The 72089-nt window shown below is 41.0% G+C and overlaps 3 protein-coding genes across 5 annotated transcripts in view; 1 reads left to right on the plus strand and 2 right to left on the minus strand.

Moving 5' to 3' along the window:
- Positions 1-208: 208 nt before the first annotated feature.
- Positions 209-21115, plus strand: DNAI3 (dynein axonemal intermediate chain 3). Of its 3 annotated transcripts, none has more exons than XM_039727138.1 (22): positions 209-288; positions 564-602; positions 3882-4063; positions 4602-4706; positions 5533-5670; positions 7115-7314; positions 7566-7682; positions 8363-8547; positions 9459-9583; positions 9685-9774; positions 10211-10330; positions 11696-11824; positions 13775-13848; positions 14446-14593; positions 15343-15430; positions 16107-16234; positions 17590-17653; positions 18014-18144; positions 18681-18885; positions 19286-19377; positions 20106-20239; positions 20832-21115. In XM_039727138.1, exons 1-22 carry the CDS (start codon positions 219-221, stop codon positions 20836-20838), a joined length of 2571 nt encoding a protein of 856 aa, XP_039583072.1. In that variant the 5' UTR covers positions 209-218; the 3' UTR covers positions 20839-21115. The 3 variants fall into 3 exon arrangements, with proteins under 3 accessions (XP_039583072.1, XP_039583073.1, XP_039583074.1); XM_039727139.1 differs by having other exon boundaries at positions 19289-19377; XM_039727140.1 differs by lacking the exon at positions 9685-9774.
- A 3586-nt stretch (positions 21116-24701) lies between these two features.
- SYDE2 (synapse defective Rho GTPase homolog 2) lies at positions 24702-51233 on the minus strand. Its single transcript, XM_039727161.1, has 7 exons — positions 51065-51233; positions 47030-47728; positions 38481-39580; positions 35182-35308; positions 30359-30540; positions 29271-29502; positions 24702-27157 (listed from the first exon to the last, which is right to left on the minus strand). The coding sequence occupies exons 1-7, from the start codon at positions 51171-51173 to the stop codon at positions 26655-26657; spliced, it is 2952 nt and encodes a 983-aa protein (XP_039583095.1). The 5' UTR covers positions 51174-51233; the 3' UTR covers positions 24702-26654.
- An 18459-nt stretch (positions 51234-69692) lies between these two features.
- CUNH1orf52 (chromosome unknown C1orf52 homolog) overlaps positions 69693-72089 on the minus strand; it is a 2781-nt gene continuing 384 nt past the window's right edge. The window contains exons 2-3 of the mRNA XM_039727180.1: positions 71868-72075; positions 69693-70827 (exon numbers count right to left, since the gene is read on the minus strand). Of these exons, the coding sequence (XP_039583114.1) occupies positions 70739-70827; positions 71868-72075 (297 nt within the window). The 3' untranslated portion in view covers positions 69693-70738. The remainder of the gene's footprint in view (positions 70828-71867; positions 72076-72089) is intronic.

The following is a 72089-nucleotide window of genomic DNA, read 5'->3' on the forward strand; positions in this document are numbered from 1 at the left end:
CCCTGGACAAAATGAGTTTTTCCATCTATTACACATGATATGAAAATACAGCTTATGATTTAAAACTATGAAACATACCTTTAGCTGCGTATGAAAATATTATTATAATGATAAGCTACATAAAGTCATGGACGAAATTTTCACTCATACATAGTTCATTCTGTTGTCTATTTAAAATTATTAATGACACATATCTTTCTCTAGAGAAATCCAAAAAAATGCCAAAAAACCTCAAATCCAGCAAGACCGCCTTGAAAGTTTCAAAACCAGCAGCAAAGAAACAAAAAGGTAAAACAAAGCTAAGGAATTGTGAAAAGGAAAAAGAAACACATCTTGGTATGTAAGGTACAGCAACAATAAAACAAACAGCAACCTGGGCTCACCTTAATTATTAGATCTTAATTATGAGATCTACCTTAATTATTTTGGCCCCATGCATTAAAAAAAAAAAAGATGAGATCAATTAGAATATGCTATTTTATATAAATATCTGAGAGAGGTAAAATTACTCATTATAATTCTGTAACCAACACTACTGATAATATCATGTCATTATATTTCAGGTAAAAAGGATGAAGCTGATCTTTCTATGGCCAGTGTAGGTAAGTGCTATGATGACTGAGCTATAAAGTAGTAGTTCTGGAATACTCAAAGCATTTTGAAGCTTTAGTGTTACTAATGCAGGGAATAAAAAGAAAATAATTTTTTATTAATGGGAAAAAATAGAAACTATTTAGAAATGCAGCTACCACAGTAACTACACTGAAATTTAGAAATAGTTTAGCAATTGAAAGAAAAACATTATTTTTTTTATAATTTATTCATCTTTGATCTTTGTCAAAGATTATTTTTAGCATATCACTTGTGGTTCTTAATCACAGATACCAAAAGACATCGATGAGCTTTTTTTTTTTTAGGGGAAAAAAGTTAACCATTTAAAAGTCACAATTAGCCTTATATTCAAGTAAAGTTCCATTTTAAGCATGGCCATAATTAAGGGCTGAAATAATGCAATAATCCAAATTTAAATATATTATTTTTTCTTAGACACCAAATGATTTCCAATGGTTTGTTATTTTCCGTATTTCTGGTTGTATTTTTCTTCTGACCCAGTTTGTGCAATTATCCCTCAGATATAACTGAAATTGATATTAAAGTAAAATTTATCTATTGTTTACAGGAACAGTCCAAAGGGTTATCTTATCAATTGGCTTGTAACAATAAAAGCTAAAACAGTGTGGCAAACAAGGTAGCTCTAAAAGAAACTGTAAATCACTTGTTTTCCTCCATAATCCTATGAACACTGGGTGAAAATTGTTCTCTGGTTAGCATCACCATAATGTCTAAGCTGCAGTTAATGAAAATGCACAAAAAGTGATCCCTGCGATGATTAAAGTGGTACTTTAAAAACGTGTTTTCCGTGTTCCGGGAGACAGTAAGAGAGAACTGTACCTCCACCTACTGGCAAATAAGGTTAGAGCTCTAACAGCTACAGCACTGGTAGGAACCTGGTGCTGAAAGCAGGAAAACAACACTGGTGTAAGCAAACACTGCCTGTGCAAGATTTACACACCGTGCACACACTCCTTAGGCCTGCAAGTGTTTTTTTATTTCTTCCTTGAAGTTTCTTGGTCTTTTGTGAAGTTCTCCTAGCACTAAGAGCTGCTGTTACAAATGATACAATTTACAAATACAAAAACAATGTGAAGCCTATGATCAGATGTTACACACTTTTTACTGAAAAAGAGCATTCAATAAAAATGTTTATAATGTAAGAACTCCAGTGTCAGCTCCTTATATTATAGATTCTGTTAAAAATAATATTCTGTAATATAGAATTTTAGTTCTTTAGATGGAAAGGTGTAATTTTAAGTCTGATCATTGCTTTGTTTTTTTCTTGATCTTATAGCAATAGAGAGTTGAAAAAAATGCACTTAGTGTATCTGTCTTACTCTGTTTCCTCCTTAGTAATGTCCATTGTAATCTTGCTTAACTTTAATGCATGCTTGTATGGTTTCATCTGGCAATGAAACCTACATCTCTTTAAAAGGATTTTTTTCAGCATTAGCATTTGTGCACAAGGCTGTACACATGATTCAGCATTTAAAATACAGCACCATAAAAGCTTATTGTTACAAACAATAATGTCTAAAGCAACCATTACTCCTGGCTGGGATTTTTGAGGTCTGGTGTTAGCAACAGTGAGTTTAGACCAAACAACTTGGAGGTCTTTCTCAATCAACATCCCTATGATTCTGTATTTTTTGGAAGCATCCACACAGAAATCCTGGAAATCACCAAGATATCAAAAAGGAAATTAATGCAATATTGTTACAGCTTGTGATGAAAGTGAACTAATAGCTGTGCATGCTGCAGATTGTATAGGCTATGAAATAAGTAGAGGGCACTAAGTAATCCATACTTGGAACAGTGTAGCATGCACCAGAAACATCAGGCATGCCATTAATTTTAATGATGACTATGGCAGAGCAGATGCAGTGGAGTAGCAGCACTGACAGATTTTAAAGGATAAATGTCAGATTCATCAAACATAATGTATTATGTGATAGGATTATGCAGAGGTTAAGGAGGATTTATCGTTTTGTGAGTCCTTGCTGGCTTAGATTAGAGATGACTTCTCAAAGCATGCTGACAGAGCTGGTCACAATCATTATTTGAGGTATGTTAACTTCTCTTCAAGGCACGCACAAAGAGGAAAAGCCCCACAGGTGCTGGGAATTAAGAGAAAATACTAAGTAATTTAAGCTAAGAAAAGAGACTGAAACAAAGACATCAGCCATTATCACAACAGCTAGCAAATTTCAGTACAGTAAAACAGCATGCAGTATACACATCCCTAAGTCTTTTAGTTTCCACTTCATCAACAAGATGAACATCTGCTAACCTTCTCAGGCAAAAATGTAGTGGCCTTCATGAGGAATGCTCTTCCTAGGGCAGCTGAGACAGAGCATGAGTCTGCTAGCAGGGCAGTGTACAAAGGAGGAGTCTCAGGGGCAGGATTCAGCTAGGTGGGCCTAGAGTGATCTTAGCCCCTTAGAGCTGTAAGGCAAGCTGGGGACAGAAGATGTAACGTGAGAAGGACCAGCATTACATCCATTGCCTTACTCACACCTGGCACACACAGTAAGAAGCACTGCATGTTATCCTCAGATGGTGTTTGCAGAGTGCAGCTGACAGGTCTCCAAACTGCATCCAGCCTCCCCCACACCAATGAAGATATCCGTGCTAGCACAAAGATAAGAAATATCTTGTTCTGAGTTAATATGAATGAGCCTAACAGACATCATGTGTGTAGAAAACAACAGCTATATATATTTTCCAATGAAACTGAAAATAAATATCTGACTTTAATCTCAGTGAGCTTGCTTTAGTCTCATTTGATTAGTGAGAAATAGTCTCTCCTGCACTCTGAACTCAATGGGAGCCAGATGAAAGTCCAAGATCAGAAAAGCATCCTTACCTGGGAGAAGCCTCACCTAGATTAAACTTTGGCTTAATATGGAAGGGTATTTATTCAAAGGCTTTAAGTCTGAACCATGCAGTTTTGCCCTTAATATATTAAAACCAATCCCATTAAATATTTTTCACTGAAGTTGTTAATAAACTGTTCATCAAGAAGAAAAAAAGCCACCCATACCAGGGAAATCATATTCATTATGTGCAAAATGTTGGGTGGAGTATTTTCAAAGATAAATAAAATAAATATAATTTGTATTTCATGCCTTCCAAAATACCAAAAACAAAGCAGAGAGATTCAAAGGCATTATGCTAGAAACAGTAAAGACACAGAGTTATCAAAGTATACATGCATGTTTGAACAACACTCTGAAGTTATCATGCAATTTTGCTTTTTTTCAAAGGCCACCCAGAAATCTTTCCTTTACATTTGACTGCAAAGACCCAAGAAATTTTTAGCTGCCAACCTGATGAAGATGTCACAGAAGAAATTTTTTTCAAGTGTATTAAAAAAGAGGATATAATTCAAGACCTGAAAACAAGAGCTAAATCTTCTGATTTCCACCTTCTCAAAAAAGTCATCCTAGTATGTAGCATATTTCATTCTCACTTTAAGACTTATGCTCTCAGAGTGTCCATTCTTGTGAAGAGTGGGTCTGTTCTTGTTTGACTCTGTGTAAACAAACTGGTGCTGTAATATCTGAGTGCTAGAGGTCATGGACTGTTGTTGACTCAAAGTTTCTCATGGCTTGCCATGCATTTTTTTTTACTAACTGCAGATTGAAAATATGCTAAAAGCAACATATATTACTTTTGATTCTGTGAACTGACAGAGCTCCACATATTTGGCTTCCCCTAATTCATGGCCTATTTATTGAGAATCATTAAAACAATTTATTTTCTGTTTAATTGTCTGTATGAAAGATTAGTTTTGTCCCAGACTTATTTTTATTACAAAATAAACCCCATCTATTCCTTTCATGTTGGCACATGAAATTTTCTGCTAAGAATACAAAATTAACCCAACCTACTAAACTGGTGATAGCTTTTCCAGTCACAACTTTATGTTTGTTTTGAGTATTTTTTGTTTTCAGTTTTCCACTATTTTTTTTTCATTAAAATAGGAATATCCAGGGGAAGAACTCTTGGTAGTTTTTGATCCAAGCTTCCAGTATGGAGAGAACTTTTATATTGTTGCTTCTGAAGAAGCCAAAGAAAACTTTCTAAAGGTAAAATCCAACTATACCAGAGCATTTTTCTCTCTATAAATATTTCAGAATCTAGTCTCAAACAAAGATGTCAGGAATGGTATTGTTAAGCACCCAGTATTTCTCTAATGGTTAAGCTGATAATGGAAAAACATGTGTATCACTGTAAAAATATATTTTATTCTGAGAAGGGCTAAATTAAGGTTTTGCATTTTGCATCAGAGGGCCAGTATAACCCCCACTGCTGCATTTTTAACAGAAGCATTCATTTTCTCTGCCAATAATCAGGTTTCTCAGACATAAAAATAACAGAAAATAAATATATAGAACGTTTTCAAACAAGTATGATACTTATTTTTCATAATATCTATGAATATATTCTTCAAAACATGAAAATGCTCTTGAGCTCTAAATAGCTCCAGATAAATAGAACTTGTTCACTGTAGGAGAATGTTTATAGAAAGATTATATAATTTTTCAATATGAGTTTGCCATCCAGCATCAGGGAATCAGGAGAAACAAAAATTAAGAAAAGTAAAATGCTGTTCCAGTCTAGAAGACCTAATGGAAAAAATCACTATAAATTCTTTTTATATAAAATTATTTGCTTTCAAGACAACAGTCTCACTTTAGTAGTTAGATATTAAATATTATTAGAAAATGCTAATGCACAAATGAACAGGACCTAAGCCAGCCCTACACCGGGCCACAGTATACTCAGACTCACTGCACTGAGACAAAAGTAAAGATGTGTGAGTGAAAACTGAAACATGTGTTTCTAGTTAATACTTACATTTCAGTAACAAATTTTTGAAGAAGTAACATTTCTCACTGTTTGATATCACAGTCTTTAGCAGCTGCTGAAGAAAAAGAAGAAACAGAAGAAGAAAACATTGAGGAGACTCCGGAAGTCCACAAACCTTGGGTTTCCCTTGGCAGTGAAAAGGAAGTTGAAGAAGAATCTGTTAAAGAAAGGGATACAAAGGTCAGAATCAACAGATGTTAGTCAATGAAATAAATATAAACCCCCTATGTTTATTTTAAGTTCCTTAAAAAAACAACAAGTCAGGAAATTGGAAGCTGCAATCCTTGTGTTTCTTGAGGTCTTTCAAGAAAACTAACAGAGAGAAAAAGAGAAATAGCTAAACTTTTAAGAAAAGCTGAAAGTGCTGCAGAAACTTTTATTTTGAGCTCTGTTCTCTTTAAGTCTTGCAAATTAGGTATGTATCACCACCTTGGACATAACTACTTTTTAAGGTTTAAGGTCAGAAGTCCTGATCATCTTTGATCACTGGCACCTCTGCCACTTTTTGTTCAATTTACCAAGTGGCCAGATGACAATGGGAGTCATTGCTCTGTTTCCATGAAGCTCAGTGAAGTGTTCTACTATATGAATGGCATCTAAGTAGCATGCAACAGTCTTTAAATATCCACAGGTATTACAAGCTGACTTTACAGGACATATTTGATTACTTACATCTACAGATTATATATGTATATATAGAGAGACAATGATATGTCCAAAAACTAGATCTACTCACCTAATTGGTGATGTGTGGGGCATCTCCAAGTATCCAACTGTCCATGAATGATTTTTACTCAGTACCTAAGTCCCTCTTCAGGGAAGACTGGCTAAGTTTTGATAGTTCTCAGCAACTGAACATCTTGCTTACACCTAAAAAGATGTCTGATTGCTCTAAAACTATTTCACAGTCATTCAATTTAATACAGTCCAAGAATTCTGTATTTCCCATTCTGTATTGTTGGCAAGGTCCACTTAAAAGTATTTTTAGCTTCCTTTCCTTTCCAATTCTGTGGGAGGTGCTGGGGAAAAGTACCTGGATATGAAACCAAGACAAACCAATACCTCTCTACTGCCCAAAATCAAGCACCTACTTCTCTTTGTGAGCAGAAGTCAAGGCATGTCCCTTCATCCTTCCTAGTTCTCAACATAAGGAGACTCCTCTGAACTTTTCTGCATCTTCTTTGAAGTACTTTTCTCACCCTAGGCACTGCAGAGGAAGTTGAAATATCTCTCCCGAAGTTAAGAATTCCTCCAAGAGGGAAGAAGTGAAAATTAGGTCTTGGAAGCCTAATTCAATATTATATAAGCCTTCCTGTAAATCAATCCTTTAATTAAATGTGCAGTTTTGATACTGGATGAACTAGAAAATGTAATTCTCATGTCCTACTAGCAGTAATCCAAAAATGCTACAACTTCTAGTTTTACAAATACAAACCTGTCTTCTATTACATATGTAGTTTATTTATAAGAGCACTTCAGAATTTCAAAATGCAGAAATCTGAGTAAGCTTAACACAGAAAATGTTAACAGAACTAATTCTGCATTATATGAATACTGACATTTTAAAGCATGCATTTTCCAAAAGCCTTCTTTTCTGCTAGCCATGGGAATGTATCTTTTCCAGATTAAGTACAAGATCTCTCGAGTTCGCAGGAAGTTTGGTGCACCCATTACATTTACTGACAAGAATGCTGCAGATGAAAAAGACAGCTATGCTGAATGTACGGCCTATGAAGATGATACTTTTAGTATTAAAATGCTTGAAAGGGATGTGGGTGTGCAAATGGTTCCAAAACTAAGAGAAACTAGTACTCAGACAAAATGGTAAGCATGAGAAAACATTTATCAGCTTATTTATTAAGCTATGCACTGTTTCTTATCTCAACTAAAATTCTGGAGTTACTCAGTTACAAACCAATTAATAGAAAAATACTGGATGCTCTGTTTGCATCTTTTTTCTTAAATATTTTTTAAAGTGTCTAGAAAAACTATATATTTTAATTTTACATATTACATAGGTTTCTGTTTTTGAAATGTTTTTTATACTTACATTCAAATTTATTCCAATTGGGTAGGACCTATCCAAAAAATGCATCCACGCAGTATTATCCAAGGCAGTTGTCAAATGAAGCAAAAGCAGAGAGTCTGTCATCTGAGACCCTGAAAAATTTTCTTACAGCAGTACATTTAAGGTAAAATTATTTCAGCAGTACACTTGAAGACTACTTGAAATAATACAGAATACCAGCAAGTACTCTTGTCTGAATGGATCATTGGTCTAGTCAAATACCAATTTTATTTTTTGTTTCTATATTCTTTTTTTCCTTTTTTATTATTGCAATATTAACAAAAAATAACTTAAAACCTGCTTATATGAAAATAACCATGAAGTCTATGCTATGTAGATATGAATGTTGCTTTAAATAGATATCAGAACTCCTAAATTTGATAGTGATACATCCTTCCAAACAAACTGCAAAGCTGACCTTTCAAGCACTGCCCACTCAAGCAGACAGTTGTGCTGTGAGCAAAGGTGCTGTCCCACCCATGATTATGCCCTTAACCATGTCCCATTGAGTGGGACAAGTCCTACTTAATGACATTTTTTGCACAAAGGATTGGACAATTGTTCTGTACTTGGTCCACAAAGAACCAGAGTAAGATTCTTGATAGAGTAGCTATTTCTGTTTAAACAGAAGATGGTTTCCTTGCACTGATACATCACTGAGAAATTAATACTTGATTTTTTAACTAATGTAATCATAATTTTGTGAAAAACAGAAGTCACCTCTTTACAGAAATATTTATAATTCTACTCTTGAGTAGTCACATCTGGATTATTGAAGTGTTAATTGTTCTTTTCACAAAACAGAGTGGAAATTGCACTGCAGCAAAATGAAATTATGAATGTTTTCTTTGATGACTGGAAGGCCCTAGCAGATGACCAAGAAGAAGGCAAGCCAGATGTTTATCTTAAAGAATACCAGTCATTTACAGATGTGCAGTATCTCAAGAACAGAACCATTAGCTGCGTTTGCTGGCATCCAACCATTTATGGTAATGCAGTTACAGTACTGATTTGAGTTTTCAGTGATGGGTATTATATGACAGCTACAAAATATGCATCTTTCATAAAATCATCAGCTTTCAAATTTAAAAAGAAATCAAAACTGATTTAGTATTCCTGTTTGAATTGCCATTTTGAGGGAAAATGAAAAATGAGACAAATTTTTTGTAGAATTCATATGAGCCATGCAAAATCCTTTACCCTAATGTACAAGTGGAGATTATAGGTAAGAGAAATTTTCCCCCACGAGGCTCATTTAAGCAGGGTTGTGGTGTCAGACTCTTCAGATGGCCCTGCATACCAGTGTGCTTGTGCCCATGCCTGGCTGTCATAGCAAGCCTAACACTGGTGGGGAATGTCACAGCCACAGCAGGACACGGCTCTGCCAAGTGCCACGGAGCATCACAACACACACAAAATGTCAACTCCTGCTCCCTGCTGTGCATTATGGCCAGACCTAGAGGCACAATAAAGTCCTCTGTAAATGCCCCAGCTCCCAGCATACTACTAGCCAACACTGCAACCTGAGTAAGAAAATTAATTGGGTTACAAAAATTTGTTTTCATGGTGGGTGGCCAGGACTACATGTCTGTCACATCATTTCAGGTGCAGTATTGCACCACTGAGGAGCACGAGCAAAAAGAGGAGTTTTGTCCTGATGCATAGGTTCTATGACTCATTTTAAAATAACCTAATGTTAACTAACAAAAATAGTCTTCTCAAAGCAGATCTAAAAAAAAAAAAGAAATATACATGGTTAGTTTGTTTGGGGTTTCTTTCCTGCTTGGTGGGTTTTTTCACTGTATTCAGAAGGTATAAATATAAGTAATTTAGGATAATTATCAATGTGTTGAAACTTGACTTGTCTCTTTTGAGAAAATTTATTTTCTCTTTTGATTAGGGATTATAGCACTGTCAGCAAGAGAGCAGCCTTTGTGTGAAGAACAAGTTAACCTTTCTAATAAATCATTGCTACACCAGTCAGTTATACTTTTCTGGAGTTTGTTTGACCCTCTTTGCCTCCAGGTATTTAATCATGACTTTTAAATATGCCAAGTATTTAAATAACATGAGAACAAACAAATGGTGTGACTACGTCTCAGCTATCTTGTTTTTCTTCTCTCTAGTTGGTGTTGAAGGCTCCTGAAGACATTTGCTGCTTTCAGTTTAGTCCAAGTGATCCAAATATCATTGCTGGTGGCTGTGTTGATGGACAGGTTTTTCAATCTTTAAAAATAAAATTGCACATTTCTGTATTTTCTTCCAGTATGAAAATAAGGGTGAAAAGAGGTACTCAGCATCCATAGTAACACACAGACAGACAAAAGACAGATGTCACAGAGTGTTATGTTCTCTTATCCTGAACTGAAGCTATGCCTGGTTATTCCACAGCTGAACCATTACCATACAATGCTTCGTAGTACTGATAAATAGATCAAGCTGTAAAGACTTCTTTTCAGAGACAAATGTAACCTTTCTTCTGATTGCATCAAGCTGAAGAGAAAATACTTTAAAGACAATAAATTCTAGTTCAGAGAGTGAATTTGTTCTGTTTCTCCAAACTTACATAATTTGAAAAAAAGCGTATTCATGCACAGCATATTAATACACATATACAAATATAATTTGTAATGTACTAATTTATCATTGCAGGTTGTATTGTGGGATATTTCTAAACATGAAGAAAAGCTGGAAAGTACAAAGCCTGTTGCTGATGAAATCACTGACTCATCAGAGGGTGAGCCAAGAGCAGCAGCAGCAGTGGTCACTGAGGTAATTCCAGGGCTGATGGCTGGATATGGTGTACAGGGGTTCCCCAGCACTGAGTACTGGCAGCACAGAACAGCAGCTGAATGCTGGGCTGCATCCAAAGCAGTATGGCCAACAGGGCAAGAGAGGGGGATTCTGCCTCTCTGCTCTGGTGAGATCCCACCCTGAGCACTGCATCCAGCTCTGGTGCCCCCAACACAGACACACAGTTGATAAGAGCACTGGAGCACCTCCTCTACAAAGACAAGCTGAGAAAGTTGGGGCAGTTCAGCCTGGAGAAGAGAAGGTTGCATGAAGGCCTCATAGCAACCTTTCAGTATTTGAAGGGAATCTAGAGGGAAGCCAGAGAAGGACTCTTGGTTAGTAACTGTAGTGACAGGACAGTGAGTAGTGGGTAACAATTAAAAGAGAGGAAATTTAGGTTAGATATTAGGAAGGAATTGTTTACTTTGTGAGGGTGGTGAGACAGTGGCTCAGGTTGCCCAAGGAGGCTGTGGATGCCCCAACCTTGACAGTGTTCAAAGTGAAGTTGGATCAGGCCTTGAGCAACCTGGTCTAGTGGGAGGTGTCGCTGTCCATGGCTGGAGACTGGGACTAGATGATCTTTAAGGTCCACTCCAACCCCTTAACATTGTATGATTCTATGAAATGAAGATAACAGCTGTTAATGTGGTAAATGCTTCTGTTTTAAGTACATTGCAGTGTATCTGTATGTCTGTGGAGGAAAAACAGGAAAGGGTATCCTGACTCAAAAGAGAGGAGTAGATAATCTTTGCAATAAGACGCTAGAAAGTATAAGAAATCTGATGAGTTCATGAAATCAAACCATTATCACAATTATCATGGTATAATTTCTACTTGTTAGTACAGCTTTAAAAGGTTTACTGCATTTTGTGCAACTTATGTTTCAGTGAGTCTGTTCTTTAATGGGCACCAATACACCCTCCACTCTTACCTTACAAAGCCTGTCAAATACAGATATTGTTTGTTACTGAAAGCAATACTGAAAGTATTCTAGATCTTTATGAACAGAGAAAAGGTAGCTTGGAAGATGAGAAGATGATTTCAGTGGAAAAAGACAGTAAGGAGGATAAGCAGAAGAAAGCCCTAAGAGGAGAGGAGACTTTAATGATGTCTGCGTGTCTGTGGAGGCGTGTTGGAAATCTTTTTAGTGCTTTATATCCAAAGGCCTGTTTTGATGATTTTTTTTTCTCAAATGGAAGGTATTAGACCCCTAAAAAGTTCTATAAACTGATCTGAAATACATTAAAAATGTTAAGAGAATGCAAAGTAACCTTTTATTCTTTGATAGATCTACTATTCTATTTTGAAAACACACTAAGATATCTTTTCTTAAAACATTTCTAGCCATTACCTAAGCGAGTCCAGCAGAGCAGTACAGAGGCACCTCTAGTGAGACACTGTGCAGCCTCTTCCACACCATATTGTCACACAAAGCCAGCAACAGATGTACAATGGCTACCATGTAACATTGAGGTGAGTTTAAAAACTCATTTCTCTTCTTTTTATTGCTTTTCTAATCTATTAGTTCAGAAATCCTAATGTAAACTCAAGAGAAAATACTAGAGTTAATTATTTGTATCCATTATTTCCCACTGCATTTAGTAAATACTAATAATCTGGTGCCTCTTGTGTTCACTGTGCTTTACAACTGTGCTGCGCTCTCAGTCTGATATGAATCTGCTAATACTGGAAAAAATTTCCTTAACTTTAAAGACAAGCATAATTCAAAATTATAGCAAGCTTTCCATGTTTAAAATGTATTGAATTTCTACTATGAGCAATCTAGCCTGTCACTAAGAATTCCAAGAAATAACTTCAATACCTAAATATCTGGATACCCAAGAATGGCATTATTGTACTCACCTTAATTTTTCTAGATGCTGCCCGTCTACTCAAAACTTACCTTTTTCATTATGGTTTTAAAGCTCCAAAGCACCTACAGTCTATAGGAACACTGGGTGCTGATTTACTATCAAAGTATTGCAAATGGTGCTAAATTAATCTGAAATGCAAATGTAGTCAAATGCAAAATAATGACACTGGAAAAGCAGGCCAAGAAGAAGAAAACTGAAATCTTTAAAAGGTTTAGGGAAATTATATATCAATAAATTTTTGAAAAAGAAAAGTAAGACTTCACAGATACTACAGTCCTTAGTGGAATTTCCAGAAAAGTGAGAAAAGGGGCACACATATACCATCAAATGTCAGCTGATCCCACTGTTCATCATTGTTTTATACAGTAATAGTCATGGATACTAACTAGTACCAGATGTAAATCATGAAGAAAGGGATTGGATAGCAGAACATTGTTGTGGTTTTTGTTGTTTGGGTGGGGTTCTTTTTAGCCAAAGTTTAGGCTCAGAAGGCTGTTTTTGTGTTCATCTGGGATAACAGATACAGGAGACCCATGCTTAATAAATTACACTGACAAAGGAGTCCCTTTGCCAGTATTTAGCAACATGTACTGGGACATACTTTTTGTTATATAAACATGGAATATGTGTCAGCCTTTGCACAACATAGCATTTTTTATGACACAGTTCATAAAATCAGCAGTTTTATAATTACATATTAATGAAAAATTATTCAAAGTCATATCCAGAATCTAATTCAGCTATGCCTGCCTGTATTACTACCATTGTGATTCCAGGTAAACAAACTCATGAATGGAAATTAGAGTAGGCCTAATTTGGCTTTAAAAAAAAATAGCTGAAATTCTGCCACATACTTGATAAGTACAGTTTTTGCCAAAATATGTTTGTTTTTTACATACTGGAAGTTAGATTTGAGTAGCCTATAATTCCTTGTTACCTCTGACACTTCTCCTTTATTTTCCTGAGTAATTAAAACTAATTTGGTATAAACCAATAACTACCTGGTAAATGATAAATAGTATAAAACCTGCAGAACCCCACATACACAAACTAAACTATAAATAATTAACATTTGAAGGCACCACTGCAATCTCACAGTGAGGTCCAGCCAAGTGATAATTTAGGATAGATGACCCATGGTGTAAACTTGGCAAAGGCACATCACTCCCACTACACTGAACTGTTGGAGATAAATTTCTTAATTACTGGCTCTTTGGTTAAGCTGCATAAAAGAAGTTACAAACATGGCAAGTTAAAGAGGGCCTGACTTGAAGTGGTACCAAGTAAGTATTTATCCTGCTAAGTTAATTTAGAATTTAAGGTGTGTAGCAGGCAAAGCTGGTATCAGTTCACTTGAAGCATATTTGTAAAATATCTTGACTTTATAAATGCAAATTAATGAGCCCTGATTTTCAAACCTTAGCCAAGCAGAAACAGTGACTTAATTTCTAGTAGCCTGTTTTTTGTGTTGAAGTACTTACATATCAGAGTGTGATTTTTGTCTTTCATCATCTTCTTCCCCTGTAATAATTATTACTGTTATTTTCAGGAAAACCAAAAGGGTGGTACTTCTGAAAACAAAGATGAAAAAAAGCTGCAACTTGTAACCTGCTCCCCTGATTGGTATGTGCAATACATACTCTACAGGGTTCCAAATTGAATGTATTTACCTGAAGTTAAGAACAGGGAAGTCACTGTAATGTCATACTTGAAGAGCACAGATCTCTGAGCAACTCCTGTTAGAAAAGGGAGAGAGAGATCAGTAATGAGGAAAGATTCATTGGCTGTATCAAACCAGAACAAAAAGAACAATCAGAGGGCTGAAGATTCCAGTGAGCGTCAGCAAATTAATTGGTACACACAAAAATTGGGACTGATCTTCAACTTGAGTTACTAAATTACCTGCTAGAGCCTTCAGGAATTTTACCCAGGCAGTGCCAGTAAGTTCACCCAATAACTGTCCATAAGCAAACTGGATGAACATTATCTAGCTGCTTTGCTATAATAAACTGAGGAAAGGGTGAATAAAGAAATATATTTCATCATTTGCAAAAAAAAGCAATTAATTATCTAGCCTTTGTCTGATTTTCAGAGTCTCTACTGTTATATAAGGCTTGAAGATAAAAGGTTAAAAAAACTCAAGCCTTAAAATTTAAGGAAAATTGCATGTAGCTGCAAACCAAAACACTATAAGATATACATTATACAATTATTTTGCAGCTCAATATTATTTTGGGCTATTCCATCCATCGAACGTCGTGAACAATTTTTATCTGAGAAAATGAAGGAGGAGAAAAGATCGCGCATGCCCCATGATAATCCAAACACTGATGAGGACTTAGATCTCTCCTGGAAACCTCTTATAAAGGTAGTGTCCACAAATATAGAACACAGGGATCAAGCCAAACTGTAGATATGGCCAGAACTCCGTAGGAATGTATTTTGCTTCCCAACTCTATTTTTTCCAGCAAATTGTGACTTCCTTGTGATTTTCTTTTGGATTATGAAATTAAATACTTCAATATTCCTTTAAAACGTCAATAAAATGCATTTTGAAAAGCTAATTCATGAGAAACAGCATGACTGCTTCTAAAAAACTGCAGTAGGTGCAAAAGTAGTTGTGTAAATATTGTAAGTTCCTGTCAACCTTTTCAGATGCTCTACTGTCTATCTCACTGGGTTCCAAATAGTGCAACATGGTCATGATCAGCAGAACCATAATTACTAGCAAACCAACATTCTCATGAAAACAGTCATAGCAGTTTGTGAAAAAAAAGTGAGGATGAAAACAATGTTAGGTAAGAAAAAGAAGTTATAATTTTAGGCATGCTGATCTGTGCTGCTCAGAATACCTGCAGCTGACACAGTTTTTGAACAAGCATGACCACTGGAGCTGGGTTGTTTGGGCTTTTTTGCTAGAAACAAAGAAAAATTCTTACAGGAAGAAGGTAACACAAACACCATTTTCCCCATGCTTGTATGTGAGGCAAAAAATACTGTTTGTGGAGTATTACAAACACACTGCAAAGATTTGTTCTATTAGAGCAGAAAGTAGTTTAGACTTGTACCTCAAAGATCTGACAAAATGGTTAAGCAAATGCACTTCTTTTTGAACAGATAAATCTGCGTGAAAGGGACAACAACACCGAGTATGGTCCCACGAGAATCAGTTTAGGGAAACTGCACTATCGTTACAAACCCCCAGGTAATATTTTTATTACACCTTACAGAGGAAAATGTTTTTAATAAGCTTGTGTTTCAGTATATACATAATAAAAGCTGAGCAACAAAATACTGTATAGCTGAACACATCTGAAGAAAAAAATTTCTGAAGTATAGTGGTATTCGGTGTGTGACCTACGTGTACTGACTATGAAGAGATGTACATGTAAAAATCCAAACTGAACAATTCCATATACACAGTGACTCTATCCAATTTCACTTAAAAGCCTATGCAAATCCCTCACCCAATCTCTTTATCCCTAAAACAATATGTCCTTTTCAGCCATTACAGAAAACTATTTTTAGAAACATAATCCATTCCCTGGAGCAGAGACGTTAGCTCCTGGTTGTGGCAGCTATGGGTCATGTGTAGGGGCAGCTCCCACAGAGACACTGGTGCTGTGCAAAGCTGGCACAGAACAGGATGGTGCTGCCCTAAGCACTGTCTGGGTATAAGGAGCTCTGACTTCAGAGTTGCAGCAATGGGGAGACTCCACCAGGAAACAGTAAACCTACAGAACTGCTGCTTTACTTGGCAGCCTTTCTTCATATCTCTTCTTGAAATTCCCCTTATCCACAAACTACCTTTACAAGACAAAGGATTTGCCTGGTCTAATAATTCCAGTGTGTAACAAAAAGATGTCACTGTCATTTCCCAGGGAGGGCAAGATCTCGGAGCACACTAAGAACACCCAAAGAGAGCCCATATACAGAGATGAGTGCTTTTTCAAGCAAAAATCTGGAACTGCTAGAGACTATATCCACAGACTTCTTTGTTGGAAATGAAGTAAGTGAAAATAATGTATTACCAATGAAAATGTTAATCCAAGATATCTGAAAGATTGAAGAGTTAAATAACAGTTTTCACACACAAATGTATGGACTTGCATGTTTTCTTCAGGTGTAACTAAAAAGATCTCTCTGAACATGCCACCTTTTACTTCCACTTTAATATATTATTAATATTAATTAATTCTATTATTCATTAATACATTATTAATACTTTTAGCTACATGCTTAAAAATAATAAACCTCCAATATTCGGTAGACTGTGAACCCTTACTTCAAGAGCAGAATTAGAAGACATTTCCAAAATATGTTGAGCTTCACCACCTATTAGGAACCAAAGAATATTTCCTTATTCCAGAACACATAAGATCAGTAATTTTTTTTAGTGTCTTCCCACATGTCATGTGAAAACATTTATTCTACAGTTTGCCCCCCGCAACTTAATTTCCCCTCTGGAAATTCCAACTGTTCATAACCCGCTACCTACCCTATGCTACTAAAATTCATGGGTCTTTCCCAGTTCTGAGTTCATATGAAAATGAAAATCAGGCTCCTAGCTACCTTTTAGCTTCCAGTCAGCTTTTCCCCAAGCAATGGAGCAAAGCATGAACTATCAAAACCAAACACCTAATTCTGCAGGAAGAGCTGCCGACATGCATCACAACAAGTAAAGCAGTTTTGGCAATTCATAACTGAAAGCTGGTAATGAAAACTATACTGTGTTTTCAGTCATTGGCTGCAAATTCAGGTTTTCATTTACTCAGATCATATTTAAGGATGGTGATGCCTTTCCCTGGTCTTAAAAATTGAGAGCCAGACAGGGTTAAGGGATAAGGGGTTTTTACCTCAGTATTTATAAGGAACATTACTGGTGCACCACTTTGCCAAAGGCACACACATGACAGATCTTGTATCAATTTATACCTTCCAAAATTGCTTATCCCCAGTGGGAGGTCTGGATGAATGGCATGATATTCTCCCATCTGAGGACTTCCCCCTGGGTGGGCAAAATCTCCAGTTTACAGGATATGTTCTAGAGGGGACCTTTGTTTCCCAAGATAGTGTAGGGTTTTCCAGCCTCCTACTACAAGGCCTTTAGGATGTTTGGTCTCCTGGCCTAACAGAACACTAGGACTATGCTAAGGTATTAGACTCAAGGAATTACAAGTATTCATGCTAAAAATACTGAGGATACATAAAAGTTATATAAAAGGTATATAAAAGAAAAGGTAAAAAATCATCTTGGCATCAATGGTTATAATTAAGAAAAGTCCCAGCTTAAAAATAAGTCACTTTGAAATAAGCCACCAAGCTCTAACATTAGCATTTGCTTGATTTTTTTTGGCATTACAGGATGGAGAAGTTGTTTATTCTGAATGGAAAAAGAAAATTGATACTAATACAGCAAAACCAGTTAGTAAGTTCAAGTTTCTCAATACCTGTTGAAGCGTTAATATATCACTAACTTTAGACATAAATATTTTATACTTTATCTTTTTAAGGTTCTTGCTCATAGCTCTAATAGTCTCTTTCACTGGTAACACCTGGATTTAACAGTGCACCCTCAGAAGTGCAAGCACTGTAGCTGGCATGAGAAATAGCACAAAAATATTGGCACAAATCATGGAAGTAAACTAGATTTGTGGCAAATCCAATTCCTGTACCTTGTGAGTAAAAAAAAACAGTCTGATATCTTCCAGGGCTGTGGTAAGTCCTGCACTCTTGTTTCTTGATCCCTAAGGCACTATAACAAGCAACTGCCTTTTTCCTCCATTAGGTCAGAAGCACTCCCAGAAATACGCTCTCCACACCGAAACTATCAACACTCTCCAGAAATCGCCATTTTTTAAAGACATCTTTCTAAGCATTGGAGGCCAGAAGTTTGCCATTTGGAAAGAAGGAGTTACAGTAAGTTAATCTAACACAGCTTTCCATCTTCACGTCAGAAAACTATTTTAGATAAAGCTTAGTAAACTTTCCTTTTACAGAAAAAGTGAAGTGATTTTCTTAAATTCCAGCTTTGTAAAAAGCATAGCTTCCCAATCATTCATTTCTCCTGCTAAGGAAATGCCTGCTGGACAAATCTGAAGAACTTGTATTTTAGGACAAGGTTGTTTCATCACATGAAAACAAAGAAATATGGGGGGTTTTAAGTGTCTCATGCAGGAATCCAGGTTAGCTGCACTTGAGAAAATCTCCAGACCACAGGTTTTAACAGCAGACAGACAGATTACCTGAAGAGACTGGAAGTGAGATACCAGGTTTTTTACTTCCCCACAATCCTTTTTATCTGCAGCAGGTAGCAGGAATTTTGCCATTGATATAATCTTTGTAATGGGACCATTTAAATTGTGAGCATTTTCCAAAGACAGAAGATCTGAAGCAGTGAACTGATAGTACTGTTTGATTGCCTGGTCTATCTTTTGTTTTCAAAAAAAATTAAGAATGGACCAATCCTTCAGTCAAGCTGCTCTGCAGGAAGATACACTGCAGGACAATGGTCCTTAACAAGACCAGGAGTTTTCTTCATTGGCAGAGAAAATGGAAATATAGATATTTGGGACTTACTGAAGAAAACTCATGAGCCATCTCATTTCCAGAACATCTCCAAATCAACCATCACTTTCATCAGCCCCTCCAGTGCCTCAGGTATGTGGATGGTGGTTGTGCTTTACTGTGCTATCCTATTTGCAAAATGCCCTATGACTCTGAGGTACACAAATCTTATTACAAATGATCTTGTGTAAGTACATACTTCCATAAATTTAACAATGTACATACAAAAATGGATACTTCAGTTCTAAGTGTACCACCATGGCATAAAAGCAACTGAAAATATTTCATTAAAAACAGTCTGTTAAAAGAAAAACATTAAAGGGCTTAATAGAATAACAGAGAAAAAAGGTTGAGGGTCTTTTGCTGCAGTGAACAACAAACTAAAAAGACCAGAAGAAAAACAAACCCTCTGTAGTTTGTCTTTGGGTGGAGGTTCACGTTGCTGTTGGAATTTGGATTGTTTATACTTTTTTTTTGGTCAAATATCTTTCAGCAGAGCAGCATTTTCTGGCTGTTTCTGACAATCTTGGAGTTCTGCACATTTTGGAAATCTGTCAAACATTATGTCACCCTTCAAGTAATGAGGTTAGTAAGAATTTTTATTAAATCTCTTTGACACTTCATCCTGAAAACTCCAACACAGAAACAAGTCTGCCTAGACAAAAATGCCTTCAAATAATGGCAATTAATTTGAGATAAGTACAGCAATATTCTCCCAAGACCACCTGTAGCCAAGCTGGCTTTGTAAAGAGCTTAGATAAGAGTCAGCTAAAGGAAATCTCTGTGACAGGTGGCAGAATTCCACTGTTCCAACCTGGCTACATGAAAACACAATTAAGAGGTCAGCATTTTTTGCCACATCCATAAAATTACACTTTTCATGCAGAAAAAGTGTTTTAGAGTGCATAGCAACATATATATACTGAAATCCTTTTTTAATTCAGTATATATAGTATATAATTTGGGTGCAGAATTATCAACCAAAGAACAGTCACTAATATTTAGACAATGTTCATTGTTACCAAAGTATTCACTGAAAATCACTAGGCTGTAGAACAGATTAATAGAAACTAAAACACAGAATCCTTGATAAAATAAATGCATAATGTACTATCAAAGTATAGTAGTTTATGGTTTCGTTGTGCCTGAAGTTGGTCATATCTTTGTATTGTTTTGCTGCAAACTACTGGGATAAATATATTTATACATTTATATATTTCCAATTTAGATAAAATATTAATACCATTCATATCATCAGCAAGAGATCTGTGTCTCTAGCATGTAATGACCCTTGTTTGCCACTGTGTTTACAGCATGCCAAGGTACTCGATTACTTGGAAAGAGAAGTCAAATATCTGAAGTACTGTGAAGAGGAGTTTGAAGAGTATCAAAAATTTCAAGCCAAAACAGAATTGAAATTGAACTGGAGACATAGAGACAGAAAACAGTATGTTATACTTGGAATTAAGAACATTTTCTATGGCTCTTTTTATCTTTAAAATGCACCTGTATTTCTAGACAGGATTTTCCATGAAAAATCAGGATGGACATAATCAGAATTGTTTAGCAGCTCTTAATTTTGTATCTATAGTTCTTAAGAATGGAAAAGATGGTCCCAGTTCATGTGGTGCATTTCGTGGTCAAATGAACCCCCCATGAAAGAGCATTAGAGCTTATGGACATTTAACAACTACAAATTTGCTCTTCATTTTACACCAGTTGCTTGGTCAAAGAGTTACATTTTGTCAACTTCCCTATAAACATTGCTCCTTCAAGTAAGGATGTATTCCAGCCTTCTATTCTTTACATACGAATTTTGCCTATCCATTCTTTGGTAAATGGTTTAATAATACTAAGTAACTAAACTGTCATAATAACTAAACTGCCATTTCTTTGGTTGATTGATGAAGCCCATGGTGATGCCTATTTTCATTAATTTGTGACAGCACTGGCACAATCCACTGGAAAGCAATGGGGTCACATACAGGTTTCAAAGATTAACAGTGCAATATTGCCTGGTATGTTTTTTTTTCCTTCAGCATATGACTACAGAAAACAAAAGAAGAGATGGAGGATCAAGAAAATGCACATTATACCGTGTTGCTAGAGCTGGAGAAGCAGATAGTAATGGATTTAGAAACAAGGAATACTTTCCTCACTGGATGTTTAGAGACCATTATCACCTTTAGAACCAGCAAGCTTCTTATTGAAAGACCTCTCTTTCAGCAGAACATGTTTAGCTCTGGAAATAAAGAATCTTGCACTGAGAGATTATTGTTTCATTAACCTTATCTATTTGTTTGCTCACAGTGTGGTTAAAGAACAATTGATTTGGACCCAGTTTCCCCACTGTTTTTCCTTAATACAGTTATAATGAACATTAAGTTTTCAAAGCTCTGTCAGGACTCTGAACCACTTTTACTTGCTATCATCAGTTTACAAACTTTTTGTTACTTAATCTTGGCAAGTGCTTACAAACAGAAAACCAAGTCCATTAAAATATATCGTTCTCCCAAATAAATCACTATTATTTAGAACAAACAGCTTTTAGTAAGCTCACTGTAGCTGTGCACTTCTGTCAAAAGACAATTATCCCTCAGAGAGATCAAATGGTGTTATACAGAAGTTTTAATATTTACCAGTGTAAATAAGTAACAGCTCATGAATATTAATGCCCACTGTCCATCCAGAGAGGAGTCTTTGGTAAGTGGTTCTGCTGCTACTTCAATAGCCAGGTCAGACACCATGTAACTGAGCAGAGCCTGCCAGGCAGAAATTAAATCTATCAGAGGAGGACAGATTAAACCCTATACGGGTGAGTTCACTCTTTCCATGACTCACCAAACTGTTTGAGGGTCACAGACTCCTGTCAAACAAATGTCCATGTGGTCACAGTAGACACTAAAGCACAAAAGACAACTGACACACAGGGGATTTGCAGAAAGGATCTTCAGCTGACAAGCAATAGCCAGCCCCAGTGCTCTGCTTTGTCAGAGTGAAGCACAGCCAAAGAGAAAACAGGATCTGTGTGAGGCTCCTGCATCCCAAAATAAACACTGCAAATTGGGGTTAGGCAGTGTTAAAGACATGGCCCTTCAATTTTCTACAGCCAGGATCTCTCTATCATGTACTTTTAGCATTTGATTGAACTTTGATCAGATTTAAGAGATTTGGAGCCACTGGACAGGACTTGGTTTGATAAATGGTCTTGTTTGTTACTTTAAAATTTAAATATTATAGCAATATTCCTTGTCCTTCATGTTTAACTAGTTCTAAATTAAAACCAAGGAAAATTCAACAAGCATATCCCTAGCACCTGCAGCACAGTGTTTGCAGTCAGAGTGCAAACAGGAAGAAAACACTGCTCCTCTGCTAAATCAATATTTAACTAACAGCCTGCTCTACACAGATATGTAAACATCATACAACTGACTAATTAAAAAGCTCACCTATTATCAGGCTTGGACTGCATTAGTACACCCCCTCAGAGCATCTTCCACAGATTTGATTAACAGGGCTGCAAACTACATATAAATCAGTCAATCAGATGGTCATGGCTTATCTGGAAAGCCCAGCCAAGCCCCTCCACTGCAGCTCTGTCACTACTCCCCAGGAGAGGCAGCAGCCTCAATGGCAGCCTTGTTCCCCACCACAGAGGCACTCTTAAGAGTTTTGATTAAGAAAATATCCCAAAAGACAGAGGGATTTCAGATTGGCTTTGCTGTTAGGAAAACCCAAGAGGCAGCACATCAGGGTTCTGCTTATCAGCTCTCCTCCCTCCCTAGAGCAAAGTAGTTGGGGAGCTGCAGAGAATGCTCCAATGGAAAGGGAGTAATCCTCCTGAAAGCCATTTTCCTTCTCATCTCTGTTCCCAGCTAACACAGGAGACATGAGATTATACATCCCATCAGGATCCTTTAATCTAACACAATTCTAGATGTTCAAATACCTGTAGGGTCAGCTCTGCATCATCTCACGTCGGGCCGTTGCAGTTTTGCCCTGAAGATGTTAAGACACATTACGGGTTTTCTTGCTTGGTTCTAAGCGACAAGCAGAATGAAAACAGTAAACTCATTATGTAGGATGACATTTTAAAGAAAATCTATCATAGTTACATGACAGTGCAACATCAGTCCTCCTCACACCCCAAATAACCATCTTTCAGCTGCAGAATGTGAGACAACAGCTTCCTATATCAAAATACACTTCCTGTCAGGAACCCAGTATCCCCATCCTATTCCTTGGGATGGGGACAAAGGGGAAGGGGTTAAGATCTGACAGTAGGAATACCACACATTTCTCTGGTTTATCAGATTTATAGATTTTTTCTGTAAAAATCCTACATATCTGTTGGGGATGTTTCCCTGTTTTCAGAACATGTCCGAATAGCTGCAAATCCATTTCTTGTCTGGTGCATTAACAAACACACACACAGGTTACACATTTGGGAAAGACAGATGTAAAAACCTGTTTTCTGAGCATGTAGGTCCCCAGTGGCTTAAGCCAGCCTGAGGTCATGCCACCCCACTATTCCACACTCCACACCATCCCCACCCACCTCTTGCATGCTCCTGTAATGAGCACTTTGGGAAGCTAAAAGGGGGAGAAGCAAAAAGGTGGATCAGCCACACAGCACCAGCAGTGTTTGGAATGTGGAAAATCCTATTTAAACAAACAGGAAAGGATTAAAACTCTACAAATGGCCCTAGTCCACTCCTAAATCCACTGAAGTGTATCCTATCCCTAACCCTTGGCAGCAGAGAAAGCACCTTTGCATTTCTGCTTTTGGGGACTACAAACTACAATTCCTGGTTGTGACCCAGCCCTGCCATCAGTGCCTTGTGCTTGGGTACAACCATTTGAATGTGATTTTGGTGCAAGCCCTGGAACTCTGTAAAAGCACCCACACCCATTTTCTTTACCTGGAAGCAGAGGTCACACCTGAAGGAAGTCCACAGACTCCAAGGACAATTTGCTCTGAACTCCACTGCAGCTCTCCCTCTGCTGTTAACCTCTTCCAGCCCCTGGTGAGCAGGAGCTGCTCCTGATGCCAAAGGAGTCTCACCAGCAGCAACAGCACAGGTCAGCACAGCAAAGGAGGCTCCTGGCTGTGGCCACGGGGCTTGGAGGAGCTCTGCCCTGCATCCACACACAGCCAGGGGCTGCCCCTTTGTGTATAAAACTTAATTACTGCTTTGGTAGAAGCAGGTTGTTTTAATCTCCCAATTTAGTGTTCCTAGATTAAGGTAATTCCCACAGTAATCCTGTTCCTTAAGAATCTGTAACAATCACAAAAAGAATGCAGCTTGACCAGATTATATAACTAACTCTATGAAATGCAACAGTCTCTATAAGAATATATATATATATATAAAGGATAACATAACAAAAATACCACTTGGGAAATGTCTCATTAAAGGAGGATTTCTAAGATACAAAATGTGTTTTAGAAGTTGTTATAACTAAATTACCAGGAAGTGTTTCAGTAATACAATATATCAATGTATTTTAATTACCTCATGATATTAAAATGAATACAATTTATGGAGTCACTAATTTCCACTGTTGCAATATTAAAATATTAAAGCTGACAGTTACAGAGCCCTCCTGGAGGAAAAGCTCACATGCATTCAAGAGGTGACCACTTACATCATCTGATTATTAAAAGCAATGAAGGATTAATAAATAAATTTAAGTGCAAACACATTTCAAAGAGTGCTAATAGAGTAGTAGTTTGTTTTTAATTATCTAACTCAAACATTGAGTCAATCTGGACATGACAACAGAACAAAACATCTGAAAAGCTAAATGTCTTTATATAATTAATTCATGTATACAGCCAGTGCAAATGGATGACATCAGCTTAGACAGGTTTAAATAATCACAGGATAGGCAGAGACAGATTTTACTCTTAATTCAAATTTTATTTAGAATTTAAATTTATAGCTTAAAAAGTATGCACATTCTGTAGGTATAAAAGTTTAAAAAAATACATCGATTTATTGATAAATGCTTCAGGTTAAATTTACATTTTCATTCATATCATTATATTGCAATAATTGTTTTGCATCTTTTAACACTTATAAAAATAAATTAGTGAGATTGAATAGCCCATTGGAATCATGCTAAAATAATTCCTTAGAAAAGAGGGGTGAAGTTTGCCATAGCAATTCTTAATTCCTTGCTACTGTAAATAAATAACTTCAATTAAGCAGTATAAGGAAGTACAGGTTAGCAGGAAAGCACTTACCCACAGCGTGAATGGAAAGCCAAGCTGGGATGTCAAAAATCGTACCAAAAAGACATAGAATTAATTCCTACCCTGCCAGCTGACAGCAACTGTCCTCTGAAAACACCAAAACCTTCTCAGCCCCACCTGCCCAAATCCCCCTTTCCCAGGGGTGTGTATGTGACCTGTGGAGGACAAAAATGACTCTGTATGTCCTTTTGGTTAGAAGGACTGTCAAAACACCTGTATACAATAATTTGATGACCATTTTTACCTGTATCAACAATGTGTTTCCTTAACATGAAACGTTTAATGGCTCACCACAAATGACTAGAGATAAAAGAGGCTCTGAGCAGATGGTGACAGCTGAATCTAATAAGGTCACAGTGAACTGCAATCCCACCCAAACTCCCCAGGAGTAATGTCACTCCACCCCTTCAACCTCATGTGACAACTCTGGTTTCCATTTTTTTGGGAGAGTAATGAAAAAAAAAAAAAAAAAAGTAACTGGCTTTGTGCTGAACTTGTATCTTGCATCTCCAGAGCCACAATCCTTTAGAGAGGGCTCAAATGCATCTAATTACCAGCAGTAGCCAAGAGTACCACAAAAAGAATACATTAAACTCTGGAAAGAAAAAAATGTACCAAAACATCAAGAATGAAGCAAGAGGTTATAAAGGAAAAACAAAAAATTTTTTTTGAAAAGTAAATACCTTCCAGACCTTCTTTATATGTGAAAAAACCCACAGAGGAAGAAACAAACAATGAAGGGAAACAAACAAACAAACAGAAAAAGGGTGGGGTGTGTGTGTGTGTGAAGAGTTAATAGTCAAATCCTGCAAATGCTGTTCCTGCAATACACAAGGTCATTTACATTAATCATTCACCCTACCTTCTCTCTGGCCATGTTTCTGTGCATAAATCAAATGCTGTGCTACCCAAAGGGTAACTTTGTCCTGGCATCACTGAACATGTCTTCCTGCAAATGGGAACATTTCATAATTCTGAGACCTTTCCTTTACAAAGATAGCTACAGACACATGCACATTTATACATAGATATATACAAACAAGGTTAGAAAAATATTTATTTTTGCTTGTTTAAATAATTACTGAAAAGTGTTAATACAGTAATATGTTAATATTTGTACAATTAAAACTTTATATATAAATATTATATAAAGCATTTTTCATAGCAGCCATTGCATATATAGTAAAACAAGTCTATCTGAAGTCCCTGCTGCAAAACTCAGGCCAAGCAGTATTCCTCCTCTGAGAGGAACATCTGCACCAGAGCCAGGAGCTCAGGAATGAGGAATTCTGCTGCCACTGACAGCAGAGATGTTGCTTTGTCTTCTATCAGGTACTGCCCAGGCCACCTAAGTGCATAGTGTTTTTAGGGAGAAACGCCACTATGTGGAATCACATCACAGTCTAAGCTGGTCTCCAACACGAATCAGGACAACACCTTCCAACAGAAAGGCAGAAACATTACGGAATGGCTTCAAATGTGCTAACACAAGGTGGGCCATGGCCTTACCGCAAGGTGCTCAGGGGCACCATCACTCCTCACGCAGCCAGGGAAGCCCAGCGAGGGCCACGGAGGCACAAGGAGACGTCGCACAGGACAGGATTTAATAACTCATATTTAGTTTGTTTTTATTGAGTTCCCTTTCCAGGTTTCCTATGAGGGTGTCAATACTTTCCTGCAGGTCCTTGAGGTGTGCTGTGTGATCTGCTGCAGAGTCCACAGCCGGCACGGTCAGCTCACTGCCAAGGGGCTGCTCTCCGGGGCCGGGCTGCGCGCGGCTGGCGGGGCCGTCCAGCTCCTCGGCTTTGCTGCTGTCATCCCCGCTCTCCGTGCCTTCCGAAGGGACGTCATCGTAGTCTGCCTCCCCCAGGCAGTCTCTGGGGCTCAAGAAGTAGTTCTCCCCACAGCTGCTCCAGTCCCCAGCATAGCGGTTGCTCGATGGGCTGTCTAGGCCTGCAGGCCTCGGTCTGAGCACCCCCGACATCTCGGTGCCGCTCAGATTCAGCACCTGAGGTCTCTGCCTCTTGGGCCTCAGGTAATTCAGGCAGGATGAGTGCTCAGGAAATGCATTCAGATGTGCTGGTTCTTTGGCAGGCGAGTGATGAACTGGAGAGAGAAGTTAAATCAGTCAGAACTGAATCCATGCTGCAACAAAAAAGTCCATGGCAGATGCCCACTGTCATCCCTGGATGTCCCACTAAGAGCATGCACAAACACATGCAATCTTACAGCCAACACATTGCATGTTTCATGTGCTTTGCCACTGTTTGATGTAAAATAATTAGGAAAATCTACTTTTTTCCTAATTTGAAGATTCATGCTGGATTCAAATTGCAGCAGAGAAGCCTTTCTCTAAAAGTAGAAACTCCCAGAACTCCAATTAAATTCATTGTATGAGTTAGTCACCATCCAGCTCTGGGTCAAAGAAAAGCACACAGCTCAGCTCCCACACTTTGTTCAGGCTAAGGAGTAACAGAAAGCAGGCACAGCAAAAGATACAAAGACTCAACAAAAACACACCACTGAGAAACACCTAGAGAAGCTGACAACACAGCGAGCTGGGCTCTCGTGCTTCTCTTCTGCCCTAGCATTCTGTGCTACTGAAGAAGCTCCCTTGCAGTATTTTTCTGTGCAGCACAAGCAGATGTACACTCACACAGGTTTGCTGGCAGCGTTACCTGAGCTCACCATTGCACAGCACAAGTTACTAACAGGCTCCTCCGCCGTGACCCGCTGCCTGAGGCAAACAGCACAGCTCTGTTCACTCACCTGGGCCTATTAAGTATCTGAGCTGCAAAACTTCTGGTTTTATACAGACCACTGCTTCTTGTAATGAGCAGCAGAGACTTCCTATTCCCATTCACACTGAAAAGGCAGTGCACACAAACCCATGCAGTTCACCATGTGAGCCCCTCTTGTCAGACTCCCCACACGCAAGCACAAAGATTCAGTCCTGAAATGTGCCCAATCCTTCTCCTTCTGGATCCACAGTTCAGGTCTCTCCGGGGGATTTTACTTTATGTCTGCACAGTAACATGCAATAACTCTCACTGCTTCCCCCCCTCCACTATAACAAACCCTTTCTGTTTAGACCATGCTCCATTAAGATGAAGGGCCATGGGTTAACAATAACTTGCCAGTGTTACACGGTCTGACCAAACAAGGCCCATTTGTTTTCGCTTAGAAATATACGGAAATCGAAGTATTGCACAACATGTTGGTTATCAAGCTGTCTCAAATACAGGAGATTAAATATAAGGGACCAGACTGTGATCCTTCCATTCAGTCCAAGTGTGCTGTTTACACTGGGAGGTGTTCACCTACTCAAGTCTCTGCATTTGTGTTTTACCTCCCTTTTAACACAATATCCTGCACAGTTCTTGCAAGGTAAGAGACAGGACTCAGCTTTTTCTTCTAAGTGAAGGAAAACTGTACTACTTACCCTACTCCTACCCTCTTAGAGCAATACACACTCCTACAGGCAGAGCTGCAGCCACTTGGTTTTGCAGTCCACAGCAGCCATGCCATAACCCATCCCCAGGGTTTCATGATTACTTTCTGCACAGTATTTGCTGCCCAAATAGCTCTTGGTCTCCCTCTTCCTCCACCTACATGCCCAACTCTCCTGCATAGACTCACTCATCTGACTGAAAGCTTCTTTTCATTTTTGGTGATCAGCAGCTTTGGAGCTGCCCACCTGCAGCTGACAAATGAGCAGCAGCATCTGCAGTCAACTCAAACCCATCATGGAGTAGCCACATTTTTCATTATGCAAAGCTCTACAAAAACAAGTAGAAGCTGCAAACCTCTTACTCTAAGGATGTCTTCAACTCTGCCAAATTACAAGGGTGGAAATAAAGTAACCCCATCAGGTCAAAGCTGGAGAGCAGGGGGGAAAAAAATCCCACACGTCTCTAATTCAGATGTGGAAACTTAAATGTCAGTGGGTTTGTGTTTTCTAGTGTCTTTACTCACATAAAATCTTCACTATTTCTTTCATTATACTCAAACACTGCCATATGGTAAGAAAGCAACTAAACCAACAAATTTCCCATTTAGCAAAGTGCCCAAATAGAAACTGTCATAATTTCTTTAGATTAACAGGTGATGCCATAGTACCTCATATTTTAAGAATTCTGTGCTGCTCTAATGTACAGTGTCACACAGTGCAAACACACAGCAATGGTTTTACTTTTTTTGCTTGATCAGATAAAAGTACCTGGCCACAACTGAAGTAAGTAGTGAAGAACCTCTATGTGCTTCTTGAAGTCCAGGGCACTAGCAAGCTCTTCTGAGTCTGTGAAGACTCTGTTGTTATGGTTGGTGGTCTCCTGCCTCTGGCTCAGTAACACAGGGCCAAAACACACAGCTAAATTCTGGCACGTCATCTTATTTACTTCGTGGTAAGAAGCCACCAGTTTCAGGTGATCCAACAGCATCTTCAGGGTAGCCTAAAGAAACAAAATACTGCTCAGGAAACCAAACACTAGGCAACAGTGCTGCTGGTAACAGCTCTAGAGAGAAAATACCAAGGCCGATAGCTCTGGTTTTACTACCAACATCCATCAACAGAACATCCAAGTGCTCAATTAGAAAAGCTGTATTTGACTATGACAGGGCAGACCAATTAAGACAGACTTTCTGGTAAAACTCTGTTTCTTATCTGAACTCAGTTTTACATAGATGAGTTTTCTCACAGTAAAAAGGGTACATCAGGAAGGAAGGAGAGGCTGCAGAAAGCAGTACAGATGATCCAGGTACATTAGAAAATATGAAACCCTCGATATGATGTCAGCATCTGAACAAGCTTCCAGGTAATTCCAGATACCGTGCAGGCCCCTCACTCCCTCCCCCCAGAAGGGGCTGTGGTTTGTGGTGCTACACAGGAATTTGGCAGACAACAGTGCACAGCTCTCTTACACTGCACAGCATGGGAAGGGAAGGCTTTATTGCACAGCCTTAAGAAAGAGGAATGGATTTGCCCAGGTAATTACAAGACACAGATCAGAGAGCTCCGCAGACGTGGAGCAGGACAACACACAGGAATTGTCATTTATCTGATCTTGTAAAAGTACAGATAACAGCCTTTCATTCAGTTTTAAAGAAACAATATAAAATGAAAACAAGCAAATTCAGCAATGCAGACCCTCTAATTCATTGCAGCATGGAATTCTTTTCAAACATGTGGAGCATCCAAGTGAACCACTTGATCTGATAAACAGTTCTGAGACATTTTATATCCAGTGTGAAAATGTTCCTTTAGTTTCTGAAGCTTGTGATTTACTTGAACATGCTAACACTACTCACCTTCTCAACATCTGGCAGGCAATCCAGAAGGGCTGCTGTGTGCTCAGAGTCACTTGGGTCATTCTCACAACCGTTGGCTGTCATTTTCAAGGGATTTTTCACCATTGCATCCAACACTGCTTCATAGAGCTGCTTGGTTATCAGGGGAGAGGGCAGCTCTCGCAGATAATCCTTTAGGACACCTAAGGAGACACAACAGCTGCAGATTCTCTTTGCTGCAATTTTTGGGAGCATTAAAGTACATCAACTGCACTCATTCCACAAGAAAATCCTCTGAGTCAGTGCCAAGCCTGGCACTCAGGAGGGAGGGATGGGAGGACCACATCAAAAGGGCACAGTAAAGAGGGGCAGGAGCACAGGGCTGTTGCAAGTGCAGGAGTGAGGGCACTGGGCACAGGTGAACATCTCTCCAAGCTTCCCTTGTTCAGGGTGAGGGGAGGCAAGGAAAGGACTCAGAGCAGTCCACCTCCCATCCAAGGAAAGGAGCTCCTACTAACATCAAAGTCCAGCTTGATAACCTGTCCTCTTTTATATAAGCCTATCAGTTAGTTTTTATTTTCTGTTTATTTTCAGCTATAAAATTATGAGCAAACACCCCAGTGAGCAAAGCACATGGTGTCTTCTCACCCAGCCAAGCACAAACCAAACATGTCCTCATGAGAGAAAGCCACCAACCCCCTGCAGCCCCAGCTGTGACAGATGTGATTCACACCCACGGGAGGCACTGAGCCCTCCCTGGTGCATGGAAATACTGCAGCATTTCTGCAGCTGGGGTGTGCTGGGGCAGAGGCTGTTTCCAGGGACTGCAACAACCAGGCAAGCGCTCATTAACACCTATTCTTTCCAAAGAGGAATTGAGCATTTGCTTTCTTGTAAACCGGCTTTGGAACCTGGCTGGTACTTCATTTTGACAGGGGCAGGCAGTGACTGGAAGAACAATAACAAAAAACCCAAACTATTAAGGTTTCTAACAGCAGCCTCTGGAAAGAATATAGCAGGATGCTATCCGGGAGCAATATCCAATACAACCAAAAAATGGAAGGAAACAAGCCTGCTTCCCAGCAGTTTTCATTTTCCTTTAAAAACTGCTTTCTGTGCCACAAATATCTACTAATTTTAGCTAGATCACAGCTGCCTTTGAATACTTTGTTAGGAAGAAATGCTGGACTAAAAGAAACTGTTCAAAAGCAGGTACTGCAGTTAACAAAGCAGCCTGTCCTCCAAACAGGTAAAGTTTGAAAGGCAGATTTTTTTAGCTGGCCCTCCTCACAACCTTGTAAAATCTCACATCACAGCAATTACTATCACACTCTGCTATTTAACAAAGCAACAGTTTTCATCAACTCGAGTCTGTAACAGAGCTGTACAATGAACTGAACGGTGTGGGCTTTGTTACAAGATAGTTTCTAACAAAATACAGGGAACAGAAGTTAACATTTTGCCCTTCACATGCAGAATGCACGTAAGAGTTGTCTTCTACCTGTAGAAATATTTTAATTTAAAAAAGAATCGTGCATTGCAGCAGTGCAGCTACTGAAGCTGTGCTGCAGGAGCAGCACTGCCTGAATCACCTCCTGCTGCAGCAGGGGCACGGGGCAAACAGGCAAAACCATCTCTGCAGACACCACACGGCCTCCAGGAGCCCACTCTGTGCTTCAAATGGGAACATCCCCTCAGGAACACAAAATATGAGAACAACCACTTTTTCCTGAAAAAAAATATTTCCCCTGGTGTTTTTGTGGGATTTTTTTTTTGTTTGCTTTAAAAAGAATATGCACTTTTGGTACTTTGCCACTAAAGTGGCTCGGTTTTGTTTAGTAACTTACTCATATTCTCCCTTCCCACCAAATATTTCTTCTTCCCTGAATTTAGAGGCTCATGTTCCCTATGTGGATTAGCTGGTTAAAATATTTATGAAACAAATGTGGCAGATGCTGGTGCTGTACAACATAGTCTGGGATATTCTCCTTTTTCATAAGCAAAACATTAGCAAGAGATGCTGACTTCTATCCAGATCTCTGTTTCAGTTGTGCTTTTTTTGGAGGCAGAGGCTGAAATCAAAACCAGCTTACAGTAGGAAATTATATATTCTAATCAAATTAGCCTATACTAAACACTCACAACTGTCATTATTAATAAGTATTTAGCCGGAATTCCTGCAATAGCATCCACAATGATAGGACTACCACCTGCCAAAGGACTTTCTCTGGTTCAGCTCCAGATAGCAGGATGATTTGGGAGCCATGAATGCCCCTTGACCTTTCTAAATCCTTTTGCTATTCACTCAGCTAAATTAGCCCTCTAAGAGGCTGCTGTTATTTTTTTTTCCATGAATCTACGCTTCCTGCCGCTGCCAGCCCACTAGCACATTCCTCTTGACACAACCACACACAACCAATTTAGACAGAGAGCAGAAATTGCCATCCACTTCATTAATTCCTCATTTTTCTGACCCACTGAACTGTTAAGAGTATTGCAAGCTTTATGCAGAGCTATGAACTCACGTGGATGCCAACAGACACGAAGCAGCAACACGGCTACAGGTCAGTTCCATGAACTGCCTGCATGCCTCAGTTTGGTCCATGAGCCCACCTCATTGTGTGTCAGCCTGTGCTAACCCCACGAGTATTTCTCAGTCAAGATTTAATCATTAAATGTTCATTCTTTAGCCTTTGGAGAGCTGTCAAAAAATAGATTATTCATCTTTTTGGAAAGGAGAGCTACTCAAATTTCAAAAAGGACATAAGGCAGCACTTTTCTTCAAATCAGCCAAGATTTATGCTGAGGATTCATATTCTGTGGAACACATGTTTTGGCTGATAGAAATATGAATCATGTGCATCAGCCTCAGCATTAAGTAATCAAGGGAAACATTCCCTCTCAACCCAACTCCCTAAGCACATGCAGTAAGTTTTGTGGGCTCTTTTATTCCTAGCACTAGGCACAGTGGCTAACTCAGCTGTCCACAAAAACTGTAGTTTCCCCCACCAATCCACAGCAGGCAGTCTCCAATAACTGGAGTGGCTGCATTTGGCCAGTGGAAGCTCTGGATGCCAACAGCCCTTCCCTCCCTGCTCCCCCAGCCCACACAGCAGTCAGTCCCTGCAGCACAACGCTGACACAGCCACTGCAGGCACCTGCACAGCACAGCTGCAGGGCTACCAGGGAAAAGAATCTGCTTTTCAGTGTAATTCCTTAAAACTCTTTTTCCCTTGTAAGGAAAGCAGCATGTAAGTAAACTCTTGCAAGAGAATGCAAACTAAAGGACACCCAATAGACTTTCTGTAAGGCAGAAAACAAAGCTGTAGTCTTTTCACTCTTGCAATGCAAACTCAGGATGCAAAATAATTTCATGGAACAATCTGATATTAGAAGTTCTCACCATTTTTTCTCATCAATTTATTTGTAAAGGGAAGAAAATGACCCAGTTTAAAAGATGATTTATACTTTTTACCTTTACTGTACACCTCATTTATAAAAGCTGTATAACATCAGAGTGAAACACTGGTGGGTTAATAGCTGGACTTGATGATCTTGAAGGTTTTTTCAACCTAAACAACTCTATAAATACAAGTTTCTGATGCTGAGAATGCTGGTACTTGTGAACAACATTGAACCCCACAGCAAAATCAGCCAAGGCAAGTAAGGCAAACTGACTGGCTGCACACTGAACCAAGAAGTTTATGTAACTCAGTAAATGTCATTGGGTAGTATCTTCTGATAACATGTTGTATCATTATAAAATGTAATTAATAAAATTAATTCCCAGTACATTGAAATGAAATAAACCTCCGAACAGGATATAACTCTTCTATACAGCTGGATGTTGGCTATTACAGAAAGGGTTTTGGCACAGAAAATTTATACCCCAACTACTGTTACACTTTCCATCCCTTGATATACAGGCAGTGACTACTTCTGACTAATTTCTCAGAGCAACTGGCTTACTCAGTGATGCCTGAAATTACATCAACTTTAGATTACATCAAGTATCAATAGTTATAAAACTGTTCCAGTTTTTAGCAAACTAGAAAAACTTCAACAACTTACTTCAGTTCTGCAGTGCAACTCCTGTGAGGAGAGCCATGTAAGGAGCTGATGCAAACAGGCTGCCCAGGACCTTCTAACCTGTGCCTGGAGCTTGCTGAATGACACCAAATGAAGGGCCACTCCAGGGAGCAGGAGAAAGCTCAGCAAGGTTTTTAAAAAAGCAGTGGTCAAATGAAGGCACTTTCCTGCAGCTCTAACTAGCCTGCACAATACAACAGGAAATCTGTTTTCATAACTCCTGCATCTCCAACATAAAGGGGAGAACAGCTGATCCAAGGCAGCCCTGGAACACAAGGTGAGGATCCACCAGCACAGCAGAGGGGCCTGATCACAGCCAAGCTTTTCCAGATCTGCTCCAATACAAACCAATGGCAGAGGTTTAACCAGCTCCAAGACCCCAGCTCCTTTCAGACTCCCTCTGTACCTGGTGGAGTAGTTACTGAAAACAGGTCCTTCCATGTCCTCCCCTCCCCTCACTGCTGCTTCATCCATACTTACATCCCCACAACTGCACTCATTACCAGCCAGAATTCAGGAGAAGTTAAGAACTTGCTAAAATGACAATAGAAAAAGAGTTCAAAGCACCTACATGAGGAATAAAAGTCACTGCTGCTTCATCCATACTTACATCCCCACAACAACTGCACTCATTCCCAGCCAGAATTCAGGAGAAGTTAAGAGCTTGCTAAAATGACAATAGAAAAAGAGTTCAAAGCACCTACATGAGGAACATGGCACAACTCTGCTGGAAGAAAAGCAAGTAAATGTGTTACCTGTTATGACATTAATATCTGGGTACTGGCTCTCACAGAGAGTAACAGCCTTGCTGTCCCTCTCAAATGCCTCTCGAAGCTCCTTCTTCACTGCTGCTGAGCCACAGAGCCGGTACAGCCCCACCACCTGCAAGCACAAACAACAGCCCTCATCAGCACTGCCTGCCATGGACCAGGGACTGCAGCCTGTGCTGTGCCACCACAGAGTCAGCAGCTGGTAATTGCCATCCTGTGCTGTGCCACCAGAGCCCAGCAGCAGCAGCTGGTGACTGCACTGTGTGCTGTGCCACCAGAGCCCAGCAGCAGCAGCTGGTGACTGCACTGTGTGCTGTGCCACCAGAGCCCAGCAGCAGCAGCTGGTGACTGCACTGTGTGCTGTGCCACCAGAGCCCAGCAGCAGCAGCTGGTGACTGCACTGTGTGCTGTGCCACCAGAGCCCAGCAGCAGCAGCTGGTGACTGCACTGTGTGCTGTGCCACCAGAGCCCAGCAGCAGCAGCTGGTGACTGCACTGTGTGCTGTGCCACCAGAGCCCAGCAGCAGCAGCTGGTGACTGCACTGTGTGCTGTGCCACCAGAGCCCAGCAGCAGCAGCTGGTGACTGCACTGTGTGCTGTGCCACCAGAGCCCAGCAGCAGCAGCTGGTGACTGCACTGTGTGCTGTGCCACCAGAGCCCAGCAGCAGCAGCTGGTGACTGCACTGTGTGCTGTGCCACCAGAGCCCAGCAGCAGCAGCTGCTGTTTGGGAATGCAGCTCGGTTTGCTGTACTCCCAAGTCAGGCTGTCCCATCACCCCTCACAGGATCAGACACCCCTCAGGACATGGGGGCTGTGAGCAGCCAGAGAAGGAGGCTCCTGTTTTCTCACAGCACAGTCAACGTACTGAGAAGTGTTTTACTGACCTAACACAAGTTCCAAACTGGAATTGCTTAATGTTTTGCTTTTATGCAGAATCAGGAAAGAAATACAGATTAAACATATATTTGCTTTTCACCCTACTTACTCAGATCAGCATTATTTTTCCTGGCATAATTGTTTAATTATACAAAATAGAATTCAAACTTCAGCAAAAACAAGTGAGAAGTGTTTAGAGCTTTATGCAAGCAAAATTGCAGTACAAATACAGTCATTAATCATTACCAGAAGAAAAAGTCATACAAACTGACTCCATACTAAAAATGAGGAAAGTTACAAATCAATTAACAAACCAATACAAACCAAAAATAAGTGAAAGCATTTTCCTACAGTATTACATTACATAGTAAAAAAAATAATTTATTTTTATACCCTTAACCAGAGTTACAAGAAAATTATTACTACTCCATTATTATATCTATAATATATTGTTTCAAAGTTGACAAGATGCTGACTTCCATGTGTTTCAAATTATATTGAAAGTTTTCTGCAAAACAGCTATTATTTAGCATGCTTAAGGTGATAGAAGTGAAACCCACACCATTCTTGAACTAAATTGCCAGTTAAATCAAGTGATTTCATGTATTGAAATTTTCCATTTTATCCTTATTTTTAATTTTCAGCAGCAGCATTTGTGCAAAGTAGTACTACGAGCTTACAAAACTAATTATTAGAAATATTAATTTTATTTTAATTAGCATTATCGGCAGGTGTGCAGTAAAAGATTAATTTAAAACTACCATGGACTCAAGACAAGACATTATCCAAAACCAAACCAAAAGAACCCCACCCGTACTGTCTCAAGACCATGAGAATGAAGGTATGCAAGCAAAAGTATTTTTCTGGTCGTATATTGATTGGAAAGTTACCCAATGGAATTTGTATTGCCCCGTTCTCAAGACAATTTCCCATTCTGCCTAAGACAATTTCTTTTACACTTTTAAAGTTTCCACATCTGAAATTCAGGTGGAACTTATGCACCATGACAATATTTGCACTCCATACGAAAGTCAAAAATGTCAGACAAGCATGTGGTTAAAAGAAGAAGTTAACTGTATACTTTGCAGTTTTGGCTTTCTCTGTGCAAATACAAAAATAGATTTCATGCTCAAAAGCATCAATCAGGTACATTCAGATAACTCAAATCCCAATTGCTTCATTACCAGTGTTGCCTTGATTACCCAATATCATTTGCATGACTAGGTACTAACAAGCCCATAATAAAGTGCTGAAACCATAGGACAAATACCAGAAAGAATAAAACTTCTCTTTTCCAGTGATTGGATGTTAGGAGAAGTATCCACCAGAAAAATCACACAGCTAATACCAGCAATGACTCTCAGCAAAAGAGCCACATGGAAGTTCCATTTCCCTCTACAGTTCATGACCTGGGTTATAAACAGCAGAGCTAATCTCATCACACCTGCAAGCATATCCAACCTGTCAGCAATTTAAAATAGTAACACTGGTAGGTGTGACTACTTCTCAATTTCACCTGAGTGAGAACAGGTGCAAAAGACAAGGAGGGTTCAGGTATGCTGTGGAAGAGCAGGCAAGAGTCCTCCCACCAGATTCAAATTAATTGCCATGGGGAACATCTGAGCTTAGTCCTGTGCACAGTCCTTCTTAAGAGACCTCTTGTCTAGCACCCATAACCAGTGATTTGTTTCCATACCTCATTTCTCATACATATTTTTGTTCATTAGATTACATCAACCAATAATGGCATGGAAAAAAGACACTGGGCACTTTTGCTTTGCAGCACTCCCAATTTTGAGAACAGCCTGAAGAAAGACAAGGAGCAGTGGTGTGGGCAAAGAACTAATTCAGCCCCTCAGGGACTCATCCTCATCCTAATGCTGTGTACAAAGTGATCACAGACATGGGTCTTAGGCACACTGGCTTCAGACTGCACCAAAAGATGGGCTCACTGTGTCCCTGCACACAGTGTTTCAGCTTTGGGTTTGAGCAAACAGTGAACCATTTCACTTTTACATTTAGATGTGTGTCCCTACAGACTGACCCATGTCTCAGGGGTCAAACACTCTCAAGTTCTCAACTGATCTCTGCTTTCTGAGGGAGACTCTACAGACTGGGAGCTTCAGGCTTGCTTCACTACCCCCACTCCTAAAGCTCTGCTGGGAGCAGATCCTGTGAGCAAGTGTACTTCTCCTCCACAAAGGCCAAGCTGGAAGTGCTGCTTGCACACAACCCTGTTATTCCTCCCACATTACAACAGCAAGTGTTCACCAGACACAAGCAGCAAATAAAAAAGATACTTGTAAAGATGTTTTTAATTTCCCCCATTTCCACTCACTATTTACACTGCAACAACAGCTATATCAACACAGAAATATTGACAAAAGAGATTAAAATATGCACAGTACCTGACAGCCTCTCTTTTCAATCTCCAGAATGCATTTCTGCAGCAAAAGTGGCACCATCAAGCCTGCATTTTCCTTCTCTACAACTTTCCGAGCATCAACCCCAAACATCACAGGCTCACGGTCTGCATCAAGGCCATCGAGAGAGTTCTCCCACTGCTCCATGAGTGACAGCTTGACATAAATGAGCCCCCTGGGCTCCAGTTTGACAGCCAGCTGATGCGTTTTGGTGACCCGAAAGAGAGTGGGAAGAGCCACAGTTCCATGACAACACACTCTGTTCTTCCGTGGGGTGGGTTCCCAGCTGAACACCACCAGCTTTAAGTGCTGAGCATTTTCAATTTCTATGTTGAATGTGTGGTCCATGTCAAGAAATGCTGTCCTACATGTGAGCAGGGCAGTCCTTGCTTTGTTTACTGAGTCAACCTGTATTGCACAAAAGACATCTTTTGAGTCTATTCGTGGTGGCTTTAAGTCTTCAGCACCATAAAAGTGAATGCTCATGAGTCCAGAGATGTACTGAGAACACTTGGGTTGATCAGAAAAGTTGTAGTGTCTGAAGGCATCAATATCTATTTCAGGTTTACCACTATTACTTGGAAGGCTCTCCTTTCCTTTCCCACACTTGGTGTCATGTCTGTGTTTACCTGATTTTGTTATAAGTTCAGGAGAATCACCATCACTGAGGTAACCACCTTTGTTGAAGGATTTGGATCTCCTTGAGCTCTTCTTTTTGTAGGTGTGTTGTGAGGACACACTGCTGTCAAGATGGTAACGGCTTATCACATTCCTGCTGGCAGCTGTGGTTGAGTTTCCAGAAGAAGGCAAAGACACTGTATGGCTTGTATCCCGGCAGCTACTTTTCAGCTGGGAAGGAGGATTATCTGAACTACTATGGCTTGAACTTCCCTTCACACTCAGCTTTCTGCTCAGCTCTGGCAGCTTTTTCATTTTCATGGAAAGCTTCCTCACAGTCCTGGGAGATTTAATTCTATCAGGAAAAGGCCAGTTGATTGATCCGCTTTTTTTCAGGGGACAGGGACTTGGAGGAGAAACCTCTGTGGAGGGTATATCAGGCTTGCGTGCAAGAGCAGCTCCAAACCCTTTAGAAGAAAAGAGAAGGAATAATCATTTTCAACCTGCAATTCTTGGCAATGAAAAAAAAAAAATCTTGAACTTGGGGAAAACATGCATGATTTGTCATAACCTGATAAGTACAATTCATTCAGACAAACATCACTCATTCAGTCAGATGTTCACAAGTGCTCAGAAAGCTGTGCTCTGCTGACTTGTTCAGCCAAACTTGGCAATTCATTGTCAAAAGCCAGATTTGTTCTGCTTTATGGAGATGAAAGGGCCAGAAACTACATATAAACAAATGAGCAATTGCACCCTCTGCATTCAGCTCGACCCATTTGTGCTGCATCCCCCACACACTCACACATGGCCACATTCCTGGGGCACAAGTGCAAGGAAACCAGACTTACTGAAAAAATCCTGGAAATATGGCAAAGGCACCCTTGTCTACAGAGCAGTTAGCTACACAGCCAACACATCAGCATTGCCACTCCTCTTATGTCTAGAGGAAAGACACTTGTCTCTAGTAAAGAATGTGGCTCTTTGTGCCCCTCTATTACCTCAAAGAGCCCTAAATCTCTCCTGTGTAGATACAGGCAGTCTCACACCTTTTCTTTCATTTCTCTCAGCTTCTCCTTTCTACAGCACGATGTAAGATTTATTCCTTCCAAAAGCTGCATCCTGCACTGCCTCATTTCACTGCCTGCCAGCCAGCAACCTTCCACGTTTCCTGGCACCACCACCCCACAGGAGTGTTTAAAGTTAGACAGTTCCCAAGTGACATCCTCACAGGAAATCACCCCCCTTTCAAGGTACCAAAAAAAACCCCAACAAGCACTGATGCTAAAAAGAGCAAAAGAAAAAAACCAAACCAACAACACTCCTTCAATTCAGCAGTAAAGAACAGCTAATTAAGGAACACAATTAGACATAAGCCAGTACTGCACCAGGAACCTGTGGCTCACCTCATGCTCTAATACTCAAGGAAATGCAAATACCAAGTTTTGCTCAAGTCGTTCTCACTTTTACCAGCACGAGGCAGTAATAACTGTAAGAAAATTGATCAATTTACCTGAGGTAAGAAACCATGCAGGAGGGAAGCTGAAGCCAGAACGATTGATACATATTAATAAAATTACATGATTACTTTCACTTAGAGTCACTTTTCCTCCCCTTAAGAAACAAAGAGTGCCTCTTGCTAGCAACTGCCATTCCAATCACCATTTTCAAATGTTAGCAGCTCCCAAGAGGACTGGGTAGCCCTGCCTGTGCAGGCTGGGGTTCTATAGAGCCCCTAAACACACCAACCCTGTGCAAAGCAATTAGCCCACGCAGCTCACAGAGACTCAAACACCTTTATCCATCCATCATTCCCCTTTGCTAGCCATGGAAAAGGAGACTGTTTACAGCATATAAAAAGAAAGAAAGAAGTGTTGTTTTCACAAGATGCTTAGTAAACCATACTTTAAAGGGGTTTCTCCTTCAGATTTGCCAAGGACTTACTACTTTAATTATAAACATATCACTCCAAGCCCACAGCAAGTGATTCTTACAAGTGCTTTGTGCATTCAAATTAATTTCCACCATTAGACTGTAATGTACTTTTTATACTTCACCAAGCCTTAACAGCTAAATCAGGCAATATGGTCTTTGACCAAAGTCATCTGCTGTGGTTTGGTTCCCTCGCCCCCTTCCAAGAAAAACCCTACAAAGGCTAGTTCTAGTCTCAATAGAAGTTTGGATTAAGTAACTTTTGAAGACAGTTGCTTAAAAGAGTATCTTTATAAAAGGAAGTTTCAGTTACTAAGAATAATGCATAGAATCTGTTTTCCAGAGGAACAGAAGAAAATTCATTTAATCCTGCATCTCATGGAAGTAGTTCCCTTGCAGGGGAAGGGCTATTTCTAGCACGCCTGCTGTGCTTTTCTGGCAAGCAGCTAGTTAGAAATGTGGTGTTTGATAAAGGCAGACAAAGCCTTCCCTTGTACTGCAAATCACCGCACGGTCCCACTGGTGGGCTGGCGTGGAGCACTCTACAGCAATCACTGCCACACTGCAGCCTCTAACATTAATCTCCTCTTTCTGTCAAAACTCTTTGGCACAGGCTTGGAAAAGCAGGCCAGCAAATTAAACATCCCCCCCCAGCTCATTAAAACCAAAGAGTCAATCTAACACTACGACTTTTATGTGTCCAACTTCTGCTGCGTTCAGCACCAAACAGTTAAAGTGAAATATGCGGCTGGAGGAAACTTAACAGTCGAGTATTATGCAGGATGGTATTCCCATCAGCACTGAGCCACATGTTGTTCCACTAAAGCCAGCAATGTGCTGAGGTATGCACGCAATTTTAAAAGAGTGTACATGACAACTCTGAACAAGCTGCAGGAGGAGTTGCAGCACAGTCCAGTAACACTTCACTTCCCAGCCTAACCAGCTTTCTCACAAGGGTGACAGAGAAACTGAGTTGCACCTCTTTTCTCAACCAAGTTACAAGATTGCACTGCAAACAGCAGTGAGACATTAAAAATATCCTTAGAGAAGGGTGATAGGAGAAGACAAAACATAAGAGTCACCTGTTGCACCAGGTGAGCACAGAGATGGTCAGTTTTATATACACAGCTGACCATTTTTATGTGTAAGTAACATCTATCTTTTACAGTGACAACACTCAATCCCTGGAACAAACAGGGATGTGGATCAGTCTTTACCCCTGCAGGTTTCCAAGCTGCAACTGCATGGGGTCTCATTCATGCTCCTTGTTCCACTGAAGGGTAAGACTCCAGCCTGAGCTGTTCTATTATACTGGCTTTGATACATTTACCTTGTGCCTCCTGACACTTCAGCAGTATGAACACAGGAAAAAAAGAACCTTTTGGAGGACCATGCAATGCAAGTCAAAATGAACTGACACCCTAAGTAACTGAGTGTAACATCAGCTGTGGGTTCAGCTTGAGTATAGAGCCAGCTTTTACTTTGCTCAGCACTGTGGCTGTGTGAAAGCATAAAGCCTTTCCATGCCACAGAAACACGAGGAGCCCACAGTGCCTCACAAACCAGGCCCCTCTGCCAGCCCAACCACCCCGGTGTCCACAGGACAGTCACTAGTGTCCCCTCAGCCCAGCAGACCCCTACACAACACTGCCCCAAGGGAAGAGAGGGCTCAGACTCAAGCAGTTGCAACACAGCCCCTGCCAGACATGTGCAGTGATTTAGCACAGTAAACATGTTTGTCTGACCCTGTTTAATGCTGTTTATATATGTTTGGGCACATTTATCACTGGCACATCCATTGCCAGCAACACACGCTGTTTTACAGGCACATTTGACTACCCTGTTATATATGTCACATTCCCCATTGCTTAACATAGGGTTTCTGAATTATTTTAAAGTTACTCAGAAAACCTGCAATTTATTTTTGGGCAACAAGTTGAAGTGACTAAGTTGGTCAGAAAGCTATCAGTTGCTTACTACACCAAGCTACTGAAGCATCAAACAGCCACTCTCACACCTAATGGAAATACTGAGTTAATGTATTAAAAATGAAAAAGCAGCAAATCAAAATAGAAGAGCCCAAATATCTCAAAACTGTTCTCACAGCAAACAATAGGTGAAAGAAGGCTACTGTTTTTCTGTGGTAGAATCCACAAGAGAAACTGATCTGGATCCTCAACTGACACACTGCACATCAGCTCTACTGATGTCAAAGGCTGTTAAGTTTCTCAGGTGCAAGGCACAGTTCTAGACCTGTTCTGATATAAAACTTCAGAGCAGAACTGTAAATGGCATTGAGAGAACAACTCATGATATATCAAATTGAAGCAGTCCCTATCTCAGATACTGCTTCAGAGTCAAGGAATATAGAAATTATTAAAATGGTAAAAAAAAATCTCAGAATTTTGTACAGATAGTTTGCTTTCTTTGATTACTATACACACTGATACTAATAAAATTGTGATTAATTCATTAACTTTTATAGGAGCAAAAGACAGAACTGGCTTCATCTCTGCAGAAGAGAGAGGGAGCAGAGGGACCCTTCTGCCAAATCCATAACCATTCCAGTATCTCACACATTGTGCAAGTATTTCACATCAATGCACTTCTGTCTTGTGAAAGCACAGCTCCTTGCACTTGAAAAACAGGTAAACCACAAAGCATCTTCCATCTGGGAAAAAACCACTGAATTTCAAAAACAGTATTTGTAACGTGAAAGGAAAGGTGTAGGTAGCATTTGCTCCCCAGTATACTCTATGTATATTGCTGAAAGCTTGCCTGCAACGTGCAAGCATGCAAAATATTTGCATACATTGGCCCCAAAAGATGTATTTGGAAACCAGGATAATGGTCACAGTCTAAGTGGAGAAAGAGCCCTGTAGTTTTAATAGGAATTAAGCCAAGTTTCAGTTGGCACATATCAAGGTTAAGTGGGAATATGGGATCCATCTTCACTTTCCATAACATTGGAAAGAAATTGTTTACAGTGATTCTTACCAGGATTTTCCACCCAGACAGCTAACTCAAGTACATTTTTAGTAACAACAGCACAATCCAGATCCTGGCAACCTTCAATGCACCGGTCCTACCAGGATGTCTCTCAGATACAGATACACAAGGTGATTCCACTCATTAGCTAGGCACTAATACCAACAGTTATCCCCCCCAAAAGCAAAAATATTGCAAATTCTTCAGAAGGCACTATTCAGAGCTCTGTGGTGTAAATCTGTCTCAGGAGCCAAGATTACAAAGGGATGCTTTTCTTCAACACACAGTTATGAGTACAGTCCTAAACAGTTATATAGAAAATTTACTTCAACATTTTACAGAGAAAAAAAAAAAATCACATATTGAATTTGTAACAAAAAAAAATTTCTATTTTCCAATCATAACCATTTTGTCTGTGCAAGGAGACAATAATTAAATACAGCCTCCAGGGTTCTTTCCACCTAAATTCTTCTCCCACAGACCTAAGAGCCTAAGCTGGGCTGTTTCTACATTATTAACTTGGAACCAAGTTACCTTCTCACTCCTACCTTTTGAATACGTGTTATAAAGAAAATACATTATTTTGTTTCCCAAGCTCTGCTATAAGGGTGCCTTATTTCTAATCAGTTTCTTTTTTAAAGCCAACAAGGCCGGAATTATTCACGAAAGAATTACCTGACAAATCCTATTAACATAAATGGCCTTTACTGTAGAAAGTAACCAGATTAATACCAGGAGCTAGCAGTGTAAATTAAGAGTATGGAACAAATTAGCACCTCTACAATTATGATCCATTGTACTAGTAACAGTTACAGGAAATACCTATTTGGTGCTCTGTTTGGAAAGATCCACAATAACAGAATTTTATCATTTATTCTTTTCATAAAAAAACTCCTGTCTAATAAAGACTCAAAAAAATAAGCCAAAAAAAGAAAGCATTACATTTAGGCTCCAATGCTAACCAATATCGATGTATTGTATATATGACATCAATAGGAAAGGTAAGCAGACTTTTCCCCAAAGCTTTCATTTCTTATTTGACAGGAGTTACTGTTTAATGTTCCCAGCTCTCTACAAACAGGCACATCCATTTCATACCAGCTGTATAACTCAAACAAGGTCCTAACACAAATAAAGTGAAATTGGCCATGGTGCCTTTCATGTCGTAATTTTATATGGATGAGCTGTCATTTTAAATTTGACTGGAAATAACTGTAGATACTTTAACTGGATTAAAAAGAACTAAGCCACTTCTCCATAATAAAGCCAATTACTAAGCAGCAGGGATCCACTTCATCATCAATTAATCTATTCAATGTGATCACCACCCAACACATGTAGAAGGAGAGCTGCATTTGAAGTACCTTAATTGACTAAATGCATAACAAACAATCAGGTGAAATTCGTAACTTCTCTCTCAGTTTCAGGAAACTCTTGAAACTGACAACTTTGCTTTCAGAAATAAGTGCATCTTCAGTATGAAAACAAGTTTGACATTTTTCTTCTTACAGAAAGGGACAAACTTCTTTTAAAAAAATAAATAGTCACCCATGTATAGAGAGATTAACCAACTAAATGGAGGTCAAGCAGTTTGCAGGACACATGGCCTTCCTAAATAACCACACTTAGTGACCTCTACAAAGCATCTAGAGCCCCAAAAATGACAAAAATCTACCAAAGAACATATTATCTCATCTGTCATGCAAGCAAATAAAACTGGTCTAAGTATTTAAAACAGCTATAAAGTTAGCTATTTGTAACAATTGCCCAAAAACTTTAACACACATTGCAACTACAAATCTGCTTGTATCTGCAGCATTTCCATGAAAAGAACAAAATGTGAGCCCCCAGCAGACTGAGTTTTTCCTTCTGCTGTTTACAGCAGTTGCTCTGGTGCCTTTGAAAACAAACCCCGTTCCCAGAAGTAATATCTTTACATCAGGAATCCAGGCACAGCAGCTCCCAGTACACAGGGACATGGGGCCAGAGACGGCCAGGATGGTGAGGCTGGATGGGGACAACCCAAAAAGAAGCCCCTGCAGAATGCAACACACACCTGGGCTTCCCCAGCAATGCTTCAGATTCTTTGTGATGAACCAGGCAGAAATACAGGCTCTTAAATGTCAGTGCAAAGTATAACCTTGCTCCAAAGAAAGGAACCTGGAATTCTGTGCCTCCTGAACTTTACGCTGTTTCTAACTTTGAACAGGACACTAGAGTTAAGGTCGAGATAATACAAGGCACGTAAGTAATTAAAAGTAATACCTTTTTGGAAAGGGTTGGGAGAGTTTTTTCTGCTTACTTTTGTTTGGTGTGGTTTTATGTTTGTTTGGGGTTTTTTGACAGACTGGGAAAAATCCTTAATATGATGCTGAATTCACACACTAATGGAATTATGGAAACGAGACTATCAAACACTCAGCCAAAGATAACAAGGAACAAAGAGGCTGGCTCCTGAAAGTGAAAACCACTCTTCTCCAGTCTATTACATTAGCCTGAGACAGTCAACAAGACAGTAATTACAGAAAGCGACGTGATGAATAGCACTTATATGGTCTACCAAAAAGTCTTTATTAAAAAGTCCCAGACAGCAAGTTAAAGAAACTTCTGCAGACATTAAGTAGCTTTAAGGCAGGAATCCAAGGCCAGGGCTAGACACCAGCTGACAAAGGAAACCCAGTGTGTCCTCACATTACCAGGCTTCAGCAAGCTCGTTTTGTAAAACCTTTGTCTTCAGTGAGGTGGGAGCCAAAGAGACCCAGGCCAACTACACCTGGACATGCCATGAACAAACTGGGAAACAACTGTGCACCTCTGCGCTTAGCAGGCATCAGTCTCACAACCCGAGTCCTTTCCAATGCACTTGACACGCATTTCCACCAAAAGTTTACTTGATAACACACAAGGTGGAGAAAGAGAAAGAGACATAACAAAGGTTAATTATTCCTCTAAAATACAACAGAGGTGCAAACACTTGTGTTCCTGGGCAGTCTTACCTGTGGAAGGACACTTGAAGGCAGGATTGTCCTCTGCTGTTGGCACAGCGGGAGCCTTGCAGGCAAACTTCTGCAGGGGCTGCTGTGCGTGTTCCCCGGGCTGCGTGGCATCCGCCTGGCTGCCCTCAGCGGGCTGTGCCGCCCGGCCGCTCCCCGAGCTCTCTGCAGGGCGTGAGGGACCCTCGTGGGGACTCGCGGCCATCCCAGAGTCACCCCCAGGGTGGGCTTTGTACCGAGCTGACGGGGAGCCCACAGCAACAAGGCTATTCACAGCAGGAGGGTGGACCCCGGGCAAGTCGGGCTCATCATCTTCAGGGATGGGGTTGTACCATATTTCTCCTTCATCATCGGCGTCGCCCTCGTCGGCGCAGTCCGGGGCGGCGCTCCCCAGCAGGCCGCAGCTCCGCGCCCCGCGCTCCCGCCCCGCGGCCGACCTGCAGGGAGCCCAGGGCACTGCGGGCTCGGGCAGCGGGACGGGAGACCTGGGCACCGGGACAACGGCCCCGGGCGCTTCCTTACAGGCATCTTCCTCTTCCAGAGGAGGAGGGGGCCGTCGGTGGGTGCTCTGCTGCAGCCAGCTGCGCTTCTTGGAAACGGTGATGCTGTTCAGCTGCGGCCTGTGCTCGGGCACCTCGCTGGCCTGGGGGCACTCGGGCTCCTTCCTGCTTCTCGAAGCTATGTAAACATTTTCTATGAAATCTGTTCCCAGAAAGGAAGGCAAAAAGAGAGGGAAAGACAAATGTTTAGAATATCGTTTCGCTTTTGACATATAAACACATCTGCTGTCGTATAACACTTGCATCAGACCTCATCCAAAAGGACAAAAGATAAGGTGCTATGAGCACAAAATTAGATTTCAGCCCATCAAAGCAGAATGTGCACATAGCTAATAAAGAGCCAGGGCACGCTTGGCTGTATTTTTAACACCACGTAATTTAGATAAATGGCAGTGAGATAGCTCTGCTGAAAGGTCATGCATACTTCCACAAAAATGGCTGCTTTTTTCTGCCAAGTTCAGGTGCAATCGGTTTGAAAAGTTACTACACAGTACTTCTCCAGTTTAGTTATGCCAGTGAAGAAACAGTCCCAAGGTACTGCTTAAATGGCTACAAAACCCCCACATCTACTAACTTCTAGATTTTTGCATAAATAAAGATGACGATATGTCTTACACAAGAACCTCCAGAAAGGACTGTCCTTACCAGCTTTAACCTACAATTAAGACAGAATCATCCCCTGATTTGGGGGGAATAAAACAAAACACACCACCATGAAAATAAGGAAGGAGAAAGAAGAAATGTAGAGAGGTTTTTAAACAACAAAAATTTCACACAAGAAGTGAACAAATTCCACTGACTGTTCCCAAAACTTGAGAGTTTCATTGAAGCAACAGACAAACATTTAATTGCCCATGGAAAGTGCCACTCACACTTGAGCCTCCTGTCAGAGCACAGCCAAGCTCCACTCGGCAGCAGTGCCATAACCCCCTGGCTGCAGCACATCAGGGAGCTGCAACCCCTGCACTACGACTGGAAGAACAGCTGCAAACACATCCAAATTAAAATCAGGGAGCAGTCAGGTAACCCTCATGCTGCTCTGCACACCAGGACAACCCACATGGGCTCGCTCAGCCATTGAGGCTGGACAGGGGTAACTGGGTTCACATAAAACAGACAACCTCTTTTCACATGAAGCCCTCTGCAACTGGAATTTCCAGATGGAAGCAGCTATTCCTTACTGCTTGAGCATTATTCTTAGCAAAGAATTATTTTCGCACCAATAATGGATGTTAAAATATGGGCACCTTTCTGGAGGACTCATGGAGCAGCTCTGTAAATCCAGCCAAGTTTGCTGTAGAAAGGGAGACATGAAAAAGACTCATTTGAACACCTTCCCTTTGACCCTCTTTTTAGGTTTGTACATTAATGATAGAAGAGATCCTTGATAAGATCTGAAACACCACCATTTTACTTGATGAAAGATTCATCATTTGGTGATTTTTCAAAAGCATACAGTTTGCTTGTTCAGCTAAACTGCAGTATTGTCACTGTGATTTGAAGAATTAACTTGTTTCAAAGAATTAACAAAATTAATCCTGCTCCTTTTGAAGCCTTTGCACACCTCCACTGAAGTGCTTTGCTACACTGGGGCCTAAGTCAGTCAGGTAACAGAACCAGAGGAAAATGTGAATGCAGATCTCTTGTCAAGGTTTCAGTGATTTGGCAGCAATCATACTCCTTCCTCCCCCCCCAGCCTGGAAATGGAAGCATGCTGTTGTAATGGTTCCTCCTTACACACTGTCACACTACAATTTCAAGCAAGAACTCAACAAAAGGAGAGGAAACTAATCTGCAATGGGCTTAGGGCTATGCCTATGTTTCCAAGAAGCCTGCTTGGGCCAGGGACTTCTCGGGTAGGCATCCTCCTGCCAGTGACAGCTATCCCAAAGTCCTTGCTTCATTCCAAGGATAGTCCCTGCTCCGGTGACATAAATAGCTGGAGCATCCGAGAGCTGTATTTCCACAAACAAAAATATCTGCTACTTCCTGCTTCGCTGCAGAAACACGGGTCCTTCCGCACTGGCTAGGACAGGCTGCAATTCCCAAAACAACAGCTCCTAAGCAGTACACTGTGCCTAAACATACGCCCAGTGACACATCTGGTGTGAGCCTCAGGCTGCCCTCCAGTCCTAGCAGCAGAAAACTTTGTTTTCAACATCCACCCAGGTATCTCCATAAAGAGCCATCTGCAAAAGCTTAGTGCAGAACCATCCCTCCTCCACCAAGGCTGCTCGCAGGGACACTCCTTCCTTCCACAGGACTCAGGACGATCCCAACGCTCATCAGCCACCTGCTGCCAGAGGTCATTGATTGGAAACGCTCACTGAAACTCATCCAAGTCATACACTTACACACACATCTCCAACTGCAGTTTCTGCAATTGCTAGCAGTATTTGCAAGCACTGCTTCCCCTTTATTCGAACTTGGCCCTGATCCTGAAAGCCCTTATGCCTGTGTTTATTTTAGTAACAAACTGGTTCACATGCAAGTATCTGCACAACCAGTGGTTCAATATCACAGAGCTAGTTTTCAGTGTTGTTAGCTGTTACAAGAGTGAGTTAATTTTAAATAAATACAAAGCCCTGAGAGACCTACAGGTCAGGAACATACTTTTTGTTCTAGAGCAATGCTTCATTCAGAAGAATGCTGCCTACTATTAGCATTTTCACATACCTATTTAATATTACATTTAATATAATTAAGACCATGTCTCCACACAAATACCAAACATGACAACAGTTCCTGTTCAAAAGGCTTCAATATGGTGTTCAAGAAAAAAAAAAGTCAGGTATTTCCTTCACCTTTCACTCCATTGACAAAAAATTAAATAAATCAGTATTTCAAGTTAAGCTATAATAGTAGCAACACGTGTATGCTCAGAAATAAAAGCTTCAATGTTTCAACTCAACTGCAGTCAAAACTGACCTGATGCCAACTCCGTGGGCACAGAAAATACTTCACCACGATGCCATGCCTGGCTTTGCAGATTGCATGGAAGCAGGGCACAGCTTCATCCAGCCTCTCCATATATGGATCAAAAAACTCTCAGTTCTTCTGGCTGATACTTAAACACGTTCTCTTTCACTAAGCTTCCTAACAGTATAACTACTACATATTCAAACGGAACAACGACAAAACTGAAAACTGATCTGTAAGATTTCGAGTGCATCTTCAAAAAGCGAACAAACCACCCAACGCCAGCGGGCAAACAGCAGCCGAGGAGTGACAAGCAGATGGGAGACCAGACAAGGAGCACACAGCGCTGCTCGAAGCCGCAGGAGCTCCGGCTCCCACGCGGAATTCCCGCTCCCGGCAGCAGCGCAGGTACCGACGGCTCGCTGCCGCCGCTCAGGACCGACCCGCGAGCCAAGCGCCCGCCCGGCCCGGCGCTGCGGGCACGGAGCATCCCGGGGCCGCGGGAGCCCCCGTCCGGCGCGGGCCGGCAGGTGGAGGAGCCCCGCGGCCGAGCACTTACCCTGCGGGGCGCAGACTCCGCCGTGGCGGTGCCCGGCGCCCGCCGCCGCGCCTCGCTGCGACCTTCTGCCGCGCAGCTTGGAGAGCGTCCTGCGCAGCGGGTCGGCCATGCCTGGCGCTGCCTCCGCGCCGCGCTCAGCGGGCGCTGCCCCCCGGCCCGCGGGAGCGCGCAGCCCGCTGCGTGAGGGGCGGGCGGGGGAACGGGGCTGCGTGAGGGGAGGGCCGGGCCCGCCGGACGGGCCCGGGAGTGCCGTACCCCCGGAGCGCCGTACCCCCGGAGCGCAGCCGGGGACACGAGTGCCGTGCCCTCGGAGCGCAGCCGGGGCCCGGGAGTGCCGTACCCCCGGCCCCGGGCGCTGTGTGGGCACGGACTCCCCATGGTACCCCGTTCCCCACGGCGGCCCCCCGTGTCATCATCTCCTTGGGCCGCCATGTGCGTAGCGTTTCTTGACACAGACCAAAGGAATCGCAGCAGATTTTAATCGCTTACTTTGCCTTGATGTTGGCTCCCCCAGCGCCCAAAGAAACAAATCTGTGGGCTGCAGAGCTGTGTCTGTCCCCGGGCTCAGGCTGGGCGTGTGGCAGTTCTCGCTTCCCGGCAGGTTCTCCACCGGCCCCGGCGTGCGGGCATGGAGCTGGCCTCGCTCTTGGCAGCTGTGACTATCCCAGCCCAAATGCCACGCCGGTAGAAGACAAACAGCATTAGGACAGGGCAAATAATGTGCTGAGGCTGCTCGAGTGGGCAAAAACGCAGCTTTGGACATGCTGCTCAGCTACATCATGCATTGGTTCCATTAGCAAATGCACAGCCCGTCAAGTACGATCTTAGCAGATGATACAGCATTGATTTTTCACCAAGATAAAGTACTGAGATGGATTTGTTGGTTAATTTGTACCCAAGTCTACATCTCCTACATTTAATTTCATTATAAACAGCTTCAGGACTATGTTTTGCAGCTTTTTATGTGGCATAGCTTACGAACAATCTGCAGTACCCCTGTCTTGTGGTGGGTGAGAGCAGAGGACCCACTGCCATCTCCTACCCCTTGGCTGCAGCTTGGCTGTCACTGCGCTGTGGAAGGCAGCCAGGAGCAGACAGGCATTCCATGCATTCTGCATGCCCAGCACAGCACTCAAATCCTGGACCAAAGGAAGGGCTTGTTTGGTTCTAGAGAAAGCAACATGCCGCGTATGAGCATCACACATATTCATAGATTTCCTCTCTTACCAAATTTTGAGCAAGGTCTACAGTTTGCTCATCTGAAACTAAATCTTCCTGAAGAACAAAATTAGATTAAATATTTGAATCTTTATATGTGAGACACCAACAGTAGTAACCCAGTAATACCTGTATTTATACAAAGTAAAAACAACTTATTTCAGAGTGGTTGTGTTTTCTCTTAATCTAAAATAAATCTCACAGTAGTTACCATATATCACAGTGCAACAACTTGAAATGCTATTTTGCCATCCTGTCTGTTGAAACCATTTGCATTCCTTTAAATACACATATTGTGAAATAACTGTGTACGAGTTTCAGAGCAAGATGTAAAACCATTCCAGAATGCCTTTGGTTGGGAAAAATCCCAGAAGCAATGGTGGTGGTTGGAATGATCCCAATACTCGCTGCTGTGCAGATGGGAAACTCTGAGTCCCAATGGATCTGCCCCCGTGGCCTCAGATCCCGCTCCTTCTGGCAGCTGCATTGCAACACCCATGGACTGCGTTTGGAACTGCATCTCAGGCAAATTAGAGTGCAAGAAATGCAGAGACCCAAAACTGTCAATGCTTTTCTGACAGCTCACTTGCTGTGTACAATCCATGTCTGTCTCCAGCATGCATCTGTCTCCAGAAAATTCATCCACAGTTACATTTTCTTCATTATCCAAGAGTCCAGGTAAAGGAAGAGCCCAGCACCACCTCACCTGAGTTGATCTTACCTCTTGAGGTGGTTTTCTTTCCCAACAAAAATGTTTGATTTCTAGCTGGAATCAGTATGTAAAGCTAAGCCTTTTACTAAACCTCCCAGAAGTGATCTGTAAGGATACAGCTGAAGAAGAAAAGTATAAACAAATTTGATATTGTTGTTGTGCGTGTCATAATTAGATGCCAGAAGAGGTTGCCCAGAAAAGCTGCGGAAATTCTCTCCTGGAGACAGTGGATAGAACTTGTGTGGCCCTGGCCAAAGTCACCAGCATGGCTCCTGCACTCTGTTGGGGCTGACTGGACAATCTCCACAGGTTCCATCCTACCTAAATTACTCTCCTAACCATAAAGTTTTCCTCTATTGGAGCTGCCATGCTCTCTAGCCTGGATAGAAGGAATGAAGTCCAGCCAAGCAGAACATCAGCAAGAAAAACCCGGTTAAAAATCTGCATGGGCACCACAGCCAGCCCTGACCTTACTGAAGCTGTCAGGAGGTGAGATGTGCCACCAGCACATGCATGCCTGAAGTGAAGGGCATGTGTTTCAAGTCTGGGAGAGGAAACCTGCAACACTGAAAAACACCAAAAACATTCCAAACAGCTAGCAGCTGAATTCTGGGCTTTTTCTGCAAGAAAAATTTGTTGCAACCATTTCAAACTGAGCAAACCAGTTTACATCTACCTTGACCTTTATCTTCAGACCTTCAGATTTTCCACCTGTTCTAATGGGAAATCAGATTACTTCTGTTCATGTGTACATTTGATTGCCTGAATTATTTTACTAAGGAACAATAATTTGCTGCACTTAGAGCAACTATATAACATTTAGCAAGTTTGTCTAATTTAGGAAGCATTTTTGAAAACGTTTGTTATTTGGATATTTCAGCAATTTTAAAATAACATTAGTAGAAAGTAAGTACTGGCCAGAATAAGGACCAAATCCTGCAAAGAACTGGAGTACTGGCATTTGGTGTGCAGTACTTACTGCCTTCTCCCATGAGCATTACCTATGGAAACAAAAGAAAATTCTACACCATTGTGTTTTCCACGCTGCTTCACACACTATTTCCTTCATGTTCTGTATGATTTTAAATGTTAGTTTAAGCACTCAGATTATTCCTCTATGCAATAGGCACACAGGAAATAGCTTGGTGAAAAGCTGCCAATAGTTGAGTCTATAAACACAGTTTGATCTGTATCTTAGAAAATTGTTTCCATTCCAAACTGTGGTTACAAAGCACTTTTTCTTGTTGGCAGCTGGATTTTTTTAAAATCCCTATGCATCCTGTATTTGCCCAACAGTGTTGGCATTGATTGTACATAAAACCCCAAACCTGCAAATAAAGTAACATTAAGGATCTGGCTGGAGCTAACTTGAGCCAGTGGAGTAAGAGTCAAAGCTGAGCTTTTGTTTTCAGCTCAGCCTGTTTTGTTCAGGAGCTGCAAAGCACACAGTGCTGAATGTGAGTCCTTTTATTTGGCCTTCTACAGAAAGTAAAAGCTACTTTAAGAGAATGGGACTAGAGCTTGCATAGACTTGAAGAGGCTTCTTGTCAGGAGACAGGCAAATATTTAGGACCAGTTAAACAGTGTAACTTTTAGCAAAGAGAAAATATTCTTCTGATGGTACAAAGAGAAATGTTTTTAAAAGTTTTTTTCATTAACAAATTGAGATTTCACCAATTACTTTTTTTTTTCCAAGCTGGTAATATAAGAACTGTAAATATCTGAACAGGCAAAAAGTTCTACTTAAGCTGGAAAAAAAAATGCATTTATCAGAAGGATATCCCTGGTGAAGATGCTGGTGCATAGGTAGCAATGTTTGGGCACTGATATAGTTGAATAATGAAATTATGCAGCTAAATATTTCCTCTTGAAAGACTGAAAAACAACCTTTTCCAGCCTTGCTGACAGCACCAGAGATAAGCTCTGCCTCAGCAGATAGGTTGAAGAAGTTGTGCTTTCCTAAGTACACAGGCTTTCATTTCTGTACACACTTGGGGACTGGTTTTGAACTGCTCCGGTCTGACTTCAGAAAATTCCATCCCTCACAGCATACAAGATCCCCTCAGATGTATCTGAAATAATAGTTTCTTATTAATTTTGGATGTACCTGTGGAAAGATGTACTTTATTTTCCTTCAGTGGGATTCATTTGTGTGAGTAAAGCTAAAAGTGTCTGGAAACATGAATGAGTCTCCTTTTCATTAAAGCGTAACAAATCAGTATCTTTCTTCTCTCAAGACCTGTTGCAGACAGAGGGATAAAGTGACAACTATATGACTAAAGTGGAGCTGATGACAGCTGGGAACTGGAAGCATTTGAATGCCCCAATAAAATCTATGAGCACTCTTTTTGTTGAAAGCGTCTGCCTTCCTGACATCAAAATGGACTGAAATAAGAGTCCCATGAAACTCTAGCAGGCAGCTAATAGCTGTGTGTCTTATCTCCAGCCTGCCAAACGACTGATCTCTCTCAGACCTAGACACCACTACAGTCATCCAGAGCTTTGTTACCCCCACACCCTATTTTGAACTGGCCAGCCAAGGCACCCCAGAGGCCCAGAATACAGCTACTTATCTTAGGAAGACAAACCAATGGGAGAATAAAACATTTATATTCTAAACCTGAGGAGGTTGATAGACAACTGGCTGGACAAAGCTGAAGGTGTTCACTGCCAAAATGGGTCCACCATCTGCTCCCTGGTCACTGGAAATATTTGCAGTTGGAGTAGCCCTTTTGAAAAGCAGACTTCAGAGACTCCAAGAGCAGTGAAGTGTTTGGCTGAAACCACGGCCTCCTTTCTGAGAGCATCCTTGCCAGACACCTTCCTAAAGCAGACTTTTGAAAAGCAGACTTCAGAGACTCCAAGAGCAGTGAAGTGTTTGGCTGAAACCACGGCCTCCTTTCAGACAGCATCCTTGCCAGACACCTTCCTCAACCAGAACAGCTTTGAGGCACTGCTGCCAAGATCTTACACCTGGTGTGCTGCACACATATTGCTGTTGCTTGGCCACGTCCAACAAAACGTGGGTGCCTTGTCACCAGGAGGTGACACACCTCTGAGAAGCCACTGCCACCATCAGCCCTCCTCTGACTCCAGTGGCATGGGCCACCTGGGCTCTGGCAATGTGACCTACAGCATCAGGGTGGTTACCCTGCCTTTATATAAAGTGCTGAGCCCATTGCTTCCAGGGGTATGGTCTACCTGTCCTGTTAAACTGTAATTACAATTAAACAGGGAAGGATTTGAACAGCCATATAAGGTAAACCTAGAGTCAAATGAGCACTGTGATGGAAATTCTTCTGTTCATAGTTATCAGCTAACTTAAGCAGCCAGAATGTTCACAGCTCTGCCTTCTGTGCTTTGCTTAAGCAGAAATAAGACAGTAATTCATGCTCTTTTTAGCATCTTCCATGTATTTTTTAAAGTTAGTATTTGACATTTTAGAAAATGCAAGTTAACATCTCTATGACTTTTTCAAAACATGTCATTGAACTTCAGGGATGTCATTACCACCTCTGCCTGCAGTCTTACAACATGCCAGTGCTATGGTAGGATGTCAGTCTCACTGAAGATATGCTAAAAATACAAAAGTATTTTGAGTATAAAGAAGCCAAAGCATGACCCATACGGTAAAAATAGTCTGTATCATGAGCATCAGCACAATTACCTTCTCCTAACATGGAGACAAAACCAGCAGATTGGTGGCACTCAACCTTGCTTGAAGTGAAAGCAAATACAGCAAATAGTATAATATATTTGGTCAGAGGAAAACAGCTTTAAACTTTTGCTCAAAACGTCAGGAGGTTGTCTGTGATAGAAATGAAATCAGTAAATAAGCATTTGTCTGTCTATTTTGTTCTGTCTTTAGGCCAGGACCATATTCATGGTCCTGCCATTTCTGCCCCACGAGGACAGAGAAGAAGCAGAACTCTCATGCATGTCCACCAGTGTCCATCATTCTACTTGACCTTGTGACTTCACAAAGTGTCCACCACCATTCAGGCTCTCACAGAATTTGGTTGTTAATCCAAATTTAGATTAAATATAACATTTGTGACTCTCATCTCCCACCTAGCTGGAGCTACAAGGTTTTCAAGCTGTAGCAGTCCATGTTAATATTGAACAGGAGCTTGTAACACCTGCAGACCCTTAGCACAGCTGGCTCTGCCAGGCCACCCAACACAGCCCACGGGATGGTGCAAGGTACATCTGTCATAAATCACATTATGCACAGGGCCTTAAAACATGCAGCATGTGCAAAATTCATTTATTAAAAAGCCTGCAAAACTTACAACCCTGTATGAATGGAATGACCTCCAATTACCTACTATCAGCCAACAAAATGCCAGACTGGGGGAACACAGTTAATGAGCATCTTCTTAGGAACTTTCAGAAAGTAGATTCCCCTTTCTTCCACTTCTAACTTTAGAAACAGCAATTTTTCAAACCATCAACTTCCAAACTCTTTTACATAGTATAAGAGACAAAGTTTCACAAAGTATGAGAAACTTCTGAAGGTGGTATCAGGAAAAGCAATATATAGGGAAAAAAAGTGGAAACATCCTTAAATTGAAAGACTGATCCTTTTAAAGAACTGTATGTAGTGTGCTGTGCTCAAAGTACTCAACTTAAGATAATCACAAGGATGCCTTAAAGATGTGTTTTCATAATCTTAAATTTTAAGTAACAGATATTTCTGTATGCAGAATCTGGCAATGACTTTTGCAAGCTGAAAGGACCTAGTCTATTTCTCTCTTTTATAGAAGTAATTCTATTACTCAGAAAACTTTACAAGTGTGCATAAAGATAATTTCATTATAGTTATCCTGTATGTTACAAAGCCAAAATAAATGGGAGAGAAAAAAAAGCCAGAGAAACACAGCATATCACCCCAGGCTGCTGAGAGATCTGTGGAATTTCATACATGAAATATTCTCTTCATTCTCTCTATTGTGTGTGTGTCAAATGGAGCAATCAGAGACATTAATGGTGAGGAACCATGGAGGGTTTTTTTGCATGTCCTGGAGTGCACCTATCAAGTAAGACTGTGTTTCATCAGAGAAAAAGGTTTCCCTGCTTTGGACAGCCAGTATAGGATACATGTTGCGACCTGATGAGCTTTTTTGACTTGTAAAGAGCAGTGCAGCAAGGAGATTAATACTTGAGCCAGCTGGCTGCAGTGGGGAAAGTCCCTTATTTGCAAACTTGCCAGAGTTGCTGCCTACTGTCTGCTGACAGCTTGCTTCCAGCACTCACTGCTGTGATAACAAGGAATGGTAAAAGCACAGCAGCTCATGGCTGTGGTCAAGATTCTTTTAATTATTGATGTCCATCATAACATTCAGTCCATCATAACAAAACAGAATCCATGAAAATGAAGGTGAAAAATAGAGTTAGAATCTCATTAGTGCTCCCTTAATCACATACATATGTCCTCCATTTGTTCATATTCAAATCAATCTGGGTTTAAATATCTCGAGTTATATGGTTCTATTATTATCCCAACGACCTCACCTCATCCTGTGGTCATGCAGCTAGGAAGCATTTCCAAGTATTTAACCCAAATGTTAGTCAGATGTTCTGTCTCATCATGTCTCATGATGTACTGCTGTAATTTCCTGCTGATCTTTTGTGGCTGCTCAGACCATGGCACCTTTCCCTGCCCATCCTAGCAAACCACACTGCTGGGGGCAGAGGTGACACCAGGCACTGGCACAGGGACCACCAGCCAGTCCTGCACGGGTTCCTCTGAGCTTGCAGGAATATTACCTGGACAGTAATATATATATTCAAATGCAATTTACTCTTTTAAATAATTGAAAATCAATTTACTTTTTCCTTTGACTTTTCACTCCCACAGAGACAATATTTCAATGTGTCTCAGCTGATCAAGTATTCAGAAAAGGCTACAAAGCCTTCTGTGCTTTCTCTAGTGGGCACTCACAGTAAGGGCACTCTTCAGGTGAGACCTGTTAGAGAAGTGTGAGCTATTGAAAATATTCAAAATATTTACATTCTTTAGTGGATAGAAGCACTACTTTATCCTAATCTCTTCTCTAATTACTTGAGTTTCCAGCTATGCCCCAGCATAATCTGTGTAACGTTCACAACAAAAGACCCACAGAATTTTAATACAACAAATTTCACATGGATGTCACAATACTGGGGGTTCTGAAAGACCATGTATGTCTAATAGATTACATCAACTTTTCACTGTATATTTCTCTTTATTTAACCCCTCAGCTTTGCTTCTTAGTGCTAAAATTTGTTTCCTAAATGCCATAGTCTCCAGAATAACAAGACTCACTGCATGTAAAAAACAATAATTTAAAGTTAAGCTTCTGTGTTTTTTACATTGAGCTCTGAGATCTAAAATGACAGATTCTAAAATCTATTTTTGGATGGGTTTAACTTTGTATGTTTCCAAGCACCAGTTTCTGCTCTGAAACATCATGTGCAAGGTCATTTTCAGTGTTCTTCCACTTTTGTCTGGCAAATTCCCCTGTTGTCTATTTATGAAAGAAACACATTTAAACCGGATACACTGAGTGTAAAACCAGAATTTGCATGGGAGGGACAAGGGCAGAGGAAAGCCTGAAACTAAAATTACTCCAAGTAGCTTATTCAAACTGTGTTTCCAAGGTGACAAAAACCCCTATATTGCAAGGTTGCTCATTTATGTTGTACAGTTGCCAGAATTTTGATCTAATTTTTAGTGCTGAATAACTAAAATTATCCCACTTCTTCCCAAAATAAAACCCAAGCAAACACAACAAAAACAGATTTTAACTGTGTAGTGGCTTCTGTCTTCATGACCAGCAACAAAAGAAAATCAGGTCAAATTGTAAAGCTGCAAATTTTAGCATCCCTTTGGAAGATGTATCCCCAAACAGCACATTCTAATCGTGCATCCAGTTCATCAGGTGTCACAGGCTAAATTATGCACTGAGACCCATTACCAGTGACCCTTCTGAGCTGGCACCTTTGCACATGCGTGTGACAGGCAGGACCCCACCTGGGCAGCTACTGGTGCAGCAAAGCAGGCTGAGAAAGGAAAACCCTGAGGAAATATACCCTGAACATGCTTCTTCAGATCTTCAAACATGTATTTTGGGGAAAAAAAGAACCCCAAGCAGACACCAGAGACTGCCTCCTGCACAGCTCTATGAGCAATCCCAAAAGTGACAGATCAGTTCAGCAGCACTACTGAGGCAGTAAAGTGGATGTTTTGTTAACTACTGTATTGAGTCTCAGAGCTTTAACACCTCGGTATCATCAACACCTTGTCTCAGGATTCAAAGCTCTCTTTTGCACAGCATGTTGTCCTTCTTTAAGGACAAAAACGGCAGTGTTCCTTTTTCTTCCCCAGTCCTGCCCCTTCCTCCTATCAACATCTTTTTCTCATAGAAAGTACTCCAAAATTTGACTTCAGAGTCATCTTTCATATCTCCTTTTCCTGCTTCTGAAACACAAGAACTCAATTAATGCTCCAAGCTAGCATATTATTCCTTTCTAGAGAATATAGGGGTTCAGTGAAGACCCTTAGATATTTACCTGCTTTACCTGAAAAACCCCAGAGAATCATGCCCCCTAGTTTTACCTCCTGTCTTTCCCCCTCTTACTCTGTTATAGCTGAGGTTTGGGACACTGGGACAAGTGCCACGACACAGTCCATAGAAGATTCATTTCCTGAAGGGGACCTTCACCATCTCTAGACCTCACATCCACTGCAATCCTCACACTTGCAGCCCTTGGCCCTTCAGAGGGGCTTTGCCCAAAACGCTCCCAGGGCCCTGAGCTTTGCCCCTCACAGGGTCAGAGTCCTCTGCAGGTAAGAAAATGGGTTTATCAGTCTTTTGTCTGTCAGTTACTTAAAACAGTCTTAGCACTCAGCAACCTCTGAAAGCAGACAGGTTTACTGACCTTTCCAGTGGAAATCTATTCCTTCAGGATTCAATGTGCACAAGGAGGCAACATGCAGGGCTGGTTCCACTGACTGCCCCCACCTCCTCTGTCCACCAGTGAAAACCAGCTTGTGACTCATAAAGGCATCCTGGTCTCCAGTGGCATTTCGGGTTCCACACACCATTTGAGAAGGACAACAGTTGTTAGGAAGGACTGCTTCCCAAGGAGGCATTTCCTTTGCTGCTGACAGGCATGAGCTCCTTACTTCTCATGCTCAGGCTGCTGTTGCCTTAGAGACCAGAACAAACGGAGAAGAATCTGCACTTCCCAGGCATCAGGGTTTCCTACAGAACTGACTGATGCTTATCTTTCACCACTAAGAGTCCTCATTTGTAACCACTGGAGATTACTGCAAGGCAAGACAGCCAGTACCAGAGTGAGCCTCCACTGTGCAGGGGGTAGGAACTGCTGTGGGAAGCAAGAGGGACACACAGGGAGCAGGACACCAGCAGGGGTGATGCTGGAGTGCTGCTCATGCGCTGCAGGAAGTGAGAGGGACACACAGGGAGCAGGACACCAGCTGCTCCATGGGCCTGCCTGTCTTCCCAGGTGACATGTAGGATGTCACCCTGTTTTTCTATGCTCTTCTGAGCCTTCTGATGTTTACATTCTTGTAACAAACTTTCTCACACTCCCAGGTGACATGTAGGATGTCACCCTCTTTTTCTATGTTCTTCTGATGTTTACATTCTTGTAACAAACTTTCTCACAAACTTTATGTAAATAATGAATTGTTTTACATTCTTTTCTAGAAGAAGAAAAACTTGATAGACTGTTGGTTTGTCCAGTGTCATTAGAGGTGGCACTGTCATCCTCCAATCCACTGTCACTTTTAAAAATCTATAAATGTTAAAGTCAGAATTAAACTTTCCCTCTTTTTTACCTTAGAGATTCCAGTGTCCATGTCGTTCTATTTCGTGTCCTAGAACGACAGTAGGACACCAGCTCCCCATTTTGCTAATCTGGGGTACTTCCCAGAAGCCTGAAGTCAAACTACTTGTCATTCACTGGGCCAAGTCTTGCCAGAATTCAGTGTGCAATGTTTAGGAATCCCAGTATGAAATGTTCCTAAAACATCAAAGAAACAGTGAATTATCTATTTTAATACGTCTGATTCAGCAAACGCTGTGGAGCCAAGTGTCTACCTCAAAGCACACTGCACGTGGTGTTTCTGTCTGAAAAGCACAGACATCAGACATCTCCCCTGCCTGTCCATAGGAGATTACAGGGAGGGAACTTCCCCAGGCTTTCAGCCCAGTCAGCAGGGGCAAGCCCTACCTTATTAATGCAGCTATGACACTGCAAATCTGTGCATCTCAGCCCCTGCTGCACTGGCTTGTGCTCTCCCTGGCAGATTTGTATACAAAATGGATATTTTTTAAGTGCATTCACAAGCATTGACATGAAGCAGAATTTTTCTTGCCTGTCAGCAAAGAACATCTGGAAATGATCAATCTCTCTTTCCACCTTGCCCAAATGTCTTCAGGGAGAAATTAATCTTTTAAGACATCTATATTAAAATGAAAAAATGCATTTGTAAGCTTGCAAAATTCAGTTATGTTTTCCTGAGAAGAGAGCATAGAAGTATAAAGGAATCCATTCTTTCCAGGAGTAAAAAAAGCATAAATCCTTTTCCTTACTCTGCTGCAAGGTGCACAAGGCATCATCCCCATCAAGAAACAGAGGCTCACTGCTATTGTCCCGGCACTGTAAATTCACATGTGCAATTAGCTCATAGATAGCAGACTTTCCATTGCCTGTGGTGGCATTAATACATAGCTGAATTTCATCCACATGTGTAGATTCTTGCAGGAATGAATGCAGCATCTCTAAGGAGAAGCATTACCATTCAGGGAACCCACAAGCAATGATCAGTGCTGCAATTTACTGTCCTCCACCACCCTTTGTAATGTAAGAACCAGTGAATCAATTAATATGAAAGAGACAACCTAAGGTGAGGAAGAGCAGACTTTAGAGGGCGGTACTGGCGTGCTACCAAGAGCAGAAGCATTGAGGAGAGCTGTTTTCCCAGCAGGGTGTATTTTGGGAGGGCTGGGGTGCTGAGCGAGCAGGGCCCTGGCACGGGCAGGGTGTGCCTGCCCAAGTATTTCGGTTTGGAGCAGGAGGCAGCGTTTGAAGTGACTCTCCCTATCAGCCTGGCATTCTCCACTTTGGTTTCCAGAGTGCACCAGCTGGATTCCTTTCAGATGAAGCTCAGCTCGGAGGATGCACTCTAGGAGTGCTCTGAATGCACTTGGCCTGCTGCTGGGTGTTGCTGCTGTGGGAGCAAAGCCGAGCGAGCCCACAGCACGGACGAGGTCACGTTACAGGCACTCTCCTGCTGGGTGAATGACTTCCTAAGGCCAATGCAGCCCCAGATTAAAGAGCATCCTTTAGCATGATATCAGAAACAGAACCAGTCACATAGAGCTTCCCCAAAACCCTACAGCATTAACCAAGAGAGTCAGTAAACCTTATTCTTGTAAAACAGAAGAGCTACTAATTTAGCAATCAAAAGCCATATGAAACATAACTGAAAAAACAAACAAACGTTCAAGATGGAGCAGATCACCGGAAATGGATTCCTTCCCAAGTGCCAGGGGAGCAAATTTCCCAGCTGCTAGTATTTCTGGTTCTTAATGCTCAACTGTGTGTGCACAACCTGGGATATAAACACAGTTCTGGTAAAAAATCTGGGAGAGTTTAATGGGAATTAGTGCTGTTATTAAATGTGATAGTTTTTCAGGTTACCTTCAGCACAATGCTATTAAAATCTAAGGGATTTTTGCAGCATGAGAAAGAAAAGAAAAAAAATCAGGGTCTACAATATATTCAAAATAAAAACCAACTGATTAATTTAAGCCCGTTCACATTATTTATTACACTCTGAATTTCAGAGCAGTTCAGCTGCATCACCCCCAGCATTACTGTCCTGCTGCAGCCAAAGCAGGCAAAGGTGAAGTTTCCTACCATATGGCATATCCAGCCCTGGAAGCATTTGCCCTATAAGCAAATCACATTAGGTATTTTCAGTGAACAAGACCATTATCCTTCAGCTACGTATGTTGTGAAAAATTAAATTAGGTCCTTTAATTAAAACCCTGAACACACAGAGTGGGTTGATTCCATCTCTAGGATCCCCATTGCTTCTCTCGAGTATAATGGTATTTTCATTCCTTTTGAATAAGCTTGAGAAAAAAAGTTGGTTTTAAAGGCAAATTTGACTTCTGAGTAAACTGCAGGGCCTTAGTGTTAAATGCTGTCCAGAGATACCCCAGTTCAGCAGCAATACAATCCTCAGCATAAGTCTGTTCCAAGGAAACTTGGCTGCAGTGCACTCTAGCAGGTTCTGTGACCAGACAAATTTGCCTCAGAAATTGTCTTTTGCTATAATTCTGTAATTTGGTCTAGAATTAGTTAAATTTTTTTTAAATTGCATGAAATCTTTTTATATTCCCTTGGCTCTGCCACAACCAAAGAACCAAGGCAAATCCTGAGGTAAATCCCATTTTATAACCCTGAATATGTCACCCTGAGCCACGCACACCTGTGCTTAAACAGGAGTCCTCGCTCTGTGTGAACACAAACTACAGACCATGGAGCTGCTGGAGAGGGTTATATGCTTCCCCAAGATGAAGAAAGTTAAACTTTCTTGTTTAACTGCATGTTTTTGCTGGTTTGTACTGATTCACTGAAGCACCAAGCTGCCAGCCCTGGCAGAAGGGCTGCTGGGGCCTTCTGAGCAGTCACTGTCACTGCATCACTGTCTCCCCTTCCAGCTCTGCTTTAAAGCCAAGAGGTCTGACAGGAATGGTGCGAGCCTGGCTGGCCTGGGGCAGCCAGTGGGCTGGGTCACCTTGGGAAGGCACATTCCAGCCTTATTTTTGTAACCTTCCATGAAAGAAGGTTAGAAGTCCATGCTATTAAAAGAAAAATGCAATTTTTCAAAGCCAATTCTTCCTCGCTTTCTTATTTTACAGAAAGAAGAGTTTTTCTTGAGTACTCTTAAATTTAAACCAAGTACACCTTTTTCAAGCACAAGATCAAAGACCCATTTTGGGCTTTTCTAAGTTAGAAACTTTGAAACTCAGTAGTTTGTCTGAAAAAGACATTTAGCATTACATTTAACCATTCATTATTTTCACATTGATTTTCACTGCTTTGTTGAGACAAACACATTTGACTTAAATAGTGTGCCAAATAACTTTTTCACCATGATCCATCAATGCAAGAATTTTTTTTTAAAGAGAAAGGATTATGGTAATCTCCCCACACAGCCTTCAAAAATCATGTGAAATTTACAGTGCAAAAGCTGTTTAAAATGCCTTTGTATAGAGCAAGATATGGAGAAAGTAAACAGAATAGATGTGTACTGTTTCAAGAGACACTTAACCAAGCATTAGAAAGAAAATTAGAAGGGAATTGGGTTGTGTAGAGTGGAGCTGAGCTGCAGATGATTCAACAGGCTCTGTGCCAACAGTAACAAAAGCGCTCTCTGCTGGAGCAGCACAGCTGGAAAACCTGCAAACAGCCTTTGCAGAGATACTTAAAAAAGAGTAAGATTTCAAGGGGGAAGCAGTTTTTCATTACTATTGCCAAAGATCATGGTGACACAGCTGCCAGAGATACAGGTTCTTTACAAGGATCCAAGAGCCATGCATAAAGGTTCCTGTGAGAACAAGCCAGTAATGGTAAAAAAACCTTAGATCTTGTACAAACCCCAGTACTCCTAACTATTAAAACAGCATGCTTGGAACTAGCCCTTGCCATCACCAACCTTCTAATTGCAACAAATAATACAACTCTGAAACATTTCAGACAACATATAAGCTCTTAGTCTCCAAAATACAATTTTATCAGTCCTAAGGAAGGGATTACCACAGAAAGTGATACATTTCTAGATCAGAAGCCTAACAGAGAAACTTTTTTGTGCGTGTAAAAAACCCCTTCTTTAAGTCCTCATTAAGTAGTAGTGATCCTTTCTGCAACAGAAGTGAAATTCGTCTCTCACATTACCTGGCCTGACCTTATATCCCTCACCAGTGTCAGAGAGGTTCCTTTTTTAACAAAGCTGGACCATGTTCTGCTTCCAACAGAAAGATTTCCCAGTGACTTCTGCTGTGAGCCTGTTGCTGGCAAGGTTGTTTCTTTGGTGGTTTGGTTTGAGGAGTGTGTTAATCCTCCCCTGAGAAGTGCTGTGGTTTAGGTTTAAGCCCCCATTACACCTTCCTGTATTAATCCTGTACTTGTTTTTGTATCAGTCCACCTGCAGCAAGAAACATATGGTGGGAGAAGTTATGGGAAGAGATGGAAAATCAGAGTTTGCTCCAGAGAACAAGTTTACTTTGTCAGAAGACAAGAAAATACAGAGTTCTTTTGCTGCTGCTCACAGCTACAGCAAAGAAAATATATCTTTGTCTTCTGAAGCTACCAAGACTAAAGCATTCTAAAGATGAAGACCACTTCATCTTCTAAATGAAGAGCCCTGATAAAATTATTTGATAAGGACTAAAAATGCTTATCTCCATTCATTGAATTCATTGCATTCTTACATCAATTGAGCTCCACAGGCACAGGCTTCCCTGAAAATTCCTGCTTTTTTCAGAAGTGCCCTGAAGAAAACAGTTCAAAGGAACCAGCAGCACAAACCCATTCCAGTCTCTGCTGTGACTCTGCCTTCCAGCCCCAAACAATCTTTGCACATTTCTAACAGTGACACAAATTCTGTGGACTCCTCTGAAGATGATGTTCCCTTTGGTCTGATACTCTCAGCATAAAGAACCAGCTCACTGCAATATTTGTCCCTCTATTATTCCTGCTATTCATTGGTTCCTAATTACATGACTTTTAAATGTTTAAAAAGTAGCTCACTGCTTACACATATTTGTCCCAGAACTACTCCCTGAGATTCTCATGTCTCACAGGAAGCCTCCTGTGCAATGAAAACACAGTATTTCTTTTCAGCAGTTTTCTGCCAACTTTTTGTTGTACAGAAATCCTGCTTCTGCTTCAGTCTTGACATTCTGAGACAGCCACAGCCTGCCCAGCTAATGACTGCTCTTGCTACATCATTTGTTGAACTTCACCTCAGTCAGTGCAGACAGAAAATGCCTTTGGCAGTAATGGAATCAGATTTCTTAGCAAGGTGCCTCTGTTTGCTCAAAGGTTTTCTAATCACATTTTATGCTAGTATTTTTGAGAATTCTTTTCCTCTGTAACATTTGCCCTCCTGTCCATTACACAGAGGTTGGCATCTCCTCCTGAGCATGCCTGGACAGCCATTCCCACTCAGCTGCTGCAAGAGAACTGGCCTGTCAGCAAGCTCATCTCTGTAGGGCACTGGTACCACCATGCCTGTGCCCAGGCCTGAGGGTCCTGGCATTTGTGCAGCTATTGGGAAAACAAGCTTTCAGATGTTTCCAGTCTAACAAGGAATTGTGGCTGTCCTTAAACAACATTTCTCAAAATGAAAATGGCTGTAGCCATTGCCAGGGTCCTTTTCAACTGGTACAACCATTTATCCTACAAGAACAAAGAATTCAGCTGTAATCATCTTCCATGCTCTTAAGACAGTCCTGCACTGTTCTCACACCCAAAGCAAAAGCACAAACATCTGTGACCAGTGGCCAAAGGGGCTTGGATAAATGAGCAAGCTAACCCATAAACAGGAACAAGAACCTTTCAAGCCTGAAAAGAAAAAGACTGAAAGCATTGCATCTTTTTGTCCTGATTCTCTAAGATTAGCAAGCTGGCAAAAGAGCTTCCTGTCACCAGACTGAGCCAGCACTACACAGCTTCTCCTTCTCTCCAATGATAAAAACACCTCTTCCTGTGCTGACTCCAGGTTCACAATAAATTGCTCTTTATGGAACACATTACATTTCTCTGGACTTACTTTCATACTGGCTGCACTAAGTTTATCACAAACTATTTGTAAAAGAATCAGCACTTCACGAGCACCAGTCTGCATGGAGAACAGGAACAGCACAATAGCAGAGGGGTGGCTTTGCCACAACCTCCCTGTCAGCTCTTCTGGGAAGGAGCACTGCCTGCCACTACCCTCAACATTACCTGCACTTTTATACTGACTTTAATTCTTCTTTTCCAGATCATCCTGCATCTCCAGGAAAGCCAAGTACTGCAGCTGCTCTTGTGCCAGCATCTGAAGCAATGCAATGTGCTCACTGCAAATTAATTACATTCCAGACACTATTTTTCTGGTTTTGACAAATTTTTAAGATAATTTCCTCAAATCAAACCTGTATGTAATTTTACTGCCTTTTCCCTCCAATACACATAATGATTGTAATCAAATTTGGTTCATTATAGAAACAGTAGAATAATGAGTTAACACAGCACCAATTTTCAGAGGCAATCTTCCTCATTTGTCAGCAAGGGTTCACTGTCATTGTCATCCCTTGAAAGACAATCCAGGATGAACTGTTCTACAGTCAAAGATTTTCTGAACATCTGAGCTATCAGTTTAAGTTCAGTTGGTGTTTACTCACATTTCACAGTGCCTGATGTGTCAACAAATTTTCATTATTAGCTGCCCAAGCCTGAAGAAAACCTCTGTTTCTTGAAGTCTTTTGAGTTGCTTCAGAAGCTGCAGCATTGTTCCACTTCTCTTATCATCTCCTTCTGAAGCTGTACTGAAGCATCTCCACCAAAAAAAACTTGCAGCTACAGAATCAATCTATCCAAATAATTCAGCTTCACAGAGGCTCTCAGAGCCTTGTTTCAAATGTCTTCAGAAAAAGGTGAAGAGCTTTTTGTTCCATTTCTCCTGAAGAGGGAAGCTGCCATGGTCTCTGCTTGCCATGAAGATTCCCTCCACCTACAAAAAATACCATTGTTCTTCTCCCAGGCTGGATATGCTGGTTTTCTCCTTGAAAATGAGTATCAGATGGTGTTAACTTCAAGAAAACTGGACACTACGTATATCATATGGTCTGAAAACAAAAGGAGCAATTGGCACAGTAACTCCCCGAGCTGCCCTGTGGAACAGCAAAAAATAAATGGACAGAAGCCTCCTTGGCACAGCAGTCATGGGAATGCATCCTATTTCCAGAGCTGGGGACATCAGCCTTGCTGTAACACTCTTCAAGGAGCACTGCACTAGCAAACACAACTATTGTAAGACTCAAAAATGCAGATGGAATATTTGGAGAAACCCTAGAGAGCTGGCACTCCATAAGCTTTGCCCTCATCCTGGAGCCTTTTAGGACAGTGGCTGGTGTCTGGGTTTGCACTAGGAAAGGTGGGCACAGGGAGCCCCCAGCTGTGTCAGGTATCACAGATTTGGCCCCACAGCCTGTGAAAATGGCAAGGAGCAGTTGCGGAGTCTGTAAGCACACAAGGATCCAGAGAAAGAATTATCACACTGCCAAGGCTAGAATTGTGTAACTTCTTAACAACTTCATATATTCACTGAAAATGAATACACTTTTCTATATATTGAGGTTAAAAAAAACCTCAAAATCACTTTAAAAATATTAACATCATATTAGCACATATTAACATCATATTAGTACATATGTATACAGAATCTGTTCTGACAAAGTAAAGCTAGTCCAAGCCAGAAGGCGAATACACTTTTCTATATACTGAGGTTAAAAAAAACTCTCAAAATCATTTAAAAAATATTAACATCATATTAGCACATATGTATACAGAATCTGTTCTGACAAAGTAAAGCTAGTCCAAGACAGAAGGAAAATAGAAACCACAAAATTTTTAAATTAACAATTTAATTACATGAACCTCTGTTAGCAGGCACTAATCTCACTGCAGATTTTCTAAGGCACAGAATCTTTATCTGAAAATATACAGCAACCTTTCCTCCAATCCAGTACAAGCTGGTACCTTGTCATATACAGATCCAAAAACCCATTCAGCAGCATACCACAAATGCAACATATACTGGCTAGCACTTTGAGAAGACTACCAACTGTTTGTACTGCAATAAATACAATTTGGCAGCAAAGACTCTACCACAGCTTTGTCATAATTTTTGTCCACATAAATATCTTGATTCTATTTTCTGTTTCAGGAAGAACACATTACATGCTTCAATTCTCCCTCCATCAGTTGGTCTCATGTTTCACTGATGGAGATTCCGTAACATCAAAATAATTATAAAATATTAAACTCAATTTTAGGTCCATTTTTTTCAGTTTGTAGTTCTGTATTTATTTAAACAAAAAAGCCCTGAGGAATCTGTTAAGTCACACATCAGTGAATGGCATATAATACAGAATTCATTGCTCCTATTCACCAAGCATGCAATGCAATATTTATACCACAGATGTTTTCAAATGTAGTTTTATTCCAGTGACTATTTGCAGTCTATACATATATTTAAAAACAACATTATGTGAACATATCACAGACCAGTACCTAAAAAAATCTTTAGTATATACTCCTTTATAAAAGGTTTTGACACAATGGAAAAGTCAATCCAGAAAAATGCATGTTACCAGGTTTCTTGATAAACAAAATACTGTGAAGCCCTGTAACCTGCATGAGCACAAGTATCCATGGCAATGGATCTTTAATCTAAATCCTTGTTTCAAATAAACAGGTTTAAATTTTGTTCAGTAAACAAGTTCTACCACAACACTGTCCACTTAATTTTGTGCTTTCCAAAAGGCAAGCATACTACAGAAATAAAATTCCCTACCCGAGAGAGAAATGTAGTAAACACGTATTTGTGTCCCATTCCAGCAGAGAAATCCAAGTTCCTTGAAATTCTTATGTCTAAATCCAAAATGCCCTGCTTATACCTTCTTCTTCTTCTTCTTTGCCTGTTCTCCAGACTCTACTTTACGTTTCTTAGCGGAAGCTGGTTCGTCGTCTTTTTCACCATCTTTAAATAAAAGAAAGTTAATTAAAGTCAGCAAAGCCAGTCTTTTGTCTTAAACACCATCCTGTCTCAGAACAACTGACTTAACCACACCTGAGATGGCTGGAAAAAAGGCACTGTAGCATTACCTGACAACACCCTCATTTTTGGAATGCAGACAATGTGTGGACAAAACAGGAATCACTTCTTGTCACTGCCACAAGCCACTGCAGGTAACTGAAAAGAGGCTTTATGCTACTGGACAGTACCTGTTCTAAACAAATTATTAAAAGCTACAAAATGACATTTTTGAACCAGAAATAATGTCAATTAACATTCTAATCGTCTTCCTCTGGATGAAGGCTGACTAAGAGAAATGCATGGGCAGGGAAACATATAGAACACATGGAGAAAGACACAAAAACTGCTACTGGGAAAGAACACCCAGAACCAAAAAAGAGGCAAGACAGCAAAAAAATCCTTCTTTTGGAAAAGCTTTGTTGACAACTTTACCAATGAATGAAAACATTATTGTGTGAATTTCTTCTTCTGGTTCTCTTCTCTTGATTATTGCTGGCTATTCTCTTTCTCCAGCAACTAAAAAAGAAAAAATCCTCTCACCTACCAAATACTTCTTTACTTCCTAAGTTACCTTTACAGCTTGTACCATCATAGAAAGTGAAGAAGATAGTAAATATTTTCTTCAGTAATCTATCCCATGGGCATCCTATTTGATTTCCCTTTTGGACCCCAAGTTTTGCAAATGTTATAGAAATAATCTGACCTACATCTACAACTAAGGTCAACACCTCAGTGTAAAGCACCTGAAGCTTTTACACCACCTTCTGTTTCAGCAGCACCGTGACTGAACCTGCTGGTTTCACAGACTTTAATGCCTCCCTGTAATGCCAGAGAGGCAGAGGAGCAGAGGGGCTGTGCTGAGCCCAGCAGAGGCAGCCCCCAGCCCCGCAGGCAGAGCGCTCTGTCCCCGGGCAGAGCGGCTGCAGAGCAGCCAGCAGCGCCCGCTCGGGGCCGGGCACGCCGGGCCGCCCCGCGGGCCTCACCCGACTCCAGCGGCTCCTGCTCCTCGTCCGGCAGGAACCGGGCCTTGCCGGCCTGCCGGGGCGCGTCGTCGCCATTGTCCTCGTAGATGTTGGACCACTTTATGGCCATGTCGAGGGCGGGGGCCGGCGGCGGCGGCTTCTCGGGCGGGCTGTAGGTGTCCGGCGGGGGCACGGCGCTGCTCCTCCACACCTTGAACTCCCTGGGGGGCTGCGGGAGAGAGC

This window comes from Passer montanus, unplaced genomic scaffold (genome assembly GCF_014805655.1).
Source record: "Passer montanus isolate IOZ18808 unplaced genomic scaffold, ASM1480565v1 scaffold60, whole genome shotgun sequence".
Taxonomy (NCBI): domain Eukaryota; kingdom Metazoa; phylum Chordata; class Aves; order Passeriformes; family Passeridae; genus Passer; species Passer montanus.

What these genes read in the sequence shown, in the direction of transcription:
- SYDE2 (XM_039727161.1), bottom strand. Translation starts at nt 51,173, where the DNA reads ATGGCCGACCCGCTGCGCAGGACGCTCTCCAAGCTGCGCGGCAGAAGG. An exon ending in CGGAGTCTGCGCCCCGCAGG is followed by an intron (nt 47,729 to 51,064) that starts GTAAGTGCTCGG and finishes TTCTGGGAACAG; the next exon opens with ATTTCATAGAAAATGTTTAC. An exon ending in AGATATTAATGTCATAACAG is followed by an intron (nt 30,541 to 35,181) that starts GTAACACATTTA and finishes GTGTCTCCTTAG; the next exon opens with GTGTCCTAAAGGATTATCTG.
- DNAI3 (XM_039727138.1), top strand. Translation starts at nt 219, where the DNA reads ATGCCAAAAAACCTCAAATCCAGCAAGACCGCCTTGAAAGTTTCAAAA. An exon ending in TTCTCAAAAAAGTCATCCTA is followed by an intron (nt 4,064 to 4,601) that starts GTATGTAGCATA and finishes TCATTAAAATAG; the next exon opens with GAATATCCAGGGGAAGAACT. An exon ending in CAGCCCCTCCAGTGCCTCAG is followed by an intron (nt 18,886 to 19,285) that starts GTATGTGGATGG and finishes AATATCTTTCAG; the next exon opens with CAGAGCAGCATTTTCTGGCT.